The sequence below is a fragment of the Salvelinus namaycush genome, chromosome 1 (assembly GCF_016432855.1).
Source record: "Salvelinus namaycush isolate Seneca chromosome 1, SaNama_1.0, whole genome shotgun sequence".
Taxonomy (NCBI): domain Eukaryota; kingdom Metazoa; phylum Chordata; class Actinopteri; order Salmoniformes; family Salmonidae; genus Salvelinus; species Salvelinus namaycush.
The window spans coordinates 49627021-49699109 of NC_052307.1; positions in this window are offsets into that span (position 1 = coordinate 49627021).

The following is a 72089-nucleotide window of genomic DNA, read 5'->3' on the forward strand; positions in this document are numbered from 1 at the left end:
GTACCCGTTTCCTCCAGCATCTTCACAAGGTCCTTTGCTATTGTTCTGGGATTGATTTGCACTGTTCGCACCAAAGTACGTTAATCTCTAAGAGACAGAACGTGTCTCCTTCCTGAGCGGTATGACGGCTGCGTGGTCCCATGGTGTTTATACTTGCGTACTATTTTTTGTACAGATGAACGTGGTACCTTCAGGCGTTAGGAAATTGCTCCCAAGGATGAACCAGACTTGTGGATGTCCACAATGTTTTTTGGTGAGGCTGATTTTTTCAAGCAAAGAAGCACTGAGTTTGAAGGTAGGCCTTGAAATACATCCCCACACCTCCAATTGACTCAAATGATGTCAATTCAGCCTATCAGAAGCTTCTAAAGCCATAACATAATTTTCTGGAATTTTCCAAGCTGTTTAAAGGCACAGTCAACTTCTGACCCACTGGAATTGTGATACAATGAATTATAAGTGAAATAATCTGTCTGTAAACAATTGTTGGAAAAATTACTTGTGTCATGCACAAAGTAGATGTCCTAACCAACTTGCCAAAACTATAGTTTGTTAACAAGAAATTGTGGAGTGGTTAAAAAACAAGTTTTTTTAAAGTGTATGTTAACTTCTGACTTCAACTGTAACTCCCTTCATCTGCATGAATCTGAGGACACAGGATAGTATTTCAATGAGATACTTAATTTCAACCAGTGGAGAATGTGAAACGCTTTATTGAAAGAAGTTCATTATCCAGGTGTTATAAATACATAATACATGCATTATAATTAAATACAAGTTCAATCTGTACTTCAATGCATATATGGTGTGCATTATAAAAAGAGGAAGATAGACAAGGTGGGGAGAGAGGTGAAGAAGACAGAAAGGGAAAGAGGTAAGAACAGCGGCAGACAGCATATGATTCATGAATTACAGTGCTACCCTAATATTCTCTCAGTTCATCACAATTGCGGTGTCTCCTAACCAGCCTTGGGCCCCCAGTTGGCCCAAAGGTTATCTTAAGAGCGGGTGAGGTGGCGATGACGGGACTGGCTTCCTCTCTCACATCAAAACATACCTACAGACGAGAAAGCATGATTATGCCTTGTTTTTTTATTCTAACTCGGTCAGTCATCTTAAATCAGGAGGTGAAATGCAAAACTGACCTTAGATTATTAACTCTGGGACTACTACATCTCTGTCTGTATTTCAATGTAAAGCATCTCTTTAATAATACTTTCTGTTGACCCGACCAAGTGACATCTCACCTATGATCATGATGTGCCCTCTTTGTCAGCCAGTTCAGATGCGGGAGGGGTTCACCGAAACAGCTGATATAACCTAGAGGATTTAGGGAGAAGGGGGAGAGGGATGAAGTGAAGAAGAGAGACTGTTATTGTGTGTGTGTGTGGTCTCACTTGGTGTCCACACTAAGTGGCTACAGAGTACTTTATGCTGAAGAACAGATACATCGACCCCTTGGTCAGCTCACTGTCTGAAAGTAAAGAAAACAGCATATTTTTTTTATAGATATGAGATATGACCGTTCAATCTTCAGCAGCATATGTCATTTTGAGGATACGTCAATACAGCCCAGTGCTGCTTACCTGAGATGCCATCTTCGTAACTGTCCGCTTTGACTTCCGGAGTGTCGGAAAAAAGTTGCTTTCAGAACAATTGTTTTTGATTGAAAATAAAAATGTGTTTTGCTCTCGACAAAAAGACACAAATGTACCTCCATAGCATATAACAATTTGCCTGTGAATAACCACACCTTCACACAAACGTGCTACTACTGTATGCATAATTCTTGACGCAGAACCGAAGATGCTGCCATATCCTGCCAGCACGCCCACACGCGAGCCACTCAGGAGCAGAATCATGACGCTTGGAAGAGGGAAAGGAATGAGATTTGGGGGAGGAGGGCTAATACCTGAACAATAGACTATTCAACCTTTACTAAAGAATAGCCGAGCTAGGTGTGAAAACCCCCCCTCCTATTACAGACCAGATTTACCCTAACGACCAAGGGGTAGCTTGCTACTCAATTAATAAAGTAATGACTTTTCAAATAAGTTACCTTACACGTTATGTTGGCTGACAATTTGTTTGCTACGCTGTCCTTACGAACCACATAGCATATCATTACAGCAGTATGTACCGGTATGTTAGCTAGCTACCTAACATTAGCAGTTATACATCAAAATTGCCAGTATATTAACTATAGGCTATCTAATTACCCAACGTTTATTGACTTGATTATTTTTGTCATTCTTAGCTTAGCTAAATGATAGAGTCGTTGTGCCTTCTCAATGGACATTCGGGTGTTTTCGTAAATTCGCTCTGGCTATCTATAGACTAGACAATAGAACGAGTCAAAATTCACCCAAGGCTGAAAAACGGCTAAAGAACGTTGGCTAAACTGGAACACTAGCGCGAGCCCATAGCAAATGAATGGAATCGAACGTTCGCAGAGTCTGTTTTGACTGGAGTGATGCTTTGAGTTCCATTAAAAAAACATATATTTTATTTTACCACTACAATCTGTTCGTTGGGCGAAACTGGAAAAAAACTACTTGTGTAGAAAGTAAACATCCGCATCTCAATGGTATCAACTGTGCTTATTATCTGCGTAATGAAGTAGGGAAAAAATTTAAACTTCAGACTATTTCTGTTCTAGCGATCGATGACAAACGAGCTCGCTACCCAGACTTACATAATTACAAAGAGGAGATTCTCCTGATTAAAATGGTGTCCGTGTAACAGTTTTGCTTCCGTCCCTCTCCTTGCCCCAACCTGGGCCCTCTGCACACAGACAATAGCCACCCTCAAAGCATCGTTACCCATCGTTCTACAAAAGCTGCGGCCCTTGCAGAGCAAGGGTAACTATTTCAAGGTCTCAGAGCGAGTGACGTCACTGATTGAAACGCTATTAGTGCGCACCTCGCTAACTAGCTAGCCATTTCACACCGGCTACACCTGACTTGAAAAAAATCCAAATATACACATTGCGAGATATTTGGCGAAATAGACAGACATGCCTATATTTCCCCCATAGGAAACAATGGGAAGACCGCAGAGTTCCAATATTATTTTTGTTGTTTACATTTTAACTATAAAATAACGTGAGCAGGTCTCATTGCCAACAATAGCGAAGCAGGCTGTCACGCCCTGGCCTTAGTTTTCTTTCTTTCATTTATTATTTTAGTTAGGTCAGGGTGTGACATGGGGAAGGTATGTGTTTTGTGTATTGTCTAGGGTGGTTGTATGGTTTAGGGGGTTAAGTAGAGTAGATGGGTTAGTGTTCAGTGTAGGTGTCTAGGAAAGTCTATGGTTGCCTGAATTGGTTCTCAATCAGAGACAGCTGGTTATTGTTGTCTCTGATTGGGAGCCATATTTAAGGCAGCCATGGGCTTTAGCTGTTTGTGGGTAATTGTCTATGTCTAGTCTATGTTGCATGTTTGCACTTAGTCATTTATAGCTTCACGTTCGTCATTTTGTTGTTTTGTTTCGTTTGTTCTTCTTCTAAATAAAGAGAAGATGTATTTTTCACACGCTGCGCCTTGGTCCTCTCTCTCACCCAAAGACGATCGTGACACAGGCATTGTGACGTTGAACAATAAACTGGGAATAGAACGTTCGGAAGGCGAGTTGGTGACACGGTGCTCAATAGAAATAATAGGAGCAGGCAGGGTGAAAAATGCACTAAAATAAGGCCTGTTTTTTCACGATTACTTCAAAATGACGGCAAGCAGCTGGAAAATATGGTCATATTATGAAACTGGGCTCCGCCGTGGACGCAATGAACTAGTTTTTATCAGAAAAGAAAGTTGTTAAAAATGGAATGTGTCCAGCCTACTATCTACACGGATTTCATAGCACTCTCATCTGAGTGTACCAGAGCGCAGAATAATTACATTACGAGCGCTCAACACCCGTTGAATATGGCCGGTGTCAGTAAATGTCGGGAAAAAAGCGTGATTAAATTGTTTCCAGCAGCACAAACTGCCTTACCAGCTCTGCTTGAGCGAGTAAAATGGTCAGAGGTAAAATGGTCAGAGGCACAAAGGTCTCATTTGTGTCTGGAAGTAGCTTGCCAACGTTAGATTGGGTGCTTGACTGCCGTTATAAGGCCAGAACGCTCAAATCAACCCTGCTCCTCGGCCCGAATGTCCAGTGTGCGTTCCGAGAGCGAAACGGTATGAATTTGCAAACTGACAATTTTTCTCTGAATAGAAACACCATAATATTAATCAAATTAATTAAGCAAAATTTCTTAAAATCAATCCCATATACTATGTTATTACAAAAAGGTTTTAAATTCTCTGGTAATGCCAATACTGAATACTATTAAATGCTCCTGAAAGATACCCTCTGGTGGTCAAACTAGCAATTACTTGCAGTAACAGAAGAAATGGCTGAGAATTAAATGACGTGCCACAGAATGCTGTGGATGAAAAGCGTGCCCAAAGTAAACTGCCTGCTACTCAGGCCCAGAAGCTAGGATATGCATATAATTGGTGGTTTGGATAGAAAACACTCTAAAGTTTCCAAAACTGTTAAAATAATGTCTGTGAGTATAACAGAACTGATATGGCAGGCGAAAACCTGAGGAAAATCCATCCAGGAAGTGCCATTATTTTGAAATGGCTGTTTTTCCAATGAAAGCCTATCCACCATTTAAAGGGATAGGACCCAGATTCCGTTCCATATGGCTTCCACTAGTTGTGAATAGTCTTTAGACATTGTTTCAGGCTTTTATTCTGAAAAATGAGGGAGAATGACCACATTAAGTGAGTGGACCATGGGATGTCCCCAGAGCTCTCGTGACCGAGAGTGCGCCTTTCTTGTTTTTCTTTTATATTGACGACGCTATTGTCCGGTTGAAATATTATTGATTATTTAGGCTAAAAACAAGCTGAGAATTGATTATAAACATCATTTGACATGTTTCTACAAACTTTACGGATACTATTTGGAATTTTCGTCTGCCTCTTGTGACCGCATTTGAGCCATTGGATTACTGAACAAAACGCGCCAACAAAATTGAGGTTTTTGGATATAAAGAGGGACTTTATCAAACAAAACAAACATTTATTTTGTAACTGGGAGTCTTGTGAGTGCAACCATACGAAGATCATCAAAGGTAAGTGATTAATTTTATTGCTATTTCGGACTTTCGTGACTAATCTACTTGGCTGCTAGCTGTTTGTAATGTCTTGTGTGCTGAGCGCTGTCCTCAGATAATCGCATGGTTTGCTTTCGTCGTAAAGCCTTTTTGAAATCTGACATGGCAGCTGGATTAACAACAAGTTAAGCTTTATTTTGATGTATTGCACTTGTGATTTCATGAAAGTTAAATATTTATAGTAATTTAATTTGAATTTGGCGCTCTGCAATTTCACTGGAAGTTGTCGAGGTGGGACGCCCACTGATCCATAAGAATTTTTAAAGGAGGAACACGTGTAGCTAGCCAGCCAGCCCATAGAGAGAGCATTGCATTGTGGATTTTGTAGTGGACATGAGCTGTAACAGATTTCCACAATGATTTCCATGTTTCTACCAACCTTATTATAACCCCAAAATTCAAAATTTGTTCACAAAAAAACATTGTTCTCACATATTAGTGTTATTTAACACTGTAAATTAAAGGAATGAGTGGTTTTGGGTGTATTTTTCCTTTAAGTAAAATACTTTAACTTCTTATGGCTGCAGGGGCAGTATTGAGTAGCTTGGATGAAAGGTGCACAGAGGTGCCCAGAGTAAACGGCCTGCTCCTCAGTCATAGTTGCTAATATATGCATATTATTATTAGTATTGGATAGAAAACACTCCGAAGTTTCTAAAACTGTTCTGTTTGAATTATGTCTGTGAGTATAACAGAACTCATATGGCAGGCAAAAACCTGAGAAGTTCCACTTCCTGTTTGGATTTTTTCTGAGGCTGGTAAATTTTCAACCAAGCTCCCATTGAAATTACAGCGAGATATGGATGGGTTTTCACTTCCAACGGCTTCCACTAGATGTCAACAGTCAATAGAACTTTGTCTGATGACTCTAATGTGAAGGGGGGTCAAAGGAGACAGGAATGATTCACCACTGCCATGAGGTGACCACGCATTGAAAACGCGCGTTCACGTGAGAGGCAGCTCCGTTCCATCGCTCATCTGAAGTCAATGTAATTCTCCGGTTGGAACGTTATTCAAGATGTATGTTAACAACATTCTAAAGATTGATTCAATACATCGTTTGACATGTTTCTACTGACTGTTACGGAACTTTTGGACATTTCGTCACGTTATAGTGGACGCGCTTTGTGACTTTGGAATTGTTTACCAAACGCGCTAACTAAAGTAGCTAATTGGACATAAATAACGGACATTATCGAACAAATCAAGCATTTATTGTGGACCTGGGATTCCTAGGACTGCATTCTGATGAAGTTCATCAAAGGTAAGGAAACATTTATCATGTATTTTCTGGTTTCTGTTGACCCCAACATGGCGGCTAATTTTACTATTGTTCTGAGCTCTGTCTCAGATTATTGCATGGTTTGCTTTTTCCGTAAAGTTTTTTTGAAATCTGACACAGCTGTTGCATTAAGGAGAGGTATATCTATAATTCCATGTGTATAACTTGTATTATCATCTACATTTATGATGAGTATTTCTGTTGAAACGATGTGGCTATGCACTATCACTGGATGTTTTTGGAACTAGTGAATGTAACGCGCCAATGTAAACTCATATTTTTTTATATAAATATGAACTTTATCTAACAAAACATGCATGTATTGTGTAACATGAAGTCCTATGAGTGTCATCTGATGAAGATAATCAAAGGTTAGTGATTCATTTTAGCTATTTCTGCTTTTTGTGACTTGTAACGATCGTCGTAATATTCTTCCTCCTCCTCGGACGAGGAGAGGCGAGACGGGTCGGACCAATAAGCAGAGTGATTCGTGTCCATGATATTTTAATGAATCGAACTGAACACTTAACATACAAAAAACAACAAAACGTGACAAAACCGAAAACAGTCCCGTGTGGCACGAACACTGACACGAGATACAACCACCCACAAAACACACGTGAAACCCCGGCTGCCTTAGTATGATTCTCAATCAGGGACAAACGATCTACAGCTGCCTCTGATTGAGAATCATACCAGGCCGAACACAAAAACCCCAACATAGAAAAACACACATAGACCAACCCACCCAACTCACGCCCTGACCAACTAAATAAATACAAGAAAAAAGGAAAACAGGTCAGGAACGTGACAGTGACTGCTATCTTTCGCTGGAAAAAGGGCTGTGCTTATTGTGGTTTGGTGTGACCTAACATAATCGTTTGTAGTGCCTTCACTGAAAAGCATATTTGAAATCGGACACTTTGGTGGGATTAACAACAAGATTACCTTTAAAATGGTATAAGACACATGTATGTCTGAGGAACTTTAATTATGAGATTTCTGTTTTTTGAATTTGGCGCCATGCACTTTCACTGGCTGTTGTCATATCATCCCGTTAGCGGGATTGCAGCCATAAGAAGTTTTAAAGTACTACTTTTTTAAACTTGATTTTACTATTTATATTTTTAGCAACTTCTACTTCACTACATTCGTAAAGAAAATAATGCACTTTTTACTCAATACATTTAAAAATTCAAAAGGCACACGTGCATCTGAGCTGTTTTTGTTGCAGGTGCATGGTAACAGTTGAATAAGATGAGAAAAAAGAAGAAACCCGCACACTGCTCTTCTGAGAGTCACTGCTCTTTATTAAGTTTACATATCGTCTTCAAGCTTAATAAAGAGCAGTGGTACTAGCAAAAGCTGTGTGTGGGTTTCTTCTTTTTTCTCTTCTCCATACATTTTACCTTACGCCCAAAAGTACTCGTTACATTTTGAATGTTTAGCAGGACAGGAAAATGGTCCAATTCACGCACTTATCAAGAGAACATCCCTGGTCATCCTACTGAACTCAACAAACACACGTTTCATTTGTAAATGATGTCTGAATGTTGGAGTGGGCCACTGGCTATGTGTAAATTAAAATAACAAGAAAATGGTGCTGTTTGGTTTGCTTAATATAAGGAATTTAAATTGATTTATACTTTTACTTTTGTTACAGTAGTTAAGTATATTTCAGCAATGACATTTATTTTTTATACTTAAGTATATTTAAAACCAAATACTTTTAGACTTTTAATCAAATAGTATTTTACTGGGTCACTTTCACTTTTACTTGATTCATTTTCTATTAACCTCTTGACGCTAGGGGTCAGATTATTATTATTATTTTTTAAATAACGTTCCCAAGGTAAACGGACTATTTCTCAGGTCCAGATCGTAGAATATGCATATAATTTACAGATTAGGATAGAAAACACTCCAAAGTTTCCAAAACCGTCAAAATATTGTCTGTGAGCATAACAAAACTGATTCTGCAGGCGAAAACCTGAGAAAATCTAACCCGGAAGTGATTTCTTTAATTTTTTTCTGTGTTTCCTGGCCCGTCTTTCTTCCATTTAAAGAGATATCAACCAGAATCCTTTTCCAATTGCTTCCTCAGGTTGTGACCAGGCTTTAGACATAGTTTCAGGCTTTTATTTTGAAAAATGAGCGAGATTTTTCAAAACTAGTCAGGTGTCCTCTGATTAGTTCCTGCGCGCGAGAGGGGTAGCTCTCCATTTTCTTTCTCTCTTTTATTGAATAGGTTACGGTCCGGTTGAAATATTATCGATTATGTTTGTTAAAAACAACCTGAGGATTGATTATAAAAAACATTTGACATGTTTCTACGAACATTACGGATACTTTTTGGAATTTTTGTCGCAACCCAAATGGCGTTTTTTTTGTCATAAAAGTAATATTTATCGAACAAAAATAACATTTATTGTGTAACTGGGAGTCTCGTGAGTGCAAACATCCGAAGATTATCAAAGGTAAGCGATTAATTTTATTGCTTTTCTGACTTTCGTGACCATGCTAATTTGGGGCTAGCTGTTGTAGCATTGATTGATACACTCACAAAAGCTTGGATTGCTTTCGCTGCAAAGCATATTTTCAAAATCTGACACGATGGGTGGATTAACAATAAACTAAGCTGTGTTTTGGTATATTTCACTTGTGATTTCATGATTATAAATATTGTTAGTAATATTTTGCGCCCTGCAATTCAGCGGTTGTTTAGGAAAATGATCCCGCTAAAGGGATCCGTAGCGCAGAGAAGTTAATCGAGCACGGCGTCTCCTCCTCTGTAGCTAGGCTGGATAATCCACAATCAAAGTGTAGCATCCACCTGGGTGATGCTTCGACGACTGTAAAACTTAGAGCCAGAAAAGACCACCACACCTCGACAGTAGTCTGGAACAGTCCCCTACGAGGAGAGCCTCTGCAATTCCCTCACACTGCAGTCCATATCTTTCCAGGAACCAGGACAGGTGGAACAAAAAGCCAGTGATGTGATGCATCCTTTCAAATACCATTAGGCAGCTACCTAGCTAGGTAGCCAAGCCACATAAACTGACTTGCCGTCATCAGGCCTGCAACTCCGTGGGTTACCACCAGATATTTCAGATCTACCCTCAAGTTAACAAGACAAAAAAAGTTAACTTAAAATGCAATTAAAAACACTTTAAAATATGAACAATATTTACAGTGCTCTCTGCCAAGGCGACCTACCAGCACCATGGCAACCAAGGAAATGTCCTATTACAATATTTACTTTCACTCTTGCTTTTATTATCCAGCTCCTGTTCCAAAGGATAATTATTCTCTTTTCATTGTGTGAATGAGCCTCACATTTTAACTCTTTGTATGTATCCTGAATTTTGGGGAAGGAGGAACTATGTGTGTTGTCACGGTCTTGATAATGGACGGACCAAGGCGCAGCGTGTGTTGAGTTCCACATCTTTTATTTAAGTGAAACTTTCAAACAAAAACAATAAACAAGCAACAAAACATGACTTACATGGTGCAACCATCACAAACACAAACAATATCCCACAAAGCAGGTGAGCGAATGTGCTTCCTAAATATGATCCCCAATTAGAGGCAACGATTACCAGCTGCCTCTAATTGAGAACCATACAAAACCACCAACATAAAAATACACATTCTAGAACACCCTAGTCATACCCTGACCTAAACCACTATAGAGAATCCAAGGGCTCTCTATGGTCAGGGTGTGACATGTGTGCCCTGAAAACACCACTGAGAAAAGGTTAATGACAGCTCCTCCTGTTTGTCATTCCTACACACACATGAAGAGACACACACAAAGGTACAGACACATGCATACACACACGTTGTGATATTGTTGTATTGAACATTTTGTGTTGTGGATATGTGGTGGTGTAGGGATGTTATATGATGTACTGTTTTATCTTTAGCTCATTCAGTACAAACATAGTTCACTGTTTTATCTTTTGTTTTATATGTAATGTGGGTGCTTTGGTGTGTTTGGACCCCAGGAAGAGTAGCTGTTGCCTTGGCAGCAGCTAATAGGGATCCCTAATAAATACAATTACAAATATACAATATACACACACACACACACAGATTATTTTGTAATTCCTAACCTGAAGCCATTGCACTTCCCTCCTGTGACATGCCAAAAGTGTGTCCTGACTAGCGTACACACTACGTTCGAACACATCTGTGTTGTTTGGTAACTTTAGAGTGTTTCTTAATGAATTTGGTGTGGACAGCCAAAACATTGCCCTGAGTTTTGTCTCTGGAAATAAGACTCTTCCTACTGCTCTCTCTCTCTCTCTCTCTCAATGTCTCTCTCTCAAGGTAGGTCTCTCTCTCTCTCTCAAGGTAGGTCTCTCTCTCTCAAGGTAGGTCTTTCTCTCTCTCTCTAGGTAGGTCTCTCTCTCTCTCTAGGTAGGTCTCTCTCTCTCTCTAGGTAGGTCTCTCTCTCTCTCTAGGTAGGTCTCTCTCTCTCTCTAGGTAGGTCTCTCTCTCTCTCTAGGTAGGTCTCTCTCTCTCTCTCTAGGTAGGTCTCTCTCTCTCTCTCTAGGTAGGTCTCTCTCTCTCTAGGTAGGTCTCTCTCTCTCTCTCTCTAGGTAGGTCTCTCTCTCTCTAGGTAGGTCTCTCTCTCTCTAGGTAGGTCTCTCTCGCTCTCTCTAGGTAGCTCTCTCTCTCTCTCTCTCTCTAGGTAGCTCTCTCTCTCTCTCTCTCTAGGTAGCTCTCTCTCGGTAGCGCTCTCTCTCTCTCTAGGTAGCTCTCTCTCTCTAGGTAGGTAGGTCTCTCTCTCTCTCTAGGTAGGTAGCTCTCTCTCTCTCTCTCTCTCTCTCTCTCTCTCTCTAGGTAGCTCTCTCTCTCTAGGTAGCTCTCTCTCTAGGTAGGTCTCTCTCTCTCTAGGTAGGTCTCTCTCTCTCTCTCTCTAGGTAGGTCTCTCTCTCGGTAGGTCTCTCTTTCTCTCTCTCTCTCTAGGTAGGTCTCTCTCTCTCTAGGTAGGTCTCTCTCTCTCTCTCTCTAGGTAGGTCTCTCTCTCTCTCTCTCTCTAGGTAGGTCTCTCTCTCTCTCGGTAGCTCTCTCGCTCTCTCTCTCTCGGTAACTCTCTCTCTCTCTCTCTCTCTCTAGGTAGCTCTCTCTCTCTCTCTCTAGGTAGATAGGTCTCTCTCTCTCTCTCTCTAGGTAGCTCTCGCTCTCTCTCTAGGTAGGTGTCTCTCTCTCTCTCTAGGTAGGTCTCTCTCTCTCTCTCTAGGTAGGTCTCTCTCTCTCTCTCTCTCTCTCTCTCGGTAGCTCTCTCTCTCTCTCTCTCTCGGTAGCTCTCTCTCTCTCTCTCTCTAGGTAGCTCTCTCTCTCTCTCTCTCTCTCAGTAGCTCTCTCTCTCTCTCTAGGTAGCTCTCTCTCTCTAGGTAGGTCTCTCTCTCTCTCTCTAGGTAGGTCTCTCTCTCTCGGTAGCTCTCTCTCTCTCTAGGTAGCTCTCTCGCTCTCTCTCTCTCTCTCTCTAGGTAGCTCTCTCTCTCTCTCTCTCTCTAGGTAGCTCTCTCTCTCTCTCTAGGTAGCTCTCTCTCTCTCTCTAGGTAGCTCTCTCTCTCTCTCTCTCTCTGGGTAGCTCTCTCTCTCTCTCTCTCTCTCTCTCGGTAGCTCTCTCTCTCTCTCTCTCTCTCTCTCTCTCTCTCTCTCTCTCTCTCTCGGTAGCTCTCTCTCTCTCTCTCTCTCTCTCTCTCTCTCTCTCTCTCTCTCTCAGTAGCTCTCTCTCTCTCTCTAGGTAGCTCTCTCTCTCTAGGTAGGTCTCTCTCTCTCTAGGTAGGTCTCTCTCTCTCGGTAGCTCTCTCTCTCTCTCTAGGTAGCTCTCTCGCTCTCTCTCTCTAGGTAGCTCTCTCTCTCTCTCTCTCTCTAGGTAGGTCTCTCTCTCGTTAGGTCTCTCTCTCTCTCTCTCTAGGTAGGTCTCTCTCTCTCTAGGTAGGTCTCTCTCTCTCTCTCTCTAGGTAGGTCTCTCTCTCTCTCTCTCTCTAGGTAGGTCTCTCTCTCTCTCGGTAGCTCTCTCGCTCTCTCTCTCTCGGTAACTCTCTCTCTCTCTCTCTCTCTAGGTAGCTCTCTCTCTCTCTCTCTAGGTAGATATGTCTCTCTCTCTCTCTCTCTCTAGGTAGCTCTCGCTCTCTCTCTAGGTAGGTGTCTCTCTCTCTCTCTAGGTAGGTCTCTCTCTCTCTCTCTAGGTAGGTCTCTCTCTCTCTCTCTCTCTCTCTCTCGGTAGCTCTCTCTCTCTCTCTCTCTCGGTAGCTCTCTCTCTCTCTCTCTCTAGTAGCTCTCTCTCTCTCCAGTAGCTCTCTCTCTCTCTCTAGTAGCTCTCTCTCTCTAGTAGCTCTCTCTCTCTCTCTCTAGTAGCTCTCTCTCTCTCTCTAGTAGCTCTCTCTCTCTAGTAGCTCTCTCTCTCTCTCTAGTAGCTCTCTCTCTCTCTCTCTCTCTCTCTCTAGTAGCTCTCTCTCTCTCTCTAGTAGCTCTCTCTCTCTAGTAGCTCTCTCTCTCTCTCTAGGTAGCTCTCTCTCTCTCTCTCTCTCTCTCTCTCTCTCTCTCTCTCTCTCTCTCTCTCTCTCTCTCTCTAGGTAGGTATCTCTCTCTCTCTCTCTAGTTAGGTATCTCTCTCTCTCTCTAGGTAGGTATCTCTCTCTCTCTAGGTAGTTATCTCTCTCTCTCTCTCTCTCTCTAGGTAGGTAGGTATCTCTCTCTCTCTCTCTCTCTCTCTCTCTCTCTCTCTCTCTCTCTCTAGGTAGGTAGGTATCTCTCTCTCTCTCTCTCTCTCTCTCTAGGTAGCTCTCTCTCTCTAGGTAGCTCTCTCTCTCTCTCTCTCGGTAGCTCTCTCTCTCTCTCTCTCTCTCTCGGTAGCTCTCTCTCTCTCTCTAGGTAGTTCTCTCTCTCTCTCAGTAGCTCTCTCTCTCTCTCTCTCTAGGTAGCTCTCTCTCGGTAGGTCTCTCTCTCTCTCTCTAGGTAGGTCTCTCTCTCTCGGTAGCTCTCTCTTTCTCTCTAGTTATCTCTCTCGCTCTCTCTCTCTCTCTCTCTAGTAGCTCTCTCTCTCTCTCTCTCTAGTAGCTCTCTCTCTCTCTCTCTAGTAGCTCTCTCTCTCTCTCTCTCTCTCTCTCTCTCTAGTAGCTCTCTCTCTCTCTCTCTCTCTGGGTAGCTCTCTCTCCCTCTCTCTCTCTAGGTAGGTATCTCTCTCTCTCTCTAGGTAGGTATCTCTCTCTCTCTCTAGGTAGGTATCTCTCTCTCTCTCTCTAGGTAGTTATCTCTCTCTCTCTCTCTCTCTAGGTAGGTAGGTATCTCTCTCTCTCTCTCTCTCTCTCTCTCTAGGTAGGTAGGTATCTCTCTCTCTCTCTCTCTCTCTCTCTCTCTCTCTCTCTCTCTCTCTCTCTCTCTAGTAGCTCTCTCTCTCTAGTAGCTCTCTCTCTCTCTCTCTCTCGGTAGCTCTCTCTCTCTCTCTCTCTCTCTCTCTGTAGCTCTCTCCCTCTCTCTCTCTCTCTCTCTCTCTCTAGGTAGCTCTCTCTCTCTCTCTCTCTCTCAGTAGCTCTCTCTCTCTCTCTAGGTAGCTCTCTCTCTCTAGGTAGGTCTCTCTCTCTCTCTCTCTCTAGGTAGGTCTCTCTCTCTCGGTAGCTCTCTCTCTCTCTCTAGGTAGCTCTCTCGCTCTCTCTCTCTCTCTCTAGTAGCTCTCTCTCTCTCTAGTAGCTCTCTCTCTCTCTCTCTAGTAGCTCTCTCTCTCTCTCTCTCTCTCTAGTAGCTCTCTCTCTCTCTAGTAGCTCTCTCTCTCTCTCTCTCTAGTAGCTCTCTCTCTCTCTCTCTCTAGGTAGGTATCTCTCTCTCTCTCTCTAGGTAGGTATCTCTCTCTCTCTAGGTAGGTATCTCTCTCTCTCTCTCTAGGTAGTAGTGACTCTCTCTCTCTCTCTAGGTAGGTAGGTATCTCTCTCTCTCTCTCTCTCTCTAGGTAGGTAGGTATCTCTCTCTCTCTCTCTCTCTCTCTCTCTCTCTAGGTAGGTAGGTATCTCTCTCTCCCTCTCTCTAGGTAGGTAGGTATCTCTCTCTCTCTCTCTAGGTAGGTCTCTCTCTCTCTAGGTAGCTCTCTCTCTCTCTCTAGGTAGCTCTCTCTCTCTCTCTCTCTAGGTAGCTCTCTCTCTCTCTCAAATTCAAATTCAAGCTGCTTTATTGGCATGAAAAACATTGTGTCAATATTGCCAAAGCAACAATGTATACAATATACATTGTAATAAAATTATAAACAATGACAAATAATAATATAGAATGGCAGTAAATAATAATACAAAACTAAATATAAAAATAGTAACAATAAAATGGTAACAGTCAATAGTCGAATGTAATGTAATAAATATAAAAAAAATAAAAGAAATGGAACTATAACTAACTTTTAACTAAATAACGGTCATCTTCACCATTACATTAGTACTACAACTACTATCATCATTACCACTACAACCACCACCACTAAACTGCTATCATTACCATTACCACCCATACCACTACTATTTGGAATGATAAACAACAATAATAATAGTAATAATAATAACAATAATAGTAATAATACGTAAGTTACTGCTTACTATGCAGATGTTATTATTCAGTCTCTCTCTCTCTCTCTCTCTCTCTCTCTCTCTCTCTCTCTCTCTCTCTCTCTCTCTCTCTCCCCCCCCCCCCCTTTGTTGGCCTGTCCTCCTCTCAGGAGTAGGATTATGTTTTCTTCTGCCAGTTTTTCTTAAGGTGAAAACGAACAAAAGCAACAGAGCCCTGCAAGCAACTGAGCGTCCATTGCCAACAAATTTCTCATCACAAATTTAACAGATGTAAAAGAGGTCTCGGATAACTTTCACGAGCAAACACACACACACACACACACACACACACACACACACACACACACACACACACACACACACACACACACACACACACACACACACACACACATACATACATACATACATACATACATACATACATACATACTGTACATACATACTTGCACGCACACACACGCAAACAGAAAACTCACTCAGTTTAAACCAGGGGCTAGCATGCGTAAAATTAAGCCGTTTCTCATTGGAGACTATAACCAGGTTGCAAGCCGCAGACTGCGTTATTGGACTGCGTTAGTGTCCTATATGCAGTTAATATATTTTTAAAAAAAAATAGAAGATTGACCTATAATTATTTACAATATGAGTGAAATAGTTTTCCTTCCAAAAATGGTAATTTAGTATGTTTAAAATCAGCTTTTCTGTGCGCCCTTGCTTGGGCCTGTTCACAAACAATAGAATGGTATGCCCCATGTGCTGTATTTTTTTAAACCAAAGAAGGCAGAAGCAGGCTGCAGCTTTCAAAACGAGTCAGGTATGGATGGACTTCGAAGTAAACCCATGATGGAACTACTAGGGCACTTTACCATAACAACAATAAATACAGACTTTGGCCAGTATTTAATGCAAATTAAATATATTTTTTTTTGTCACATGCGCCGAAAACAATACAACTTTGCCGTGAAATGCTTGCTTCCGGGCCCTTCCCAAAGATGCAGAGTTAAAAAATAATAATACAAATAAAATAGTAACACAAGATAAATAAAATACCCAAGAATTAAGCTAGATACAGGGAGTACCAGTACCAGATCAATGTGCAGCGGTACAAAGTATTTGAGGTAGATATGTACATAAAGGCAGGATAAAGTGACTAGGCATCAGAATAGATTATAATAAGAGTAAAGTACAGAACAGAGTAGCAGCAGCAAATGATGAGTGTAAAAGTGAGTGTGCGTGTGTAATGTGTATGTAGGTGTGTTTGTGTTGTGTCAGTAAATCCGTCGTGCCTGTTGACAATGCGCCATTTCAAGGTAATTTTAGATTAAGCCGACACCTGCAGTGTTTTACCGTGACATTTGCGATGGGATTGAATCCCAGCCTAATTATTCTACAAACGTGAGTTGTTTCTGTCTATTGCTTTGTCATTTAGCCTGCCATATTTTGTTGTTTGGCTAGCTAACTAGTTAGCCACAGTTGCAAGCAGGTAAGCTAATAACTGCTGAAATATCAACAAGCAGGCTAGCCAAAGATCCGACTCTAGGTTCAGATTGTTCTCTTTGAGTCAGAGCAGGCTGTAGCCAGGATTAAGCCAGTGCTGAGTCGGTGCAGAATAGGGATTGAAAACGTACCACAATACAGGGATGCAATATGGCACTGTACTCCGAAGGGCCACAGTATCCCAACTGACAAATCGAAGAAAGAAAAATACTGCTCATTTTTAAATAAAGTGCCATTTTTGTCCTCATGCTAGCTAGTAGAAGCCACCACAGCCATTTTGGAATGACACGTTGCGTTGAACAACGAAGGATAGTCAGCCAATCAGCTCGTTTGTTGTTCAACACGATGTGTCATTCCAAATGTCTAACCTCTGCGGAACAAAGTTTTGATAAATAATGTGGGAAAAAACATCCATATGAACATCAAAAGCTGCTATTTATTGCTGACCAGTAATGAGCATTGTGTTAAAAGTTCTGAGTAATGGGACTCCTGGGTGGCGCAGTGGTCTAGGCTGTGCCACCAGAGATTCTGGGTTCGAGTCCAGGCTCTGTCGCAGCCGGTCGGGACCGGGAGGCCCATGGGGCGGCGCACAATTGGCCCAGCGTCGTCCGGGTTAGGGAGGGTTGGCCGGCAGAGATATCCTTGTCTCATCGAGCACTAGCGACTCCTGTGGCGGACCAGGCATAGTGCACGCTGACCAGGTCGCCAGGTGTATGGTGTTTCCTCCGACACATTGGTGCAGCTGGCTCCCCGGGTTGGATGGGCATTGTGTCAAGAAGCAGTGCGGCTTGGTTGGGTTGTGTTTCGGAGGACGCATGGCTCTCGACCTTCGCCTCTCCCGAGTCCATACGGGAGTCGCAGCGATGAGACAAGACTGTAACTACGACCAATTGGATACCACGAAATTGTGGAGAAGAAAAAAAAAAAGCTCTGAGTAATTAACTGTTTTTCGGCACTGTTAAGTTGAAAGCCCCAAAGGCCTCAGAAAGTCTTATTTCCCCATCACTAGTTATGCAGAGATTTTGTCAGTTTAGCTAACACCAGCTTTCTGGATTGCTTACATTGCTCTTGAAAGTAGGTACTGGATGCTTGTTTTGCAAAGTGTCCAGTGTGCATTCCCAAGCCGTGTTATCTCCCCATCTGAGAAATTGTGAGAAAAAAGCTTCATGTTAAAACCCCCTAGAATCGATGTCCGAGCCCCCGTGGAATTCTAATTATAATAATAAAAAAATTCCCATCAAAATCGGTCTGTTTTATTATTTTCTCTTTATTTACTAAAGAGCAGATTGTGCATGTAAGTGTCTATTTTTGAAAGTCAAAGTCATTCTTTCATGTCACTGGAAAAGTTCAAGTTTCACTTCAAATCAAATTTAATTTGTTACATGCTTCATAAATAACCGGTTATAGACTAACAGTGAAATGCTTACTAACGGGTCCTTCTCAACAATGCAGAGGGAAAACATTTGAAATAGTAGAAAAATTATGCAGCGAGGAATAAATACACAATGAGTAATGATAACTTGGCTATATACTGTATACTGTAAATCCTTTCCACCTGCTGAGGGGGAAGAAGCGTTGTCGTGCTGTTGTGGAAATTCAACACAGGGGACACTCAAAGTTAATCTTCAATGAATCATTGTTTATTTAACAGCAAGCTGGAGAGGTCACAGTCAAACTTAGATGCATAAATTACCGGTCTGAAGTGAGCTCCACTGGGACAGTCCTGTAAGTTCTCTTATATACTGCTTACACAGACAAGTTATTTTACATTATTCATTAACTTTATTTTACCTTTTTAACCTTTATTTACCTAGGCAAGTCAGTTAAGAACAAATTCTTCTTTACAATGACGGCCTACCGAGGCCAAACCCGGACGACGCTGGGCCAATTGTGCGCCACCCTAGGGGACTTCCAATCACGTCTGGTTGCGATACAGCCAGGAATCGAACCAGGGTCTGTAGTGACGCCTCTAGCTGTTCTAGCAGGGACTGAACACCTCCCTCTGCAACTGGATCCTGGCAATGAAAACGCGCCTTGATATACCGTCGGGCCCCGCGGCCTTGCGGAAAGGATTTCTACCTGCCTCCCCAGATAGCCTAGTGGTTACCTTACATGGGTCTCTGAGAACGAGATCACACAACCCTCATGCGTGGCAGGGGCATCACGTGTCGTAATGACGCTGAATGAAAATCGCAGGCATCCAGAAAAGCAGTTTTCCTGCCTGTTTATAGCCTCGTACAGTGAGTTAATTATTGTTATTATTGTGTTATTACCATGTCATAACTTTTACCCACTTTTAATCCGCTGCTTAAACTCCTGCTTATATTTATTTTATTCTTACCTACTTATGGAGGAGTAGAGAGGCTGCTTTAAATAATGCTCTACATTGAAAAAGAACACTCTACATTGAAAAAGTAAACTTACCTCATTTTACCTGGAGTGAACTTTTAACACATGCATACTGACCTGGAGGGAATTCTCAAACATAGTCTTTATTTATTTATTTTTATTTTTATAATAAACAAAAAAAGATGTATACTTACCCAGAAAAGCCTTAAACAGAAATAACTATACCCAATACTTATCCGAATACTTACCTGGGGCAAAATTGCTTTTGTGCACGCTGTGTTGCTGCTCTGGAGAGGACCTGTGCGTAATCCTCTCTGCCTGCTCCTGTTGGACAATGGAAACATAAACAACATCAACAACCACAACCAAATACTCACTATCACAAAGAACCACCCAATTTCCTATTTTTTAAATGTTTAATAAAGATATTAAATTCCTCCCCAAACCCTTAACAAATCAAATTGTATTGGTCACATACACGTGTTTAGCATATGTTATTGTGGGTGTAGCGAAATGCTTGTATTTCTAGCTCCGACAGTGCAGTAGTATTGAACAATTTAGCAACATATACCCAATACATACAAATCTAAGTAAAGGAGTGGAATGAATATAATATAAATATATGGACGAGCAACATCAGAGCGGCATAGACTAAGATACAGTAGAATAGAACAGAATACAGTATATACATATGAGATGAGTAATGCAAAATATGTAAACATTATTAACCTGTTTGGGCTGCAGGGGCAGTATTGAGTAGCCGGATAAAAGGTGCCCATTTCAAACGGCCTCGTACTCAATTCTTGCTCGTACAATATGCATATTATTATTACTATTGGATAGAAAACACTCTCTAGTTTCTAAAACCATTTGAATTATATCTGTGAGTAAAACAGAACTCCTTTTGCAGCAAACTTCCTGACAGGAAGTGGAAAATCTGAAATCGATGCTCTCTTCTAGGGGCTGCCTATTAAAGTCCTTGATATTTATTAGTTTAGATGCACTTCATACGTCTTCCACTAGATGTCGACAAGGAGTGAGAGAAGAAATGGAGTGTGTAACTTGATCTGGGCTCGTATAATAGCTCTTTGTATGACGTGTCACCAGTTTCCTGTTTTCTGGAGAGCGCGTCAAGGGACCTGGATTTGCCTTCTGATAAGCTGTCGTTATGGACGACTAATATCTCCGGCTTTGATTTTATTTGATACATGTGACAATATCATCGTAAAGTATGTTTTTTCAATATAGTTTAATCAGATTATTGAAATTTTCGGGAGTTTTGCCGTGTTCCGTTCTCTTCCATTTGTTGACATGGAGAGATTCGCGCCACTTGGCAAGTGTGCTTGCTAAATCGAGAGGGAAAAAGGCCGTTCTAAATCCAAACAACGATTGTTCCCGACAAAGGACCCCTTGTACAACATTCTGATGAAAGATCAGCAAAAGTAGGACCCATTTTCTGATCCTATTTCATATATCTGTCGAACATGTTGTGCTAGTCGTTTGCGCCCAGCTTTTGGGTACTCTCTCGCTATAACTAAGCTGGATGTCGTAATGAAGTTATTTTTAGAATTCTAACACGGCGATTGCATTAAGAACTAGTGTATCTATCATTTCCTATACAACATGTATTTTTTAGTTATGTTTATGAATAGCTATTTGGTCAGAATATGTGTGTCAGAAAAAGTGTCAGAAAAATATCCGGACGTTGTGGGAAAAAGATGCTACGTTAGCACAATGTATAACCACTGATTTCAGCTCTAAATATGCACATTTTCGAATAAAACATAAGTGTATGTATAACCTGATGTTATAGGACTGTCATCTGATGAAGCTTATCAAGGTTAGTCAAAAATTATATATCTTTTGCTGGTTTGTTACGATCGCTAACTTTTGCTACTGTGGAAGGGCTTGTGTTTCTGGCTATTGTGGTAAGCTAATATAACGCTATATTGTGTTTTCGCTGTAAAACACTTAAGAAATCGGAAATATTGGCTGGAATCACAAGATGCCTGTCTTTCATTTGCTGTACACCATGTATTTTTCAGAAATGTTTTATGATGAGTATTTAGGTATTTGACGTTGGTGTCTGTAATTATTCTGGCTGCTTTCGGTGCAATTTCTGATTGTAGCTGCAATGTAAACTATGATTTATACCTGAAATATGCAAATTTTTCGAACAAAACATAGATTTATTGAATAACATGTTATAAGACTGTCATCTGATGAAGTTGTTTGTTGGTTAGTTTGGTTGGTTCTTGGTTAGTTAGGTTGGCTTTGTGCATGCTACCTGTGCTGTGAAAAATGTCTGTCCTTTTTTGTATTTGGTGGTGAGCTAACATAAATATACGTGCTGTTTTCACTATAAAACATTTTAAAAATCGGACATGTTGGCTGGATTCACAAGATGTGTACCTTTCATTTGTGTATTGGACTTGTTAATGTGTGAAAGTTAAATATTTCAAAAAAATATATTTTGAATTTCGCGCCCTGCACTTGAAGTGGCTGTTGTCATATTGTGGGCGGCCTCGGGCTTGCAGCCAGAAGAAGTTTTAAAGTCACCAGTGTTCTATTTATTAAAATGCCCAGTGATGTCAAGTCTATGTATATAGGCAGCAGCCTCTAATGTTCTAGTGATGACCATTAACAGTCTGATGGCCTTGAGATAGAAGCTGTTTTTCAGTCTCTCGATCCCAGCTTTGATGCACCTGTACTGACCTTGCCTTCTGGATGATAGCAGGGTGAACTAGCAGTGGCACGGGTGGTTGTTGTCCTTGATGATCTTTTGGGCCTTGCTGTGATATCGGGTGGTGTAGGTGTCCTGGAAAGCAGGCAGTTTGCCCCCGGTGATGCGTTGGGCAGACCGCACCACCCACTGGAGAGCCCTGCGGTTGTGGGTGCTGCAGTTGCCGTACCTGACGGTAATACAGCCCGACAGGATGCTCCAAATTGTGCATCTGTAACAGTTTGTGAGGGTTTTAGGTGCCAAGACAAATTTCTTCAGCCTGCTGAGGTTGAAGAGGTACTGTTGCGCCTTCTTCACCGCACTGTCTGTGTGTGTCGACCATTTCAGTTTGTCAGTGATGTGTACGCCGAGGAACTTGAAACCGGTCCGTATCCTACTTCCACCCCTACCCCCTAAATCTAAACCTTTTTAACCGGGTTCACATCCCCTATCCAACTCCTCCCTCAAGTAGATGAAGACAAAAGGAGAACTCCAACGCCCCTCCCCCTTATCCCTTGCCAAACCTTATCCTCAACTGGACAGACACACTGAGAAGAGGGGTAGAAAAGGGCTGGAAGCCCTGAGCTATCCCTACAAGACTGAAGTCTCTTTACTTTATTACAGGTAATAGAAAAGAGAAGAAGCTCTGAACCTATCTGTTCAGAACTGGGTCCTACCTACAGTGCTATTAGAAAGTATTCATACACCTTGACTTTTCACATTTTGTTGTGTTACAGCCGGAATAATAAATTGATTACATTTGTCACTCATCTACACACAATACCCCATAATGACAAAGTGAAAACATGCTTTTAGAAATGTTAGCAAATTTATTGAAAATTAAATACAGAAATACAGTGTCTCTTTTACATAAGTATTCACACCCCCTCAGTGAATACTTTGAAGAAGCACCTTTGGCAGAGTCTTTACAGAGTCTTTCTGGGTAAGTCTCTAAGTGCTTTCCACACTTAGAATTTTTTGCAGTATTACTTTAGTGCCTTGTTGCAAACAGGATGCATGTTTTGGAATATTTTTCACCCTCTTAATTAGGTTAGAATTGTGGAGTAACTACAATGTTGCTGTTCCATCCTCAGTTTTCTTCTATCACAGCCATTAAACTCTGTAACTGTTCAAAGTCACCATTGGCCTCATGGTGATATCCCTGAGTGTTTTCCTTCCTCTCTAGCAGCTGAGTTAGGAAGGACGCCTGTATCTTTGTAGTGACTGGGTGTATTGATACACCATCCATAGTGTAATTAATAACTTCACCATACTCAAAGGGATATTCTTTATTTTTTTATTTTTTTATCCCTTTTTCTCCCCAATTTTCGTGGTATCCAATCGCTAGTAATTACTATCTTGTCTCATCGCTACAACTCCCGTACGGGCTCGGGAGAGACGAAGGTCGAAAGCCACGCGTCCTCCGAAGCACAACCCAACCAAGCCGCACTGCTTCTTAACACAGCGCGCCTCCGACCCGGAAGCCAGCCGCACCAATGTGTCGGAGGAAACACCGTGCACCTGGCCCCCTTGGTTAGCACGCACTGCGCCCGGCCCGCCACAGGAGTCGCTGGAGCGCGATGAGACAAGGATATCCCTACCGGCCAAACCCTCCCTAACCCGGACGACGCTAGCCCAATTGTGCGTCGCCCCACGGACCTCCCGGTCGCGGCCGGCTGCGACAGAGCCTGGGCGCGAACTCAGAGACTCTGGTGGCGCAGCTAGCACTGCGATGCAGTGCCCTAGACCACTGCGCCACCCGGGAGGCTCAAAGGGATATTCAATGTCTGCTTTTTTTTTTTACCCATATAACAATAAGTGCCCTTCTTTGCGAGGCATTGGAATACCTCCCTTCTCTTTCTGGTTGAAATTCACTTGTATGTGTGAGGTAGTCATTCAAACATCAGCAAATTTTTACTCCTGAACTTATTTTGGCTTGCCATAACAAAGGGGTTGAATACTTATTGACTCAAGACACCTACACTTTTCATTCCACTTTGACATTTTGGGGTAATGTGACACAAAATCTCAATGTAATCCATTTTAAATTCAGGCTGTAGCACAACACAATGTGGAAAAAGTCAGGGGATGTGACTACTTTCTGAAGGCACTGTACTGTCACAAGCAGACAGTGCCCAATCCAAATTTACACATAGACCCTGTGCACTTCTGTAGATCTGAGACGATTTGATTGGTATAAGCAATACGGTGAAACTTCCACAGGGCAGACTGAAGCTATCATCATATTCTTCAAATACCACCACAGTCCAATCTCTAACACAACGGGGTGGTAGCCCTGTCTTGCAGTCAAATTACCTAGTGGCCTCATGGTTGAAATGTTATTAATATTTTTCACAATTGCATAATTAATCATTTGATTCTATGTCAAACCTTTTAAAAAATATATTTTTTAGTCTTCTGTGATGTACTGTATATAAAGTGTAATAAACAAAATGTAATACATTTCAACTCTGACATGGTACATAACCATGTTGTCACGGATAGCTAGGAGTGGTGGGTGTGGAGTCAGGCGCAGAGAGCAATGCATACGTTTATTAAGCTGGGTCTAGCCAACAAACAGGCAAAATGACCAATAAAAAGGTATGTCCCCAAAACCAGGGAAAAATAACAGACAGCAAAATACGTATAAGCAAAACAATTTCACCACTGACAGTGAGAATAAGCCCGCACAAAAGCAGGCGGGCCCTGGAAGTTTAAATAGGCCATAATTAACAACAAATAAGTAACAGGTGAAAACAATCAAGACAAAACTAACAGAAAAGAAAAAGGAATCGGTTTGCAGCTAGTAGACCGGTGACGACGACCGCCGAGCGCCGCCCGAACAGGGAGAGGAGCCACCTTCGGTGGAAGTCGTGACACGTGTTTGAGGTGTATACTTTTGTTTCAAAGTAGATTTGTTTAAGACTATCAAGAAACACTCTGTGTGACACTGATTTAGCACACTGCAGTAAAAGGTTTTAAGACAGGCCACACAACAACCACAAAGCAATGGGGACTGGGGAAACTTCAACTGGGACACATTTCAAAGTATTACAGTACAGTTCACATTTTCAAATATTTCGGCCAATGGCTATTTTTTATCCTATTTTCTTGCCAAGGTAATGATAGAATAAAATTGGAATGTGAAGTTTTATTTACCCTGTACCTATTTCTTTAACTTTAATTCCACCTTGATTTCTGCTCTTATTATTTCATTCCCTCTTGAATAAAACAGGATGATTTTGCTCAGTTTTGCATCAGTTCAGTGTCGGACACTCTGATTGGTTCATGATGTGGGTAGTTGTGGAGTGTCAGGTGGGTGCGACATAGTCCACTGACATCCACGCAAGAAAGAGAGAGGACAAGAGACAGACTGGGTAAGGGAAGGTGAGGAAGGGGTAAAGGGGAGGGGAAGAAGGGGGAGTCATTCTTTGAAAGCCCAGCCACAAAGTCATTTTTTTTCTTCAATTCAATTCTTTTTATAAACCCAAATCTCAGAAGTTAAAAATCTACCCGTGCTGGAAGGATCTGTAGGAAAAACAGAGGGTGAAGCCCTGAGCTCAAATTAAAATAGCACTTAGTTAAAATCTCTGTGTTTCATCCTGTGGTTACACATACCTCTTGCTCTATCACATCCCTGACCTTCTCATCCCAACCAGCCTCTCTACAGCTCTAAGCAGGGTCAAGGGGAGTGGATGTCCCCAGTACTCCTCCTAGAAATTCATTAATGAGCATTTATGTACTGCATATACTGTGTGACCTCCAACATAACTGCAAATGCCTCTTAACCTCAAATATCCCCTTTGATGTTTGTTAAAAAAACACAGTTCTGTCACATTCATATGTAGTTTAATGTATAATGCATACAACATGAATAATGTAAACCCCATGACATATGTAGCATTGTGTTTTGTGGTAGGCAGTATTCCATTATCTGACAGGTATACCCGTGTGTATATGTTTAACCAGCTGACTTATTCCTAATGACTTTAATTATCAATAGGAGGGAAGTGAGATCAACCCTTTCTTTTTGGAGGATTATCCATGACATCCATTAACAATAGCATCCTGACACTACAGGCCATCTGATTGTGCATCCTATCTTGACAGGTGAATTAAAGGAAGCCAGAATGTGTGTGTGTGTGTGTGTGTGTGGGCGTGCGCATGCCGGTGCATGTGGCGTTGCCTGAGGCTAAATAGTTTGATTGACACATACTGCAGCTGAACACACCCTAATCAGTCCAGAGGTAGCATGTCTCCTGAGTAATGTTTGACAGGACTGTTTTCATCAACATCAGTTTAGACTCGATGCTGATTCCTGATATTGTATAGTATTGTTCCATTTGGTTTGCAGTAAAGCCTTTGTTGAAACCCAACCTGGTGTTTACATCCAAGTCAAAAACATGATAAATATTAAAGAGGCTAGCCAGGATATTGAAAACTATGTTGATATTTTTAAACCTGTTTTGGAAGGTTTAAAAATATGTATGGCTAATATATGCATATTACACCATCTGTATTTGTATTTGTATTTATTATGAATCCCCATTACCTGTTGCCAAGGCCCCTACTCCACTAACACATAGTGCGGTTAACTTCTTATGGCTGGGGGCAGTATTGAGTAGCTTGGATGAATAAGGTGCCCAGAGTAAACTGCCTGCTACTCAGTCCCAGAAGCTAAGATATGCATATTATTAGTGTATTTGGATAGAAAACACTCTGAAGTTTCTAAAACTGTTTGAATGATGTCTGTGAGTATAACAGAACTCATATGGCAGGCAAAAACCTGAGAAAAAATCCAACCAGGAAGTAGGAAATCTGAGGTTTGTAGTTTTTCAACTCATCGCCTATCGAATATACTGTGGGATATTGGTCATATTGCACTTTCTAAGGCTTCCACTAGATATCAACAGTCTTTAGAACCTTGTTTGATGCTTCTACTGTGAAGGAGGGATCTAATTCCTTGTAGATCTAATTAAATTTAGAGGATTGGAGGATTTTAAATTAATATCTAAGGGGCATTTTTTGTAAGGGAAAATCTGGTCTGTGATATTGAGTCAAAAATGTAAAACCTTACAGAGAATATTTAAGGGGCTTTTATAGAAATATAATGCAGGGTTAATAATAATAATAATAATAATCGTTGGATAACAGTTCGGCTCTCGGAACTCATTAAGAGGTGGCTTCTATATTCAATATAATCATTCATTCAGAAGGTTAAACTCATAGGTTTTAGGCCTGCAGTAGGTTGTAATAATCTATGCCTCCTGGGAATGTTAAAAAGTCCATAAGTTATGGGTGGAGTCAGAAGTATTAAAATCGACCAATGTTAGCCTTTAAATGCTTTATTATCCAAATGTTTAAAGTGTGTGTGGGCGGCGGAGAGAAACAAAATGGTGCAGTTTGAGGCCATGAGGCGGAGAGTGATGCAGGCGCTGGAGATGGGGGGGGGGGGGTGAGCAGGTGCGTCTTGGCAGGTGTGATGTAGTTGTTATTTATATGTATATGTTTTGTATTGTCAAAAAATATCAAATAAATTTGTACAAAAAAGAATAAGGAAAAATAAAGAACATAACACGCATCTGATTATTCATTATGTATAGGATTTGTTTTGTTTATATTCTTCATTGTAACCACAATGTCACAAGTAATTGAACACAGACAACATGAGGAGATTAACTTGGTCAAAACATTTCTTTATTAATGACTATCAGAAATTATGTTGGTTCTTATTTATTTCATTCTGTTTCTTCTTCACAACAGCAAAGAAGAACTCCGTGTTTCAGAAACTCACTTTATATAGAGGGGCTATCACTCTTTCATGCTGTGTTAAATAAAGTCAGTTTGTTATTTAGAATGATTTATTTCTGTTTTTAGAGGGAGAGAAACCAAAAGCCCACCGTGCCTATTTTTTCGAAAATCGTCAGTCCACATATCAAGTGTAATTCCCACATTGTATTTACCTAAGTTCTCTCCAGGACCACCGACAGTTTTTTGTTGTTGTTGCCTGATGCAGGACTAGTGCCAGAGAAGAGAGACTGAAAACACCTCCATTAATTTACGAAAAGATAGTCAATTTGTGCCAGAGTTTAGACTAATGATAGATTAGCGTTCTAACTCCCACCTGTGATAGTGTGGTGCAATGACAGAATGCCACCATCTAAAACTAATGGTCGCGTCATAAGCTAAAAACCTTTAAAAGGAAGAACCACTGTACATTCGGGAGCAGCTTAGTAACATCATTTACTCAAGCTCCAGGATAGGAAGAGTCACATTTCTTAGAATGGAGCTGCCCAAAATCACGGCTGGCGAGAAGGACGAGGAAATCTGCCCACTCCCATGCTTCACAGGATTCTAAGAACCCTTTAAGCACGGGTGAAAGGCAGGATAACTTGAGCCTGGTGCAGGCTTCCGACAGATGGAGAAGCCCCGCTCGATCCAGAGCAGGGACGGAAGGTTGCCGACGTCGACTTCGAAATCGTAGGGGAAGGAGTAGGCACAGCGGCCGCAGACAAAGGTACCCCCAGCAACGGAGGTGCAGTAAGATCAGGCTCCAGGGCGGCGAAACTATTCATTGTTTGTCTCCCTCTGGGCGTCTCGTTGGGAGTGTAGACTGCTTTGCGGGAGGCCTCTGTCTTCGGCTTCCACGGCTCGTGACATGCGACCATCGTTGATTGCAATGCTCCTCTTGCTGTGCTCCTTCGATTCTGCTATCAGGTGATGAGAGGCAGCAGATGGCTCCCCTGGCGAACAACCTCCGGGAAACACCGACCAATCGGATAACAAAGTATCAGGTATGGGGTTCTTTTCTGCTCATGCGTTCTCATTTCAACACTAAACCCACCACTGGTGTGATTGGCCAAAGAGCTCTATTTTCATGTCATCTGACCAAGGCACCGGTTCAAATCCAAGCGCCAATGCTGTTTAGAAAACTTAAGGTATTTACATTTGTTGGATAGCATGAAAACAGAGCTCTTTGGCCATGCACACCAGTTGTTGGTTTGGTGTCGAAATGGAACCTACTGGAAAATATGGTGGTGGAGCTTTGATGTTATGGGGCTATTTTGCATCCACTTGTCCTGGGGCCCTTGTTAACAACATTATGAATTTTACCCAGTACCATACATACAGTATCTAATCAAGATATATTATGTTTTATGTTCCATAAATAAATAAATTAAAATTATTTTTACCCACTTTGACTTTAGAGTATTTTGTAACACAAAATGTGAAGAAGGTCAATGGGTTGAAGAGGTGTTCACGAGTCCAAAATTTGAACCCGGACCCAAACGGAATAAATAATAATAATAATAATAAATTCCCCTTATTAGCGTAAAATAATACTGAATTCAATCTTCCATAAAACAAGAAGCTAATGATGCTAAATGTAAAAAGAAGTGAGTCAGTCTGCATCTGGCACACTGTACCTTGAGGTGCCTAAACACATCACAGAGTGAGAATTATAGTGTTGTCCAGAAAGGTCCTGTTTATAACCAACAAAACCCTCCAATCCATGGCAGCGCTAGGTCCAGACCCTGGGAGCCCTCTAAGGCTCTTCTGGTGAAAAAACTGAACTCTGGAAACTGAACAACAAACTACATCATCTGTTCAGCGTTACAGCCTGACACAGATCAATATTTTCACTGTAATTCACTCAACTGTGTTATCACTGCTTCAACACTAAAGAGGGAGAGGAAGGAGGGAGAGAGAGAGAGTGGGAGGGAGAGAGGAGTTAGAGTGTCACGCCCTGACCTTAGTATTCTATGTTTTCTGTATTATTTTGGTCAGGTCAGGGTGTGACGAGGGTGGATATGATTGTTTTGTATTGTCTAGGGTTTTTGTATGTCTAGGTGTGTGTGTGTAGTCTAGGCATATGTAGGTCTATGGTGGCCTAGATTGGTTCCCAATCAGAGGCAGCTGTTTATCATTGTCTCTGATTGGGGATCCTATTTAGGTTGCCATTTTCCAGTTTGGTTTGTGGGTTATTGTCTATGTGATGTTGCATGTCTGCACTCGTGTCATTTAGCGTTCACGTTCGTTTTGTTATTTTGTATAGTTTGTTCAGTCTTCTTAATTATTAAAAGGAAGATGTATATTAATCACGCTGCACCTTGGTCTCCTCTCTACGACGTTCGTGACAGAATAACCCACCATCACAGGACCAAGCAGCGTGAAAAATATGAAAATCGCTTAATGGGGAAATGGACCTGGGAGGAGATATTAGATGGAGCAGGACCCTGGATACAGCCGGGGGAGTATCGCTGTCCTAAGGAGGAGTTAGAGGCAGCGAAAGCGGAACAGCGATACTACGCGGAAAAATACCGGAGTATAGAGGAACGGCAACGATATGTAGGTACACGGCTAGCACGGAAGCCCGAGAGGCAGCCCCAAGATTTCTTTTGGGGGGGAGGCACACGAGGAGATTGGCTGAGTCAGGTAGGAGACCTGAGCCAACTCCTCGTGCTTACCGTGGGGAGCGTGTAACTGGTCAGGCACCGTGTTATGCAGAGATGCGCACGGTGTCTCCAGTTCGCATTCTTAGCCCGGTGCGCTCTATTCCATCTCCTCGTGTTTGCCGGGCTAGAATGGGCATCCAGCCAGGACATATTGAGCCAGCTCTATGTTCTGGATCTCCAATGCGTCTCCACGGTCCAGTATGTCCTATTCCTCCTCCCCGCACTCGCTCTGAGGTGCGTGTCCTCAGCCCGGTACCACCAGTTCCGGCTCCACGCACCAGGCCTCCAGTGCACCTCCAGAGTCCAGTACGTCCTGTTCCTCCTCCCCGCACTCGCCCTGAGGTGCGTGTCCCCAGCCCGGTACCTCCAGTGATGATCCATGGCACGAAGCCTCCAGTGATGATCCATGGCAAGAAGCCTCCAGTGATGATCCATGGCACGAAGCCTCCAGTGATGATCCATGGCACGAAGCCTCCAGTGATGATCCATGGCACGAAGCCTCCTGTGATGATCCATGGCACGAAGCCTCCAGTGATGATCCATGGCACGAAGCCTCCAGTGATGATCCATGGCACGAAGCCTCCAGTGATGATCCATGGCACGAAGCCTCCAGTGATAATCCATGGCACGAAGCCTCCAGTGATGATCCATGGCAAGAAGCCTCCAGTGATGATCCATGGCACGAAGCCTCCAGTGATGATCCATGGCAAGAAGCATCCAGTGATGATCCATGGCACGAAGCCTCCAGTGATGATCAATGGCAAGAAGCCTCCAGTGATGATCCATGGCACGAAGCCTCCAACAAAGGCTGCCAGTCCGGAGCCTCCAACGACGCCCTCCAGTACGGAGCCTCCAGCGACGCCCTCCAGACCGGAGCCTTCAACGACGCCCTCCTGTCCGGGGTCTCCAGCGGCGGTCCCCAGCCCGGGATCTCCAGCAACGGTCTCCAGTCCAGAACATCCGGCAATGATCCACGCAGCGAGGGTCCCCAGCCCGGGGCCTACGGCGAGGATACGCAGTCCAGAGCCTCCGGCGATGATCCACGGGTCAGTGCTACAATTGAGGACTCAGTGTAAAGAAGGGGGGCGGCGTCCAAATCCAGAGCCGCCACCGAGGGTAGATGCACACCCGGAACCTCCCCTATAAGTTCAGGTTTGCGGTCGGGAGTCCGCACCTTTGGGGGGGGGGGGGGGGTACTGTCACGCCTTGACCTTAGTGTTCTATGTTTTCTGTATTATTTTGGTCAGGTCAGGGTGTGACGAGGGTGGATATGATTGTTTTGTATTGTCTAGGGTTTTGTATATCTAGGTGTGTGTGTGTAGTCTGTATGTAGGTCTATGGTGGCCTAGATTGGTTCCCAATCAGAGTCAGCTGTTTATCGCTGTCTCTGATTGGGGATCCTATTTAGGTTGCCATTTTCCAGTTTGGTTTGTCGGTTATTGTCTATGTGATGTTGCATGTCTGCACTCGTGTCATTTAGCGTTCACGTTCGTTTTGTTATTTTGTATAGTTTGTTCAGTCTTCTTAATTATTAAAAGGGAAGATGTATATTAATCACGCTGCGCCTTGGTCTCCTCTCTACGACGTTCGTGACATAGAGAGAGAAGAAGATGAGGGGAGGGTGAGAGAGGGAGGTTGAAGAGACACCTATGAGAGAGATGAATAGAGGAGACGAACGCCAGATTGTGAAAAAAGTGTTAAAGAAAAGTTTGTAATACTGTTATTTTTCAGTTATTTTTCTGCTCAAGAGGAGAGTTTGTGGGAAGTGTTGTTCCCACTGCGCTCATTTGCAGCCCATCTAAAAAGTAAAATGCCTCATGCATTGTTTGTTTTTATTTGGAAACTGCGTGGGCCGCTGGTAAAGAAATCTCACCTTTGCTGTTTTGGCAGTACACAGTACGATTTCTGAAGCAGCCCTTATGGCTTATAAAAGGGTGAATAAAGAGACTGGGATGGCAATGAAAACACTTGCATGTTAGTAATATATACAGTACTCATAACACACAACATCTGGCTCTGATCTGTGTGGCCTGGCTGATAAAGAAGGAAAAGGGGGTGAGAACAGAAGCAGAAAGAGAGAATAATCTACACTGAGTGTACAAAACATTAGGAAAACCTTCCTAATATTGAGTTGCACCCCCTTTTCCCCTAAGAACAGCCTCAATTTGTCGCGCCGTGGACACTACAAGGTGTCGAAAGCGTTCCACAGGGATGCTGGCCCATCTTGACTCCAATGCTTCCCAAAGTTGTGTCAAGTTGGCTGAATGTCCTTTGGGTGGTGGACCATTCGTGATACACACAGGAAACTGTTGAGCTTGAGAAACCCAGCAGCGTGGCACTTCTTGACACACTCAAACCGGTGCACCTGGCACCTACTACCATACCCCGTTCAAAGGCACTTAAATATTTTTTCTTTCCCATTCACCCTCTGAATGGCACACATACACAATATGTCTCAAGGCTTAAAAATCCTTCTTTAGCCTGTCTCCTCCCCTTGATCTACACTGATTGAAGTGGATTTAACAAGTGACATCAATAAGCGATCATAGCTTTCACCTGGATTCACCTGATCAGTCTACAGTATGTCATGAAAAGAGCAGGTGTTTCTAATGTTTTGTACACTCAGTGTATGTAGCCTCTTTGAAATCACAGGGAAAAAGAAAAGGGCGAGAAAGAGAGAGAGAGTGAGTGTACATTGTATGTGAGAGAAAGAGATTAGGAGAGACCTGGGAGAGCGAAAGAAAGAGCGAGAGAAGGAGAGGACTTTGTATTTACCCTCTGGTCTCTAGTATGTGGGCTTGATAGGACAGTGTGCAGAAAAACATAAAGCTTCACCCTCACTCTTTGGAGCAGTCTAGGCACGTACACACAGGTATGCATGCACATGTGTTAAAACACACAGACACACTCACATGCATGCACACTGGCACTACTCATGCAGAGCTACGCACTTTATAATTTCAGTGCATAACCCAACCCACCCCTTGAGTGTTACCCCTACGATTTACAGCTAACACACAAGCGGGCACGCACGCATGCATGCATGCACACCCACACACACTCCACCACTAGTATAATTGACTACAGTCTGATGGGGTGTATGCATTCATTCTCCCTGTCCTGCTCCATGGCACACTTTTGCTGTCCTCCTAGGCCTTACTTAATTTACTGCCGTGGGCTAAACCAGAGTCGCACAGTGTTTCTTGGTAGTCTTAAACAAATCTACTTTGAAACAAAAGTATACACCTCACACACATGGTTGAGGCTTAAAAAAAGAGGACACCTGTACCATGTCAGATATAGAGTTGACATGAATTCAATTTGGGTTTGCATTCCAATGTTACACTTATATATATCACAGAAGACTGAACTATAACAAAACCGCTTGACAAAGAAACACTGGATTTTCAGCTAGGTTTTTAAAATAGTGTATTAATTATGAAAAATATTAATTGCATTCCAGTTGCAGTTGTGTGACAATGGGTGTTTTTGATGAGTGTGTCCACATGAAAACGGTTGTATGTTAAATGTGTCCGGTTAAAATGTAATAATAATAATAATAATTTTAATAATGGTTAATAATGACATTTTCTGAGATAGGAAACAGAACCGGTGAACGAAAGTATTCTCTAGTGTTACGGAACAGAACAATATTTATTTTTTCAAATCTTGAGAACCGATTAATAATGTTATTTTTTGTTGCAAAAATATTCTTAAGATGTAGAATATCATTATTTCTAAGATGTAGAATATCATTATTTCTACCACAGTATTGTTGAATACTAATTTCTGATTGGCTAGAAGAGCATTCTAGAATGGACATTAAAACCAGATAACGGGACAGTTGGAAAAGACATTGGGACACCTTGCAATCATGACACAATATGTGCCTATACATGCAGACCGCAATTGCTACAAAGTTACAGAAAGCTAAACCAACAACTACACAAACTGAAATTGGATACATTGTAAACGCAGGTCCAACGATGAAAAAACTTAGCTAGCTATCTATCTATCTAGCTAGCTAGCATTGATTTGTTTTTTTCAGATTTTTTTTTTTTTTAGCATCTGATGACCTAACGTGGTAATGAACATGAATTTCTCTGGTCCCCTCTGCCGCTAAAGCTGTCAAATCCTCCAACGTTTCTAGTTTGACCAGGTGTTTCAGAAACTGATATTTTTTAATTCGGTTGTCATACTGTATTGGCAGGTTTGCTAGCAATTAACATTTTAGCTAGCTTCTAGCCTAGTGTTTGATATGCAATGCGATGTCCTCGTAATGAACAGTCAGTGTTGATGAGTTTCCTGATGAGAAGCAAACTTTTCTAGCTATGCCAGGCAAAATCGGCAATATCAGCATATTGTTATGGATATATGTCAATAGAAAACAGCTACTTTACTGTTATTCTGGCTACAGAGGTCGTGACTGTGTTAGCCATAGCTAGCTGGCTAGTTAGCAAGCAAGGGATAAGAACGGAACATAAAGAACGAACGACTGGGTCACGTCGGTAAATATTGAACTAATGACTGGGTCACGTCTCTATTGTATTTTTTTATTTAACCAGGTAAGTTGACTGAGAACACATTCTCATTTACAGCAAAAACCTGCGGAATAGTTACAGGGGAGAAGAGGTGGGAAGAATAAGACAATTGGAAGCTGGGGTGGCCATGGGGGATAGATTGGGAATTTAGCCAGGAAACCAGCGTTGTGTCATGGAATCTTTAGTGACCACAGAGAGTCCGGACACCCATTTAACATCCCATCTGAAAAACAGCACCCTACACAGAGCAATGTCCCCAATCACTGCCCTCGGGCATTGGGATATTTTTTGAAAGAGTTCCTCGGACTGGCCCACCAACACCACGTTCAGCAGCATCTGGTCTCCCATCTAGGACCAACCCTGCTTAGCTTCAAAGGCAAGCCAGCGTTGCTTGCAACCAAAAGAAAAGAAAGTATGAATTTGCCTATAGAAATTAAAATATCAATGAAGAAAATGCTAAATGTGCGCTTTCATATTGTTTTCTTTGGCAACTGTGGTATAAGAGGGATAAACGCCTCCGTTCTGTACATAGCCTTGAATAAATTAACACCGCCTCGTCCCGCTGTGTCATCCATTATTTCCAAGGTAATGTACATACGTTGGCGTATGCAAAACACCAGTCTCAACGTCAACAGTGAAGAGGCAACTCCGGGATGCTGGCCTTTGGATGTACACACCGAGCTATCTGTTTGAACTACTAGCACAGCTCGGACACCCATGCATACCACACAAGATATGCCACAAGAGATCTCTTCACAGTCCGCAAGTCCAGAACAGACTATGGGAGGTGCACAGTACTACATAGAGCCACGACTACATGGAACTCTATTCCACATCAAGTAACAGATGCAAGCAGTAAAATTAGTTTTAAAAAACAGATAAAAAACACCTTATGGAACAGCGGGGACTGTGAAGCATCATAAACATAGGCACAGACACATGCATACACACACACTATAACATATGCACTATACACACACGTACACATGGATTTTGTACTGTAGATATGTGGTAGTGGTGGAGTAGGGGCCTGAGGGCACAGTGTGTTCTGAAATCTGTGAATGTATTGTAATTTTTTTTTTATTGTATAAACTGCCTTAATTTTGCTGGATCCCAGGAAAAGTAGCTGCTGGGGATCCATAATTAATACAATTACAAATCATAATAATTGTTTGCCAAAATAACAATTTCTTGTCAAAACTATACATTTTGTAATGCCAATCCTGGTAACAATCTAGGTAGCAATCCTTTGTATGAACAGCCAACATTATTATGTGTATTATACGTTAATTGTGGAAATAAATTGTGACTAGTTTCAGGAAACTAGGCGTATGTCGCATGTCACTACTTCACAGGATGTCACACCCTGGCCTTAGTTTTCTTTGTTTTCTTAATTATTTTAGTTAGGTCAGGGTGTGACATGGGGAATGTATGTGTTTTTGTAGTGTCTAGGGTGGTTGTAAGGTTTAGGGGGTTTATTAGAGTAGTTGGGTTTATGTTTAGTATAGAAGTCTAGCTGTGTCTATGGTTGAGTGTAGGTATCTAGGAAAGTCTATGGTTGCCTGAATTGGGTCTCAATTAGAGACAGCTGGTTATTGTTGTCTCTGATTGGGAGCCATATTTAAGGCAACCATAGGCTTTAGCTGTTTGTGGGGAATTGTCTATGTTGAACGTAAGTAGCTTGTGTGTGCACTTTCGTTTGTAGCTTCACGGTTGTTTGTTGTTTTGTATAGTTTGTATAAGTGTTTCGTTTCATGTTCATCTTCAAAATAAAGAGAAGATGTACTTTCCACGCGCTGCGCCTTGGTCCTCTCTCAGTCCTTTTGACGATCGTGACAGAATTCCCCACCAACCATGGATCAAGCAGCGTGAGCGGAACCAACAACAGCGGCAAAGTAACCAGGACTCATGGACATGGGAGGAAATATTGGACGGAAAGGGACCCTGGGCTCAACCAGGAGAATATCGCCGCCCTAAAGCTGAGCTGGAGGCAGCGAAAGAAGAGAGGCGGCGATATGAGGAGGCAGCACGGAAACAAGGCTGGAAGCCCGTAAGTCAAACCCAAAAATTTCTTGGGGGGGTGCTCTCGGGTAGTTTAGTTGGGTCAGTCGGGAGACGTGAGCCAACTCCTCCTGTTTACCGTAAGGAGCCGGTGAGGGCGGATTCGGAGGAGAGTGACGCAGAGACAGTAAAGGAGTTAATGGAGAAATTGGAGGAGAGAGTTATGAGGGATGTATTGGTTTGGTGCATGAGGCACGGCATCCGTCCGAATGAACGTGTTGGTGACTTAATGTCACCGGGAACAGCTCTCCATACTCGTCCTGAGGAGCGTGCTAGCCGTCTGGTTAAGACAGTGCCTACAGCACGCACAAAGCCTCCTGTGCGTCTCCAGAGTCCTGTACGTCCTGTTACTGCTCCTCGCACTAGCCCTGTGGTGTGTGTTCCCAGCCCAGTACCACCAGTGCTGGCAACACGCACCAAGCCTCCTGTGCGTCTCCAGAGCCCTGTACGCACTGATCCTTCTCCCCGCACTCGTCCTGAGGTGCGTGCCCTCAGCCCGGTACCACCAGTTCCGGTACCACGCACCAGTCCTATAGTGCGCCTTGAGAACTCAGTGTGCCCTGTCCCTGCTCCCCGCACTAGCCTTGAGGTGCGTGTCTCCAGTCCGGTACCACCAGTTCCGGTACCACGCACCAAGCCTCATGTGCGTCTCCAGAGCCCTGTACGCACTGTTCCTTCTCCCCGTACTCGCCCTGTTGTGCGTGCCCTCAGCCCGGTACCACCAGTGCCGGTACCACACATCAGGCCTATAGTACGCCTTGAGAGTCCAGTGTGCCCTGTTGTTGTTCCCCGCACTAGCCTGAAGGTGCGTGTCCTTAGCCCGGTACCTCCAGTTCCGGCACCACGCACCAGGCCTACAGTGCGCCTCAGCCGGCCAGAGTCTGCCGTCTGCACAGCGGTGCCTGAACTGCCCGTCTACCCAGCGCCATCTGAGCCATCAGTCTGCCCAGCGCCATCTGAGCCATCCGTCTACCCAGCGCCATCTGAGCCATCCGTCTATCCAGCGCCATCTGAGCCATCCGTCTGCCCCGAGCCGTCAGAGCCGCCCGTCTGTCCCGAGCCGTCAGAGCCGTTCGTCAGTCAGGAGCCGCTAGAGCCATTCGTCAGTCAGGATCTGCCAGAGCCGCCAACCAGACAGGATCTGCCAGAGCCGCCAACCAGACAGGATCTGCCAGAGCCGCCAACCAGACAGGATCTGCCAGAGCCGCCAACCAGACAGGATCAGCCAGAGCCGCCAACCAGACAGGATCAGCCAGAGCCGTCAGTCAGCCATGAGCAGCCAGATCCGTCAGTCAGCCATGAGCAGCCAGATCCGTCAGCCAGCCATGAGCAGCCAGATCCGTCAGCCAGCCATGAGCAGCCAGATCCGTCAGCCAGCCATGAGCAGCCAGATCCGTCAGCCAGCCATGAGCAGCCAGATCCGTCAGCCAGCCATGAGCAGCCAGATCCATCAGCCAGCCATGAGCCATCCAGCCAGGATCCGCCAGAGCCGTCATCCAGCCAGGATCCGCCAGAGCCAGCCAGCCAGGATCCGCCAGCCAGCCAGGATCCGCCAGAGCCAGCCAGCCAGGATCCGCCATCCAGCCAGGATCCGCCATCCAGCCAGGATCCGCCGTCCCTCAGTCCGGAGCTGCCCCTTATCCTGGTGCTGCCCCTTATCCTGGTGCTGCCCCTTATCCTGGTGCTGCCCCTTATCCCGGTGCTGCCCCTTATCCCGGTGCTGCCCCTTATCCCGGTGCTGCCCCTTATCCCGGTGCTGCCCCTTAGTCCGGTGCTGCCCCTTAGTCCGGTGCTGCCCCTTAATCCAGTGGGGTTAATGTGGAGGGTGGCTATTTGGAGGAGGCTACGAAAGCGGGTAGTGACTATGGTGGGGTGGGGACCACGACCAGTGCCAGAGCCGCCACCGTGGACAGACGCCCACCCAGACCCTCCCCTAGACTTTATGCTGGTGCGCCCGGAGTTCGCACCTTAAGGGGGGGGTTATGTCACACCCTGGCCTTAGTTTTCTTTGTTTTCTTAATTATTTTAGTTAGGTCAGGGTGTGACATGGGGAATGTATGTGTTTTTGTAGTGTCTAGGGTGGTTGTAAGGTTTAGGGGGTTTATTAGAGTAGTTGGGTTTATGTTTAGTATAGAAGTCTAGCTGTGTCTATGGTTGAGTGTAGGTATCTAGGAAAGTCTATGGTTGCCTGAATTGGGTCTCAATTAGAGACAGCTGGTTATTGTTGTCTCTGATTGGGAGCCATATTTAAGGCAACCATAGGCTTTAGCTGTTTGTGGGGAATTGTCTATGTTGAACGTAAGTAGCTTGTGTGTGCACTTTCGTTTGTAGCTTCACGGTTGTTTGTTGTTTTGTATAGTTTGTATAAGTGTTTCGTTTCATGTTCATCTTCAAAATAAAGAGAAGATGTACTTTCCACGCGCTGCGCCTTGGTCCTCTCTCAGTCCTTTTGACGATCGTGACACAGGAGCAGCATTTGAACATAATAATTTTAATTTTTCGTTTTTTGGCCAGAAATGCCTTCTGGAACATGTGAACATTCATGTGACTTAATAACAAACTTGTATTGCATCCATAAATAAATTAAAGCAGACATCAAGGCAAAGGGTGGCTATTTTGAAGAATCTCAAATATAAAATATGTTTTGATTTGTTTAACACTTTTGGTAAAATGTAGAGACTCAGAGCTACAAAATCGTATATCACACACTGCATTTTTGAGGAACAATGGGAAAGTAATTCTGTTTTGAAAGTTGATACACATGTAAACTCACTTTTGAGAAAAGGGCCTTTGAATGTTTTGGTACCTACTGAAGAGCTCTCCTTTGTCTACATCCATGTGCTAAACAGTAAGTAGTGTAGTAAAGATTAAGACTAAAAGTGGTAGTAGCCTACAATAATGAAAAATTACAGGTAAACAGAAAGTGTCCAGATGTCACCCAGTAAAATACTACTTGAGTAAAAGTCTAAAACTATTTGGTTTTATACTTAAGTATCAAAAGTAAATGGAATTATGTATCGAAAGTAAAAATATAAATAATTTCAAATTCCTTAAACCAGCAGACCCAATTAAAATATATACTGTATATATATATATTATTGACGGATAGCCAGTGGCACACTCCAACACTCAGACATAATTTACAAACGAAGCATTTGTGTTTAGTGAATGTGTGGTATGTCACAAAATCATGTTACGACCACACATATCAATATTCATTTTACATATCAATATTTTGCTAAGTGGATGGATCTCTACAGAAGGTGTAAACTGTACAGCCAAAGGGTTATTTGCATAGTAGCAATATCAGAAATAGTGTCAATATAAATAAAATAATATACAGCATGTACACGAACAATATCAATAACGATAGTGATAGACGAGGTAATTGTATGCATACAATCAGGGGTAAAGTGGCTGAGCAGCAGGATAACAAAAAAAATAGTAGCAGCAACGTATGGCGTGTGTGTTAGGAGAGAGTCATTTGAATAGAGGCACTGCAGATGCTGATGACTGGTCCATCAGAACCACGCATGAACAAGCGAGTCTATTTTCGGAGAGCCTGTTTCTGTCCTGCCCTTTACTTTGGTGCAGGGCATGTGATGTCCATAGCCTCTTTGTCGCAAAACTCCCCGATCTTCTCAAAAATATATGTTTGTCTAGCTGTGTTCAGTCGCGCATCAGCTGAAACCTGGCCCCGACTGAGTTCGAACGTTCCTTGGCGACAACAACACCAGAGCATCGAAGCTGTAAAACAGGAAATAACAAACAAAAAAATAGAAGACATTACAACCTTGCACAACAGAAATTCACCTCTCAAGTTTAGATAAGAAGAATAACCTCATACAATGCAATGAAAATTATATTCACCTAAAGTGCTGTTACTGCTTGATCTGTGGCAGCGGCCTGAAGTATGGAGTCGGGTGTTGTTGCCAGCCATAGCTTTCCACCAGCACCGTACCATCCTCCAGTCCAACCAGCTGTGGCATGTTGACCCCCGTCACAGTGCTGTCCTTCACAGCACCAGCAATCTCAGACAAAGTGTTCACTTTGGTCTTTCTGAAGCGCTGCTTTATAAGGTCAAAGCACCAGTCAGGGGCAAACTTGGTGTGGCCTGTGATCAGGAAGTGAAGGTCTAGAATGTGGTGGAGATTGTGCATGGTCCGCCAGGCACAATACCAGAGGACAAACTTGTTCTTGTTTTGGCCACTGCAGTTATCACAATTCGGGCCCATACGTGTTTCCCCAACTCCGTAGTTGAAGAAATGAGGCGTTGTAGTTGATAACTGCACTGCTGCCTTTGCTGGATGACATGCCTTCATCAATCAAGTAGTTGACTTGTTGTGGTATTCCTTCATAGCAGACCCCAAACAAGCCACAATCCATAGAGTAATGTTAGCAAGTCAGCCACTGAACTCCAGCAGGCCAGCTAACAACAAGCTTTAACAAGCAATACAAACCGATAGTCATAGCTAGCTAAAGTTAACCAAACAGGTTCATTGTCAGCTAGCCTGTTATGGCTGCAAGGGAAAGTATTGAGTAGCCAGATAAAACATGCCCATTTCAAACGGCCTCTTACTCAATTCTTGCTCGTACAATATGCATATTATTATTACTATTGGATAGAAAACACTCTCTAGTTTCTAAAACCGTTTGAATTATTTCTCTGAGTGAAACAGAACTCGTTCTGCAGCACATTTCCTGACCAGGAAGTGGAATGTCTGAAATCGTCGCTCTGTTCAACTTCCTGCCTATACATGGGCATGGCACGTAAGAGTCTACGTACACTTCATAGGCCTTCCTCTGGATGTCAAGAGGCTGAGAGAGAATAAATTTTGTGTTTATCTTCATCTGAATTGGAATACAAGGTCTTTGTATGACGTGTCCCTCATTTCCGGTACTCTGAAGCGCGCGACTTGGACAGTGGGATTGCCTTCTGTTTTGCTGCCGTTATGGACGACAACTATCTCCGGCTCGGATTTTATTTGATACATGTGACCATATCATCGTAACGTATGTTTTTTCAATATAGTTTAATCAGATTATTGAAATTTTTTCGGGAGTTTTGCCGTGTTCCGTTCTCTGACTTTGTTGACGTTGGAGAGATCTGTGCCACTCGGCTAGTGTGCATGCTAAATGAAGAGGGATATTTGCCGTTCCAGATCAAAACAACGACTGTTCTGGACAAAGGACACCTTGTCCAACATTCTGACGGAAGATCACCAAAAGTAAGAAACATTTTATGATGCTATTTCTAATATCTGTCGTGCATGTGAACTGGTCGTGGGCGCCCAAGTGTTTCTGGCTATTGTGGCTACGCTAATATAACGCTACATTTTGTTTTCGCTGTAAAACATTTAATAAATCGGAAATATTGTCTGGAATCACAAGATGCCTGTCTTTCAATTGCTGTACACTATGTATTTTTCAGAAATGTTTTATGATGAGTAATTAGGTATTTGACGTTGGTGTCTGTAAATATTATGGCTGCTTTTGGTGCAATTTCTGATTGTAGCTGAAATGTAAACTATGATTTATACCTGAAATATGCACATTTTTCGAACAAAACATATGCTATACAATAAATATGTTATCAGACTGTCATCTGATGAAGTTGTTTCTTGGTTAGTGGCTATTTATATCTTTATTTGGTCGAATTTGTGATAGCTACTGATGGAGTAAAACCTGATGGAGTAAGAATAGTGGTGTCTTTTGCTAACGTGGTTAGCTAATAGATTTACATATTGTGTCTTCCCTGTAAAACATTTTAAAAATCGGACATGTTGGCTTGATTCACAAGATGTGTACCTTTCATCTGGTGTCTTGGACTTGTTAATGTGTGAAAGTTAAATATTTAAAAAAAATATCTTTTGAATTTCGCGCCCTGCACTTGAGCTGGATGTTGTCATAAGTGTACCGGTGTCGGGCTGCAGCCCAAACAGGCTAGCAAGCCAGTCATCTAACTTCGTTAGATGCTCAGCCCCCTCCTGTACTCCCTGTTCACCCATGATTGCGTGGCCACGCACGCATGGAACTCAATCATCAAGTTTGCAGATGACACAACAGTAGTTGGCTTGATTACCAACAAAGACGAGACAGCCTACAGGGAGGAGGTGAGGGCTCAACATAAACAAAACAAATGAGATGATCGTGGACTTCAGGAAACAGCAGAGGGAGCACGCCCCTAGCCACATCGACGGGACCTCAGTGGAGAAGGTGGAAAGCTTCAAGTTCCTCGGCGTATACATCACTAACAAACTGAAATGGTCCACCCACACAGACAGAGTAGTGAAAAAGGCGCAACAGGAGGCTGAAGAAATTTATCTTGGCACCTAAAACCCTCACAAATTTCTCAGATGCACAATGGAAAGCATCCTGTCATGCTGTATCACCGCCTGGTACGGAAACTGCACTGCCCGCAACCACAGGGCTCTCCAGAGGGTGGTGTGGTCTGCCCAACGCATTTCAGAGACTGAAAAACAGGTTCTATATCAAGGCCTTAGAGGCTGCTCCCCTATATACATAGACTTGAAATCGCTGGCCACTTTAATAAGGGAACACTGATCACTTTAATAATGTGTACATATTTTGCATTGCTCTGCTCATATTTATATACTATATTCTATTATATTCTATTCTACTGTATCTTAGTCCATGCCGTTCTGACATTGCTCGTCCATATATTTATATATTCTTAATTCCGTTCCTTTACTTAGATTTGTGTGTATAGGGTATATGTTGGGAAATTGTTAGATATTACTTGTTAGATATTAATGCACTGTCGGAGCTAGAAACACAAGCATTTCGCTACACCCGCAATAACATCTGCTAAACACGTGTGTGCGACCAATAACATTTGATTTGATATACAAAAGTATGTGGACACCCCTTCAAATTAGTGGATTCGGCTATTTCAGCCACACTCTATGCTGACAGGTGTATAAAATCTAGCACACAGCCATGCAGTCTCCATAGACAAACATTGGCAGTACAGTGGCTTTACTGAAGAGCTCATTGACTTTCAACGTGGCACAGTTAGGATGCCACCTTTCCAACAAGTCACTTCGTCAAATTTCTACCCTGCTAGAGATGCCATGGTCAACTGTTAGTGCTGTTATTGTGAAGTGGAAATGTCTAGGAGCAACAACGGCTCAGCCGCGAAGTGGTAGGCCAAACAAGCTCACAGAACGGGGCAACTGAGTGCGGAAGCGTGTAACGTGTAAAAACCGTCTGCCCTCGGTTGCAACACTCACTACTGAGTTCCAAACTGCCTCTCGATGCAACGTCAGCACAAGAACTGTTTGTCAGGAGCTTCATGAAATCGGTTTCCATGGCCAAGCAGCCGCACACAGCCTAAGATCGCCATGCGCAATTCCAAGTGTCAGTTGGAGTGGTGTAAAGCTCACCACCAATGGACTCTGGAGCAGTGGAAACGCGTTCCCTGGAGTGATGAATCACCCTTCACTATCTGGCAGTCCAACGGAAAAACCTGGGTTTGGCTGATGCCAGGAGTTTTTTGTGGTTTGGGCTAGGCCCCTTAGTTCCGGTGAAGGGAAATCTTAACGCTACAGCATACAATGACATTCTAGATGATTTTGTGCTTCCAACTTTGTGGCAACAGTTTGGGGAAGGCCCTTTCCTGTTTCAGCACGACAATGTCAACATGCACAAAGCGAGGTCCATACAGAAATGGTTTGTCGAGATTGGTGTGGAAGAACTTGACTGGCCTGCACAGAGCCCTGACCTCAACCCTATCGGACACCTTTGGGATGAATTGGAACGCCGACCGTAAGCCAGGCTTAATCGCCCAATATCAGTGGCCGACCTCACTAATGCTCTTGTGGCTGAATGGATGAAAGTCCCCGCAGCAATGCTCCAACGTCTAGTGGAAAGCCTTCCCAGAAGTGTGGAGGCTGTTATAGCAGTGAATGCGGGACCATCTCCATATTAATGCCTATGATTTTGGAATGAGATGTTCGGCGAGCAGCTGTCCATGTACTTTTGGTCATGTAGTGTATATTATTATAGCAAAGACATACTGTATGAATGTAAAAGCTAGATTTCCACAATGTTTGCCGCAATGAGAGAATTCACTTGTACTCATTCTTTATACTCTCCTGTTTTTATTAAGTTCTGTCTGGGATTTCTAGGATTGTAAACTCAAATGTACTTTTAGTTTAGAATCATTACTGGCATGCTTTGTTGAAGCAGTAGCAAACAGATACATAATTGACACACACACACTCTCTCTCTCTCTCTCTAGGACATGTGAATGTTATGAATAACGATTACCATATGTGAGACAGGTGGTTGGGAGGCTTGCATCTGGCTGTATCTGTCTCTGTTTTTTTTTTTTTTTTTTTTTTTTTTTTTTTTTTTTTTTTTTTTTTTGGGGTGGATCAGCTTAATATTGCGGAAAGAATGTTGCTTCCAATGTAATTGTCTGCATCATTTCCAATCCCCCATATTTTTTTGGGTAAATATATATATCCATACACGCATGCATACATATATACATATATACATACACATACCTATATAGACATACATACTTTTTTAAAGAATATACCTTTATTATTATTCCCCGCAACCCTACCACCGCTCCCCCAATTGGAGTAAACTAATAAACACTTCTGCTTTTACCTTCAATTTATACATCTTATACCTATTTTACAGACACAGACTACTTTATAATAGTTCTCTCTTGTTTGTTCTTAGTCCTTCCTCTATTTCTGTTGTCCATCCAATTTTATTTCCACTTGTAACTGTGCTATTTCACAAAAGCTCCGCACCTATACAAATTTCACAGATCCCGTATGCCCTACATTGTTTATCTTGTTATTAGTCCCACCCTTCAGTTCCACTCAACCCTTCCCATCTATCTTCCAACATCATCCATTTCGGATTTTTATTTGCCATATATTTTTCAACTGTGCTGTGATGCTTCACAAAAGATTTGAACCTTCCTATTCTCATAGCTTCTACAGATTGTAAATTAAAAATAAACATTTTTGCTAAAATAATTATTATATTATTGATTGATTGACTATGGCTTTTCAAATCCCCCAGTATTGCTATCTGTAGCGTTAGTTCTAGGCAAATGTTGCAATTCTTCAGCCATTCCTGGACCTGTGACCAAAAACGAGCTACATATGAACAATACCAAAATAAATGATCTAATGACTCTGCCTCCTCACAACAGAATCTGCAGAGCTGGGAAGATTGTATACCCCATATATATAACATTCTATTAGTTGCAAGAATTTTGTACAGTAATTTAAATTGAAAAATTCGAAGTTTTGAATCCGGCGTTGTTTTGCGTATCAATTCATAAACCATGTGCCATGGAATGGGTACATCGAAAATCTCTTCCCAACTATTTTGCAATTTATATGGCACAGCTGTCAGTTTTTTGGTCCTTAAATGAAATTGGTATATGTTTTTATTTATCACACTTTTCTTTAACCATTTATGTTCTTTAATACAGGGCCGACATACAAGTTCCTTACTTTTTTCCCCTTCTACTTGCCTCTTCCATTTTTGTGGTAATGCTGCAATTAATTGGTTGTAATTTTGGGTAGAGCAGACATTTCCATATGTCTGTGTTAGCTGCATGTGTGACATAACTCCACCAGTCCTATTTATGATATCATTCACAAAAATTATACCTTTTTTAAACATTTCTTCGATAAATACAGTTTTTTTATCAATTACTATATTTGAATTTAACCACATTATTTGTTGTACTATTTGTTCCGTCCTTTCAGGTGGATTAAACTGAAATTGCAACCAACTTTCTAAGGCTTGTTTAAAAAATAAGGATATTTTGGAGATTATTTCCTTTTCAAACAACCGAAAGTGAGCAGGTGTAATCTGAATAAAGGGAAAAAGGCCCTTCTTGAACATAGGATGAGACATTCGTACCAATTTACTAGAGAACCAGTTTGGATTTAAGTATAACTTTTGTATGACTGATGCCTTTAGTGAGAGGTCTAATGCTTTAATATTTAATAATTTCTGCCCTCCGAATTCATATTCGTTATATAAATAGGCCCTTTTAATTTTATCTGGCTTGCCGTTCCAAATAAAATGGAATATTTTTTGTTCATATAATTTAAAAAGCAGGTCACTAGGTGTAGGCAAAACCATAAGCAAATAGGTAAACTGTGATATGACTAAAGAGTTAATCAGGGTGATTTTTCCACAAATAGACAAGTATTTTCCTTTCCATGGTAGCAAGATCTTATCTATTTTTGCTAACTTTCTATAAAAATTTATTGGAGTGAGATCATTTCTTTCTTTTGGGATTTTTATACCGAGTATGTCCACATCTCCGTCAGACCATTTAATTGGTAAACTACATGGCAATATAAAATGTGTATTTTTTAGTGATCCAATACGTAATATGGTACATTTATCATAATTTGGTTTTAATCCAGAGAGGATAGCAAAGGTATCTAGATCCTCTATGAGGCCGTGGAGAGACTCTAGTTGTGGTTTTAAAAGAAAACATGAATCATCAGCGTACAATGACACCTTAGTTTTTAAGCCACGGATTTCTAATCCATTAATATTAATGTTTGATCTAATTTTAACAGCTAACATTTCGATGGCAATAATAAATAGATATGCCGATAGTGGACAACCTTGTTTTACTCCTCTAGATAGTTTAAAACTTTCTGAGATGTAGCCATTATTTACTATTTTACACCTAGGGTTACTATACATAATTTTAACCCATTTTATAAGAGATTCCCCAAAATTGAAATATTCTAGGCATTTATATATAAACTCCAGTCGTACTTTATCAAAAGCCTTTTCAAAATCAGCTATGAAAACCAGACCTGGTGTCCCCGATATTTCATAGTGTTCTATTGTTTCCAGTACTTGCCTTATATTATCTCCAATGTATCGTCCATGTAAAAAACCTGTCTGATTAGGATGAATAATATCTGACAAAACTTTTTTTATTCTATGCGCCAAGCATTTTGCTAGGATTTTTGCATCACAACACTGAAGTGTAAGAGGTCTCCAATTTTTTAATTGGACTGGATCTTTATATATACCACTTGGGTCCTGTTTCAGTAATAACGATATCAGACCTTCTTGTTGCGTGTCTGATAATCTACCATTTATATAGGAGTGGTTAAAACAAGCTAATAATGGTCCTTTGAGTATATCAAAAAAAGTTTTGTATACTTCCACTGGTATGCCATCCAGCCCTGGAGTTTTCCCATCCTTAAAGGCCCCAATTGCATCAAGCAGTTCCTCCTCTGTAATTTGGCCTTCACATGAGTCTTTCTGTACAGATGTTAATTTTACATTATTAATAGGAAAAAAATCCATACAATTAGTTTCAGTTAGTGGAGATGGAGGAGCCTGAAACGAAAACATATTCTTAAAGTACTTTACTTCCTCTTTCAAAATATCATTTGGTGAATCATGCGTGACTCCATCATTTGTAACAAGTTTTAATACATTTTTTTTGGTAGCATTTCTATATTGAAGATTGAAAAAGAATTTGGTGCATTTTTCCCCATATTCCATCCAGTTCGCTTTATTTTTATAATATATTACACTGGATCTTTCTTGAATAAGTTCCTCCATTTCTTTTTGTTTTTCCTCTAACTTATTCTGTGCCTCTATGGTACCGTTTTTATTGCTATCTAACTGTACTGTTAGTCCTTCAATTTCCTTTGTTAATATGGACTCTTTTGATCTAAATTCCCTTTGTTTTATAGATGAGTACTGAATTGCATGGCCTCTAAAGGCACACTTAAAAGTGTCCCATACAATAAGGGGATCTGCTGTACCTATGTTATGTCTGAAAAAGTCAGTTATAAAATCTTCTGTCCTAGTTCTAAACAATTTATCATCTAGTAGACTTTGATTAAATTTCCAATATCCTCGCCCACGTGGAAATTCTGTAAGAGAAATATATATGCCAATTATGTGATGATCCGACCGCATTCTGTCCCCTATCAACACTTTTTTAACTTTTGGTGCCAGAGAGAATGGTATAAGAAAGTAGTCAAGACGACTAGCTTGATTCAGCCTCCGCCATGTATATCTCACTAAATCAGGGTATTTAAGTCTCCATATATCCACTAATTCCAATATATCCATGACATTCATGATTTCCTTAAGTGCCTGAGGGTGATAGTTTGTAGTGTGAATTCCTTTCCGGTCTATAGAGGTATTTAAGACCGTATTAAAATCTCCCACTATAATAATAGAGTCTAGTGTTGCTTGTAGAGTTGATAAATTCTTATATATATTTTCAAAGAAGCTTGGATCATCATTATTCGGACCGTATAGGTTAACAAGCCATATTTGTTTATTGTCCAATAACATATTTAAAATAATCCATCTACCATGAGGATCTGTTTGGACAATTTGCACATTTGGATCAAAATTATTGTTAATTAAAACCATCACCCCTTTTGAATTTCTTTGCCCATGGGAGAAATATATTTTGCCCCCCCAGTTCTTTTTCCACAAAACTTCATCTAAAACTGTTGAATGGGTTTCCTGTAAACAATAGATATTATAATCCTTCTCTTTTAGCCAGGTAAATACTGATCGTCTTTTCTTATTATCTGCTAAGCCATTACAATTGTAACTGGCTATACTTATTTCACCACTTACCATAATGAGACACACCTTTCATTCTTTTAATCAGAATATATTTTTGTAAACGTACTATTAAAAAGTAACATAATGATTGAGTGTCTATATAGTTGTACCATGATATTTGCATTTCTACTAAGTAAACCTCCAATTGGTCCCTACTATTCCACCCGCTAAAAGGCCTCATCTCGAGATGGCTTGTCATCCCAATGCCCGGTAGACCACCCTCGACCCCCTGTATCCCATAGCCCTGAACCGACTGGGATCCATTCTTTGAAAAGAGCATACAGTGCCATTTACCGAATTGAAGAAGATCAATTACCATATGCATTTCCATTGCCCTCACCTCGATTTGTATTATATATATCTGTGGATCATCCTCTATTGTCCCTAACATCTTTTACTTCTTCCTTCGCAACAGTTGTGGGATACACACATACATCCACACACACTCAGCCCTTACCCCCACACAACCATAAGCTCACTTTCTCAACAATTGCACCATCCCAGAGCCCAACTCAAGATGGGTCATGAGTTACAAATGCACTTGCAGTTGCAGCTGCATGAGAAGGCCTGCAAGACCGCACAAAAAATTAGCAAAAATTGAGAGATTTATTTACCATTGTCATATCCTAGATAATGGAGGTCAAATGTACACCTTATTCCTGAAACACCCACAATACGGCCACCCGTCATGACCATGTCCCCACGCATTTCCATGCAGTCCGACTTTGATTTTGTGCCGCCAGGGCCACAATAATATACCCCCTCTCTGAATGTCCGAGTGTGACCCCCTCCCCATGGGTTACTGCAGCTAGTGTTGCCAGCACTGCCACTGCCTGGGTGGGGGCACCCCACCGGAATCCCCACCGGCTAGGTACAAGGTCGTCAAGGTTCTCATTAGCAGCTTTGAGAATTTCCTTGTATATTATGCTCTCCCTTTATGGGGCTTTGGCTTTGCAGGACCAACCCTGCCAAGCAGGCTCAGAATCTTGAGGGGGCAGTGCTGCTCTTGGTCTCTGACCTCATTTTAGCTGCATACAGACCGCTTACAGCGGGCACATAAAACAGTTAGGGACTTCTCCTTAGTATCTGGGTCATTCAGGTGGGTGTCTAGGGTATAGTGCCATGGACCGTACCATTAAAATAGGATAATAAATAATTAGATATAATTTATAAAAAAATAAATAAAAAATGTAGTTCTCCATGATAGGACAATAAATAAATAAGACGTATAATTCATTATAAAGGTATATCCATCATCTGAACAACATTGAAAGCCCTCTCATACCCGGCTCACAGCAATACATTGGCTCTGGGATATGCAACCATTTCATTACTCACTCACTCAACTTTCCAAACATAACAAATAAAATAAAAAATAAACACAAACCATACCATCCACACATACTGTGCCTTCTGTTTACTTAGTTTTTATCTTCACTATGTTGAATTAGTGCTTGTGTGTTCAATTAGTTATATGTGAAGATTTATAGAAAGGCTATATTTTTTATTGTATTGTTACAATCAGTAACCGGGCTTGAATTGTGTTTATTTCCCTCGTCTATGAGAACTTTGTAATTTTTAAAATAACCATGGAGTAGTCTTTGTGTCTCTGAACAACTGGTTATCAATATATAGTTTATCAACGACGAGAGCTACTCGTTTCGCTTTTAATCTATTTTCTTTGAAAATTGGATACAGAACTTTGCGCCGTTCTGCAATTTCCTTCGGAAACTGATCATTCATGCCAATTTTGGTCCCAGCAAGTCTTTTACCCAGGCTTTTAACCATTATTTTATCTTTAAATGAAGCAAATTTGGCAACGATTGGGCGTTCGTACCTCTGCCCTCTCTGTCCGAAGCGGTGAACGCGTTCAAGTTGGATTTTGTCGATAACTTCGCGTGGAATCTGAAGCGCTGTAAGGAGGAACTCTCTAACTATAGATTCAGGAACTTCTCCTTCTTTTTCTTGGATACCTGTAAGTACCAAATTCTCTCTCATGGATCTAGTTTGTATGTCTAGTAAGGTTTCCTTCAGAACGGTGTTCTCCTTTTTAATTCCATTCATTTCGGTTTCAATCTTATTGACTGTCCCTTTTAGCGCGTGTGTTTGCTTCTCCAATGTCGCAGCTTTTTCATCACTCATCTCTAGGCTTGCCTTCAACTCTTTTATATCCTTACTAACTAATTCAAGTATACCCAGTTTGTCATTTATTGATTTTAACAGATCGGTTTCGACCTTTACCATTCCCGGTGGTGAGAATATTAAGTCATCAGTGTCTGTAGAAGAGTCACGTTTTCGTTTTGTAATCGGTTCCCCTGTCTTACTCTCCGTCATGTTTGGTTGTTGCCTGTTTTCGTAATATTTGTCGATAAATGTCTCTAGTTTTAGGATTTGTTTTGTGTTATTGTCCAGATTGAAGGTTATCACTCACCAGATTAAGTAGTGCTAATATTTTAGTCTAATTTAGCAGATATTTCGAATATTATGTTTTATCTTGAGGTGCTCTACATAAATCCCTTCAGTCCGCCATTACCCTTACGTTACCTTTACGTCATACGTCCTTTATCTGTCTCTGTTACATGTCCCTGTTATCCCTCCTTGCTCCATGAGAGAGAGAGAGAGAGAGAGGAAGTGGCATAGATAAAGTGAGATGGAGGGGGAGAGAAAGAAAAGGGGAAAATGGAGAGTGAGGCTAAAGAGGGGGGGGCAGGAAGAAAGAAATCAACAGAGGGAGACAGAGGTAAAGACAATATTATAAACAGTGTTGAATGTAAAGTCATCTTCCAGTTAGTATTTTAGATGTCCAAAATGACCAATGAAATGGGATGTAGCTAATAACATATCTGCGTCCTAAATTGACTGATTTTCTCTGGAACAGTTACTGCATGCCTGATTCTGAAGATGCTACACCAAGGAAACACGTGTCAGAGAGGGATTCCAATGGCAAACAAATCCCTTTTAGTCTCTTTTGGGTCCAAACACTCATTTTTTAAGAATAACACTGCCTTATAAAGCCATGGCTGTCTGTATAGTGGACAGCATAGTGCAGTATCTTCACTGCTGTTCGTAATTTATTGACTTACTGACAAGCCAGCATGTTTATGGAATAAGTGAAAGAGTGAGAGAACTCAGTAAACAATTAATTAAAAAGGGTAATAAAAGAGAGAGAGACAGAGAGTAAAAGGTGTGTGTGTGCGTGTGCTTGCATGTGTGTGTATGTTTGCAGTCTGTCTATCTTTCTGCAAGTCTATCTGTGCATGAATGTGTCTGCCTACCCATGTTACATGCCCTGAAGTAGCTATCTCAACCTGACCTTAAAAGCTAGCTTAGATGTACAACACTAGTCAAAAGTTTGGACACACCTACTCATTCAAGGGTTTTTCTTTATTTTTACTATTTTCTACAATTTAGAATAAGAGTGAAGACATCAAAACTATGAAATAACACATATGGAATCATCTAGAAACCAAAAAAGTGTTACACAAATCAACAAAGGGCTATTTGACCAAGAATGAGAGTGATGGAGTGCTGCATCAGATGACCTGGCCTCCACAATCACCCGACCTCAACCCAATTGAAATGGTTTGGGATGAGTTGGACTGCAGAGTGAAGGAAAAGCAGCCAACAATTGCTCAGCATATGTGGGAACTCCACAGTTGGAAAAACATTCCAGGTGAAGCTGGTTACTACATGATTCCATATGCGTTATTTCATAGTTTTGATATCTTCACTGTTATTTTACAATGCAGAAAATTGTAAAATAAAGAAAAATTCTTGAATGAGTAGGTGTGTCAACTTTTTCCTGGTACTGTAAGTTTCATGATTAACTACTCATGGTGTGATTGTGATAAGTTACAGAAACTGAAGTTATTTTGTTCACCCGACCTAGAATACCTGTCACGTTCCTGACCTGTTTTCCTTTCTCTTGTATTATTTTAGTTGGTCAGGGCGTGAGTTGGGGTGGGTTGTCGATGTGTTTGTTCTATGTTGGGATGTTTGTGTTCGGCCGGGTATGATTCTCAATCAGAGACAGCTGTCAATCGTTGTCCCTGATTGAGAATCATACTTAGGCAGCCGGTGATTCACGTGGTTTTTGTGAGTGGTTGTATCGCGTGTCTGTGTTAGTACCACACGGGACTGTTTGCGGTTTGTCACGTTTGTTGTTTTGTATGTTGAAGTGTTCAGTCTATTTTCATTAAATATGAACACTAACCACTCTGCATATTGGTCTGATCCTTCTCGCCTCTCCTCCTCATCCGAGGAGGAGGATTACGACGATCGTTACAATACCTCACAATCAAATGCCGACCGTCTAACCTTCCAAGATAATTCTGTTTGGTTATAGTCATTGAATCAGATGGCTCATTCATTACAAAACCGACTGATATTGAAAACTACTTTAATGATTCTTTCCATGATTAGCAAACTTAGGCATGATATGCCAGCAACAAACACTGACACTACCCATCCAAGTATATCTGACCAAATTATGAAAGACAAGAATTGTAATTTTGAATTCCGTAAAGTGAGTGTGGAAGAGGTGAAAAATGTATTGTTGTCTATCAACAATGACAAGACACCGGGGTCTGACATCTGCGATTGGAAAATTACTGAGGATAAAAGCGGACGATATTGCCACTCCTATTTGCCATATCTTCAATTAAAGCCTATTAGAAAGTGTGTGCCCTCAGTTATTCCGCTACAAAAATAGCCGACCAATCAGCCTGTTACCAACCCGTAGTTAAGTTTGGGGGAAAATTGTGTTTGACCAGACACAATGCTATTTTACAGTAAACAAATTTACAACAGACTTTCAGCACGCTTATAGGGAAGGACATTCAACAAGCACAGCACTTACACAAATAACTGATGATTGGCTGAGAGAAATGTATGATAAAAAGATTGTGGAGGCTGTTTTGTTAGACTTCAGTGCGGCTTTTGACAGTATCGATCATAGTCTGCTGCTGGAAAAACGTATGTGTTATGGCTTTACACCCTCTGCTAAATTGTTGATAGAGTTACTTATGTAACAGAACACAGATGTTGTTCTTCAATGAAAGCCTCTCCAACATAATCCAGGTAGAATCAGGAATTCCCCAGGGCAGCTGTCTAGGCCCCTTACTTTTTTCAATCTTTACTAATGACATGCCACTGGCTTTCGTTAAGGCAAGTGTGTCTATGTATGCGGATGACTCAACACTATACAAGCCCGCTACTACAGCAACGGAGATGACTGCAAAAACTAAAAGCTTTGTATTTTGGACAAACCATTCACTAAACCATAAACCTCAACTAAATCTTGTAATAAATAATGTGGAAATTGAGCAAGTTGAGGTGATTGTCACGGTCAAAACATATTGATACAACAGTAGCTAAGACGGTGCAAAGTCTGTCCACAATAAAGCACTGCTCTACCTTCTTAACAGCACTATCAACAAGATAGGTCCTACAGGCTCTAGTTTTGTTGCACCTGGACTACTGTTCAGTCATATGGCCAGGTGCCACAAAGAGGGACTTAGGAAAATTGCAATTGGCTCAGAACAGGGCAGCACGGCTGGCCCTTGGAGTGTACACAGAGAGCAAACATCAATAATAATCATGTCAATCTCTCCTGGCTCATCACTACTTTTTTTAACTTGTAACGTCCTGACCAGAGTTCTTATGTGTTTTGCTTGTTTAGTGTTGGTCAGGACGTGAGCTGGGTGGGAATTCTATGTTGTGTGTCTAGTTCGTCTGTTTCTGTGTTCAGCCTAATATGGTTCTCAATCAGAGACAGCTGTCAATCGTTGTCCCTGATTGAGAATCATATATAGGTGGCTTGTTTTGTGTTGGGGATTGTGGGTGGTTGTTTCCTGTCTCTGTGCTTGTATTCTGCACCAGATAGGTCTGTATCGGTTTGCCACTTTTGTTATTTTGTATTTGTTTAGTGTTCACTGTAGTTTTTTGTTAATTAAACATGTTGAGCACTGGCTACGCTGCGTGTTGGTCCGATCCCTGTTTCACCCCCTCTTCTAGTGAAGAGAGGGAAGGCCGCCGTTACATAACTCCTCCACTCTTCAGAGGACAAATATCTTTTAGTTTTTTACAGCTTTTCTGCTACATATACAGTGGGGAGAACAAGTATTTGATACACTGCCGATTTTGCAGGTTTTCCTACTTACAAAGTATGTAGAGGTCTGTCATTTTTATCAAAGGTACACGTCAACTGTGAGAGACGGAATCTAAAACAAAAATCCAGAAAATCACATTGTATGATTTTTAAGTAATTCATTTGCATTTTATTGCATGACATAAGTATTTGATCACCTACCAACCAGAAAGAATTCCGGCTCTCACAGACCTGTTAGTTTTTCTTTAAGAAGCCCCCCTGTTCTCCACTCATTACCTGTATTAACTGCACCTGTTTGAACTCGTTACCTGTATAAAAGACACCTGTCCACACACTCAATCAAACAGACTCCAACCTCTCCACAATGGCCAAGACCAGAGAGCTGTGTAAGGACATCAGGGATAAAATTGTAGACCTGCACAAGGCTGGGATGGGCTACAGGACAATAGGCAAGCAGCTTGGTGAGAAGGCAACAACTGTTGGCGCAATTATTAGAAAATAGAAGAAGTTCAAGAACACTGCTATTTGTAAGGTTAAGTTTAAGGGTATGTTGTGATTTTTTAATCATTCCTGAACCTGTGACCAGAAACAAGCTACATAGGGGCAATACCAGAATAAATGATCTATTGATTCTGTCTCTTCGCAGCAAAATGTACAGAGCTGAGATTGTTCTATGCCCCATATATATAGCATTCTGTTGGTGGCAAACAATTTTATATAATAATTTAAATTGAATAACTCAGTGTTGAATCAAGTGTAGTTTTTTGTACCAGTTCATAAACCATGTGCCATGGATTTGGTACATCGAAAATCTCTTCCCATTTATTTTGCAACCTGTATGGCACAGCTGTCAACATTTTTGTCCTCAAATGAAACTGATATATTTTTCTATTTATGCCAGTTCCTTTCAGCCAATTTGTATCTTTAATATATGGCAGGCAAACAAGTTCCCTGTCCCTTTTCCAATTTGGATTGAGCAGATATTCCCATATATTTCCGATAGCTGCATATGTGACATAACTCCTCCATTTCTATTCAAAATATAAATAATACATATCATACACATTTTTTACCTTTTTTACATAAAGAATGTTTTTTTTATTAATCAGTATATTTGAGTTTAACATTTGTTGTATTATTTGTTCTATCTTTTCTGGGGGATAAAACTGAAATTTTAACCAGCTTTGTATGGCTTGTTTAAGAAAGGGAGATACTTTAAACAAAATTTCATTTTCAATTAGACGGAAATGAGAAGTTGCAATCTGTATGAAGGCAAAAAGGCAATTTTTGAACAAAGAATGAGCCTTTCTTAATAATCTACTGGAGGACCTGGAGAACTTATGTATGAGTGATGCTTTTAGTGAGAGGTTAAAAGCTTTAATATTTAATAATTTTAGCCCCCCAAACTCCTATTCATTATATAAATAGGCACGTTTAATTTTGTCTAATTTTGTCAAATAAACAATACAATTTAAGACGGAGAATCATTATTGTCTTTACCGGAGATAAACAAAAAGAACGCGCTATCTCGGCCTGAGTAGCAGGCAGCTTACTTTTTGCACGCTTTTCATCCGGATGTCAAAATACAGCCCCTATCCCAAAGAAGTTTTAACCCCCAAGATTCTAAATCTAAGTAACATAATAAAACATAAAAATGTTTCTAAACACTTCTACATTAATGTGGATGGTACCATGAGTAATTGATTGGTGGGTCCCCTGCGGGACGGTTGAGCTATCATAGGCTAATATGATTAGCTAGCATGAGGTTGTAAGTAACAAGAAAATTTGCCAGGACATAGACATATCTGATATTGACAGAAAGCTTAAATTCTTAAAGTCAATCTAACTGCACTGTCCAATTTACAGTAGCTATTACAGTGAAAGAATACCATGCTATTGTTTGAGGAGAGTGCACAGTTTTGAACATGAAAAGTTATTAATAAACAAATTAGGCACCTTTGGGCAGTCTTGATACAACATTTTGAACAGAAATGCAATGGCTCATTGGATCAGTCTAAAACTTTGCACATACACTGCTGCCATCTAGTGGTCCAAATCCAAATTGCACCTGGGCTGGAATAGTACATTATGGCCTTTCTCTTGCATTTCAAAGATGAGGGTACAAAAAAATATTAAAAAACGGTAGTTTTTTTCTTTGTATTATCGTTTGCCAGAACTAATCTGTTATATTCTCCTACATTCCTTTCACATTTCCACAAACGTCAAAGTGTTTCCTTTCAAATGGTACCAAGAATATGCATATCCTTGCTTCAGGGCCTGAGCGACAGGCAGTTAGATTGGGTATGTCATTATAGGTGAAAATTGAAAAAAAGTGTCCGATCCTTAAGAGGAATGAATCGTGAACATTGATGATTCAGAAAGTTACATGCTAACCTTTCAACATTACAATAACAGGGGAGGTTAGCATGTCTTGTTGGTATGGTCTTTTACCCTCTATAACTGCGCTCAGATCATTCTGCAGGCAGCATAGCGAAGAAAAATACATGATTAGAATTGATAATTGATCGCATGGTGCAAAGATGAATGCAATTAATTGATTATTGAATTTTATTGATGGACACACAGCTTTGTAGAACCAAGGTTACCAAGAACCAAGGCGAACCAATAACCAAGGCTACACAGCCTGCCTCTGCTCAACACGCGTGAAAAAATTGTTTATGGGGGATCCTGCAGTTCAGAATGATATGGTCTTATCTCCCTCGCGGCAGTCAAGTTATCCTGCCGAGTCGTACACAATGCTCCCAAGTGGTGCAGTGGTCTAAGGCACTGCATCTCAGTGCAAGAGGTGTCACTACAGTCCCTGGTTCATATCCAGAATGTATCACATCCAGCTGTGATTGGCGCACAATTGGCCCAGCGTATTCTGGGTTTGGCCGGGGCAGGCCATCATTATAAGTAAGAATTTGTTCTGACTTGCCTAGTTAAATAAAGGTTAAAGAAAAAAAATATATCAATAAAAGGTATCAATAAATCTTATTTGTATTGCTAGAAATTACAAATGTACATTGTTTGAAGCACACATTTATAAGTGTCAGTCCCAAATGACAGCTCCAATAAGCCTGCGGGGAATGAGAATCATAACTCTTTTGAGTTTTCAGTTCATCGTTTGCTGGGAGGGGATCCTGTGTGCTCTGGCCATTACTCAGTCCCTTGCAACCAAAAATGCTTGATTTTGCGGCAGCTTTTCTGAAATTGTGCGATACATTTTGCAATGTTTTTTTCATGTTAATTTCCTAAAAAGCAATACAAATCATATGTGCTTAGTTTTAGAATGATTTTAATTAATCAGAATACATCATACAAAAACAATTAGAAACATTTGAAGTGCTACATTTTGTTTCTTTTCTGAACAAAAAAGGGGGTGGAAGCTAGCTCAAAGTCCCAACATAAAAGAAATGCATGCCCCCATAATCTGTAGGTATTAAACAAGTTTAAACTAGGACAAAAGAAACACCTGGCGTCCAATCTGCAATTAAGACATATTATATCTCAAGTTAATCTTCCATGAAAACAATTAGAGACAAAGTGCTCTTTTGGGCTGTTTCTTTTTTGGAACAAACACAGCTCTTTTTCTGAACATAACAAGAGGTGCGAGCTGACCTAGCTCATCTAGGCCTATATCTCAATGTAATCATCCATTTCATCATCCCTATCCTCCTCCATATCAATTGCTCACTCCACTGTTGGTTGTGGTACATTACATTTTAAAGAGTTTCAAATGGCAAAGCTGACAAATTGCACTCAGTGCTTTGAGCAGCGCTCTCCATAGACAGACTCAGGAGAGCAGAGTGCCGACCACCCTACTAAAGCCAAGGTTAGCGGAGTAAAAGTTTGAGTGAAACGCTACTCGCCTTGATTCTTTCAGCGCTTGCCACAGTCTTCCCTGCTACCTCTTCAGTCATGGTGATCTGCCGCTGCTGTGGGAACTGTTCTGACATTCTCATATGCTTTGCTGATTCGAAGTGAATGTTGATTGTCAACTTTCTCTTGTGACCCAGCACAACGTTGCACGGAGTGCAAAACAGTTTCCCCCCACTTTCATGTAAAACATTTTGCATGGTCTTTAGCTGTTATTTTTGTTGGCAAATGATTTCTGATCATTATACTGCCTATCAGCCATCAACAATCAGCCATCATCTCGCACGTGAATACGCTGACAGGCCAGGGGGAAAAAACTTTGTTGATGTGTGGTTGGATTGGTAAAAATTATGAACCCGCTATTGATTGGACCCTTTTATGCGCTAAAAGTGCGGGGATTTGTCAAAATTGCGAGCTCTCGCATAATATGCGCTGATTGGTTGATTTTGCATTAAATTATGCGATTGCAGATGCCCGGAGGGACTGATTACTGAATCAAATTAATGAAATTATTTGAAAGATTAATTATTTTTACTGAATTTTTACTGAATTAGGTGTCCTAATTAGTGCTCTTAAGTAAATGCGGGTCCTGATGCACTGGCCATATGCATGCATGAATATTCATGATGATTCTGAACAAGCCCTGCCTGCTCTGGCCTAAACACTGCCTTTCTTCTGCCCTCATTATTCTGATGCGCTGAAAAAGAGCAACTAGGCAAAGAACAAGAGGGGAGTGCAAAGTCACACTACAGCAGAGAAACTTCAGACTCCCTGCGACCAAAAAGGCAACACAAGCAAAACGAACTTAAGGGCATAAAAGTATACACTGCAACATATTTTAATGAATATCAGACCTACTGAAACTAATTGCAGAATGGAAGAGGGACAGAGGTAAAGCTTTAAAAATTAGCATTTCAAACAAGGAAGTTGAGTGTCTACATTCTAACGCAGACTATGGCAGGAGTCCAAAAACAGGAGGGCTTTGTCACTCATCAAATGAATCAATGTGTGTGTGTTGTGCGTGCGTGCATTCTTGCTTGTCTGCTTGTGCGTTCATCCGTGTGTGTGCGCACAAACGGTCTGACTATGTGTGTAACCAGGTTTCGCTACGTGTGTGTGGCAGACATAGTTGCCAGGGAGATGAACTGTGATACAGTATGGTCACAATGTAAGCACTTTTCTGTGCCTTGTTTTTTAGTGTATCGTTATCATGACATGTCACTGAACATCACTAATCTCTCAGACTGAATAAACCACAGCATGTCCTGTGAAACCAGCTCTTCCAGTCTAGCATACCAGAGAGACATCAAGGGAATCAGCCTGAGGCTGCAGCTATAGACCCCTGTGCATACATACACAACACATATAGCTACGCTGCTCAACAAGTTCCCCTTTTATGGCAGCAAACACAATTGATTTTCTTGTTACACTGCAAGACAATGGAGTGACAAAGTCAAATGAGCATCAACGGGTAACAAATACAGCAGTGCTGTTGTACACAGTGTGCCTGAGTAGGTCTGTTGCGGTGACCGTATTACAGCAACACTGGCGGTCACGAGTCATGAAGGCAAAATTCCACGTGACCGCTTAGTCACTGTAATTAAGCTTCTCCAAGCTCTGATGGTGCTGATGGTCATTAGTAGCCTACCAAAATTACTAACTACCTGGTACTCAGCACTCTATTGTCCCTCTAATCACTCTGACATCAATGCAAATGTAATCGAAAATCTAATCAAACACTTCACGAGAATCCATGAGCTTATGTTACCCAACATTTCAATAGGCTATGCAATTGCGTGAGAAAACAGAGTGATGGCCTCTATAAAAAAAGAGGAGGCTCCCATCAGCGTTTTTATAGGCTAGGCCTACTATATTTATTTCTCAACATTCCTAATATTAAGCACATTGCTTCTCTTTACAACAGGAGTATAGCCAACCTGGCTGGCATGAAAATGAACCATCGGAAAAGCGTCCTCTATTCACTATTTAAGTGCAGAGATTACATTTATTTTTAACAGCTGTGTCGAGAATTAAAAACAAATTTCACAGATATATTATTAAATCAAGAGAAGTCTGATGGGTGACAATATTAGCCTATCACTTGTGAATGATATATTATCACTTATGAATACTGATGCCCGGCGTAGTTGTACCGATCACAGTCTGCTGCTGGAAAAACATGTGTTATCACTTTACATCCCCTGCTATATTGTAGATCGAGAGTTACTTGTATATCAGTCCACAAAGTGTGTTCTTTAATGGAAGCCTCTCCAACATAATCCAGGTAGAGTCAGGCATTCCCCAGGGCAGTTGTCTAAGCCCCTTACTTGTTTCAATCTAATGACCTGCCACTGGCAACGAGTAAAGCCTGTGTGTCTACGTATGCTGATGACTCAACATTATAAACGTCAGCTACCACAGCAAGTGAGAAACAACGTCTATGAAGTCACTAACTTGCTTGTAACAGATTACATTCATATTCTGACTATCTCTGAAACTCACTTAATAATACCTTTCATGATACAGTGGTAGCAATACATAGTTAAAACATCTCCCGAATACAGAAATGCCAACGGGGGCGGTGTTGCGGTCTATATTCCTGTAATTTAGAGACGATCTAATGTTAAATACTCTTGAAGAATTATGGCTACAGGGTAATCTGTCTCACCTAAAGCCCATTCTTGTGGGAAGCTGCTATAGACCACCAAGTGCTAACAGTCAGTATCTGTAACGCCTGTCGTCGGTGGAAGAAGGATTGGACCAAAGCGCAGCGTGGTAAGTGTTCCCCCCCCAAGGTGCGGACTCCGGCCGCAAAACCTGAACCTATAGGGGAGGGTCTGGGTGGGCATCTGTTCGCGGTGGCGGCGCTGGACGTGGACCCCATTCCACCATTGTCTTTGTCCGCTTTCTTAGCGTCCTTTGAGCGGCGACCCTCGCCGCCGACCTTGGCCTGGGAACCCTAATAAAGGGCCCCACTGGAATGAGGAGTGCCTCTGGACTGAGGGGCGCCTCTGGACTGAGGAAACTCCTCCGGACTGAGGGGCAGCTCCGGACTGAGGGGCAGCTCAGGACTGAGAGGTAGCTCATGACTGAGAGGTAGCTCAGGACTGAGGGGTAGCTCAGGACTGAGGGGTAGCTCAGGACTGAGGGGTAGCTCAGGACTGAGGGGTAGCTCAGGACTGAGGACAGCTCCGGACTGAAGGACAGCTCCGGACTGAAGGACAGCTCCGGACTGAGGGGCAGCTCCGGACTGAGGGGCAGCTCCGGACTGAGGGGTAGCTTCGGACTGAAAGGCAGCTCCGGACTGAAAGGCAGCTCCGGACTGACGGGCGGCTCTGGCAGCTCCTGACTGGCGGGCGGCTCTGGCGGCTCCTGACTGGCGGGCGGCTCTGGCGGCTCCTGACTGGCGGGCGGCTCCTGACTGGGGGGCGGCTCTGGCGGCTCCTGACTGGCGGGTGGCTCTGGCGGCTCCTGACTGGCGGGCGGCTCTGGCGGCTCCTGACTGGCGGACGGCTCTAGCGGCTCAGGACAGACGGGCGGCTCTGACGGCTCAGACGGCGCTGGACAGACGGGCGGCTCAGACGGCGCTGGACAGACGGGCAGATCAGGCGGCGCTGAACAGACGGGCAGCTCAGGCGGCGCTGGACAGACGGGCAGCTCAGGCGGCGCTGGACAGACGGGCAGCTCAGGCGGCGCTGGACAGACGGGCAGCTCTGGCCTGCTGAGGCGCACAGTAGGCCTGGTGCGTGGTGCCGGAACTGTTGGTACCGGGCTGGGGACACGCACCTCTGGGTGAGTGCGGGGAGCAGGAACAGGGCATACTGGAACCTGGGGACGCACAGTAGGCTTGGTGCGTGGTGCCGGAACTGGTGGTACCGGACTGGGAACACGCACCACTGGGCGAGTGCGGGGAGGAGGAACAGGGCGTACTGGACTCTGGAGACGCACTGGCTGCCTGGTGCGTGGTACCGGCACTGGTGGTACCGGGCTGAGGACACGCACCTCAGGGCGAGTGCGGGGAGGAGGAACAGGGCGTACTAGACTCTGGAGATGCACAGGAAGCCTGGTGCGTGGTGTTGGCACTGGTGGTACTGGGCTGGTACGAGGAGGTGTCACCGGATAGACCGGACCGTGAAGGCGCACAGGAGATCTCGAGCACCGACCCTGCCCAACCTTACCTGGTTGAATGCTCCCCGTAGCCAGGCCAGTGCGGCGAGGTGGAATAGCCCGCACTGGGCTGTGCTGGCGAACCGGGGACACCATCCGAGGAGACGCACTGGAGACCAGATGCACTGAGCTTGCTTCATGGCACCTGGCTCGATGCCCACTCTAGCCCGGCCGATACGAGGAGCTGGGATGTACCGCACCGGTATATGCACACGCACCGGGGACACCGTGCTCTCCACCGCATAACCCGGTGCCTGCCCGGTACGACGCTCTCCACGGTAAGCACGGGGAGTTGGCTCAGGTCTCCTACCTGGCTTAACACCACTCCCCGTGTTACCCCCCCAAGAAATTTTTGGGGCTGCCTCTCGGGCTTCCTTGCAAGACGTGTTCCCTCGTAACGCCGGTTCCCTTTAGCTGCTGCCTCCGCTCTCCTGGCTGCCTGTTCCCATGGCAGGCGATCCCTTCCAGACAGAATCTCCTCCCATGTATAACATTCCTTGTCGTTTAGAATGTCCTCCCATGTCCATTCCTCTTCAGATTTCGGCAGCTGCTGCCGCTGCTGCCCGTTACCACGCTGATTGGTCCTTTTTTGGTGGGTGTTTCTGTAACGCCTGTCGTCGGTGGAGAAGGATCGGACCAAAGCGCAGCGTCGTAAGTGTTCATGATGGTTTTTAATTCAAACTCAGAACACTAAACAAAACAATAAACGATGAACAAACGAAACAGTACCGTGTGGCGAACAACACTGACATGGAAGACAAACACCCACAAACCAAAAGACAAAACAGGCTACCTAATTATGGTTCCCAATCAGAGACAATGACAAACACCTGCCTCTGATTGTGAACCATATCAGCCCAAACGACAAACCCAACATAGAAACACAAAACATAGATAACCCACCCAACTCACGCCCTGACCACACTAAAACAAAGAATATACAAAAGAACTATGGTCAGAACGTGACAGTATCTGGATAATATGTGTAACATATCTTTTTTTAGAGGGTGGATCAGCTTTATTATTGCGGATAGATTGTTGCTTCCATCAATGTAATTGTCTGCATCATTTCCAATCCCCAATATCTTTTTTGGTAAATATATACAGTACATACATACACATGTGTATATATATACACTGCTCAAAAAAATAAAGGGAACACTTAAACAACACAATGTAACTCCAAGTCAATCACACTTCTGTGAAATCAAACTGTCCACTTAGGAAGCAACACTGATTGACAATAAATTTCACATGCTGTTGTGCAAATGAAATAGACAACAGGTGGAAATTATAGGCAATTAGCAAGACACCCCCAATAAAGGAGTGGTTCTGCAGGTGGTGACCACAGACCACTTCTCAGTTCCTATGCTTCTTGGCTGATGTTTTGGTCACTTTTGAATGCTGGCGGTGCTTTCACTTTAGTGGTAGCATGAGATGGAGTCTACAACCCACACAAGTGGCTCAGGTAGTGCAGCTCATCCAGGATGGCACATCAATGCGAGCTGTGGCAAGAAGGTTTGCTGTGTCTGTCAGCGTAGTGTCCAGAGCATGGAGGCGCTACCAGGAGACAGGCCAGTACATCAGGAGACGTGGAGGAGGCCGTAGGAGGGCAACAACCCAGCAGCAGGACCGCTACCTCCGCCTTTGTGCAAGGAGGAGCACTGCCAGAGCCCTGCAAAATGACCTCCAGCAGGCCACAAACGTGCATGTGTCTGCTCAAACGGTCAGAAACAGACTCCATGAGGGTGGTATGAGGGCCCGACGTCCACAGGCGGGGGTTGTGCTTACAGCCCAACACCGTGCAGGACGTTTGGCATTTGCCAGAGAACACCAAGATTGGCAAATTCGCCACTGGCGCCCTGTGCTCTTCACAGATGAAAGCAGGTTCACACTGAGCACATGTGACAGACGTGACAGAGTCTGGAGACGCCGTGGAGAACGTTCTGCTGCCTGCAACATCCTCCAGCATGACCGGTTTGGCGGTTGGTCAGTCATGGTGTGGGGTGGCATTTCTTTGGGGGGCCGCACAGCCCTCCATGTGCTCGCCAGAGGTAGCCTGACTGCCATTAGGTACCGAGATGAGATCCTCAGACCCCTTGTGAGACCATATGCTGGTGCGGTTGGCCCTGGGTTCCTACTAATGCAAGACAATGCTAGACCTCATGTGGCTGGAGTGTGTCAGCAGTTCCTGCAAGAGGAAGGCATTGATGGTATGGACTGGCCCGCCCGTTCCCCAGACCTGAATCCAATTGAGCACATCTGGGACATCATGTCTCGCTCCATCCACCAACGCCACGTTGCACCACAGACTGTCCAGGAGTTGGCGGATGCTTTAGTCCAGGTCTGGGAGGAGATCCCTCAGGAGACCATCCGCCACCTCATCAGGAGCATGCCCAGGCATTGTAGGGAGGTCATACAGGCACGTGGAGGCCACACACACTACTGAGCCTCATTTTGACTTGTTTTAAGGACATTACATCAAAGTTGGATCAGCCTGTAGTGTGGTTTTCCACTTTAATTTCAAATCCAGACCTCCATGGGTTGATAAATTTGATTTCCATTGATAATTTGTGTGATTTTGTTGTCAGCACATTCAACTATGTAAAGAAAAAAGTATTTAATAAGAATATTTCATTCATTCAGATCTAGGATGTTATTTTAGTGTTCCCTTTATTTTTTGAGCAGTGTATATATATATATATACACAGTTGAAGTCGGAAGTTTACATACACTTTATCCAAATACATTTAAACTCAGTTTTTCACAGTTCCTGACATTTAATATGTCACACCCTGACCTTAGAGATCCTTTTTATGTCTCTATTTGGTTTGGTCAGGCTGGTATTTGTGGTGGGTATTCTATGTTATATTATTTGTATTTCTATGTTTTGGCCGGGTAGGGTTCTCAATCAGGGAAAGCTGTTTATCGTTGTCTCTTATTGAGAACCATACTTAGGTATCCCTTTCTCCCACCTGTCTTTGTGGGAGGTTGACTTTGTTTGTGGCACATAGCCTTAAGCTTCACGGTTTGTTTTGTATTGTTTATTGTTTTGTCGGCATCATTTCTAATGAAAAGAAAATGTACGCTCACCACCCTGCGCTTTGGTCAAGTTCTTTCAACGGCCGTGAAATAATCCTAGTAAAAATTAGGTATGTTTTAGGTCAGTTAGGATCGCCACTTTATTTTAAGACTGTGAAATGTCAGAATAATAGTCGAGAGAATGATTTATTCATATTTTATTTATTTCATCACATTCCCAGTGGGTCAAAAGTTTACATACACTCAATTAGTATTTGGTAGCATTGCCTTTAAATTGTTTAACTTCTTATGGCTGCAGGGGCAGTATTGAGTAGCCGGATAAAAGGTGCCCATTTCAAACGGCCTCGTACTCAATTCTTGCTCGTACAATATGCATATTTTTATTACTATTGGATAGAAAACACTCTCTAGTTTCTAAAACCGTTTGAATTATATCTGTGAGTAAAACAGAACTCATTTTGCAGCAAACTTCCTGTCAGAAAGTGAAAAATCTGAAATCGATGCTCTGTTCTAGGGCCTGCCTATAAATGTGCTTGATATGTATTAGTATACATGCACTTCATACTTCTTCCAATAGATGTCGACAGGCAGTGAGAGAAGAAATGGAGTGTATAACTTGATCTGAGGCCGAATAAGAGCTCTTGGCATGACGTGTCACCAATTTCTTGTTTTCAGGAAGGCGCGAGAAGTACCCGGGGATTGCCTTCTGAAAAGCTGTCGTTATAGACGGCTACTATCTCCGGCTTTGATTTTATTTGATAAATGTGACAATATCATCGTAAAGTATGTTTTTTCAATATAGTTTTATTAGATTATTGAAATTTATTCGGGACGTTAGGCGTGTTGCGTTGTGTGCCTTTGTTCAGGAAGGAGAGCTTCGCGCCACTTTGCTAGCTTTCCGTGCTAATTGACTGGAGAAGAGGACATTCTAAATCCAAACAACGATTGTTCTGGACAAAGGACCCCTTGTACAACATTCTGATGGAAGATCGTCAAAAGTAGGACCCATTTTATGATGCTATTTCATATATCTGTCGAACATGTGAAATAGTCGTTTGCGCCCAGAGTTTGGGCACTCTCTCGCTATAACTAAGCTGGATGTCGTAATGAAGTTATTTTTAGAATTCTAACACGGCGATTGCATTAAGAACTAGTGTATCTATCATTTCCTATACAACATGTATTTTTTAGTAATGTTTATGAATAGTTATTTGGTCAGAATATGTGGGTGTCAGAAAAATATCCGGACGTTGTGGGAAAAAGATGCTACGTTAGCACAATGTATAACCACTGATTTCAGCTCTAAATATGCACATTTTCGAACAAAACATAAGTGTATGTATAACCTGATGTTATAGGACTGTCATCTGATGAAGCTTATCAAGGTTAGTCAAAAATTATATATCTTTTGCTGGTTTGTTACGATCGCTAACTTTTGCTGCTGGGGAATGGCTTGTGTTTCTGGCTATTGTGGTAAGCTAATATAATGCTATATTGTGTTTTCGCTGTAAAACACTTAAGAAATCGGAAATATTGGCTGGAATCACAAGATGCCTGTCTTTCATTTGCTGTACACCATGTATTTTTCAGAAATGTTTTATGATGAGTATTTAGATATTTGACGTTGGTGTCTGTAATTACTCTGGCTGCTTCGGTCCTATTTGTGACGGTAGCTGTGATGGTAGCTGCAATGTAAAACTGATTTATACCTCAAATATGCACATTTTTCGAACAAAACATAGATTTATTGTATAACATGTTATAAGACTGTCATCTGATGAAGTTGTTTCTTGGTTAGTTTGGTTGGTTCTTGGTTAGTTAGGTTGGCTTTGTGCATGCTACCTGTGCTGTGAAAAATGTCTGTCCTTTTTTGTATTTGGTGGTGAGCTAACATAAATATATGTGGTGTTTTCGCTGTAAAACATTTAAAAAATCGGACATGTTGGCTGGATTCACAAGATGTTTATCTTTCATATGCTGTATTGGACTTGTTAATGTGTGAAAGTTAAATATTTCTAAGAAATATATTTTGAATTTCGCGCCCTGCACTTGAAGTGGCTGTTGTCATATTGTGCCCGGCTTCGGGCTTGCAGCCCAAAGAAGTTAAGCCATTTTGCTACAACATTGGAAGTATGCTTGGGGTCATTGTCCATTTGGAAGACTCATTTGTGACCAAGCTTTAACTTTCTGACGGATGTCTTGAGATGTTGCTTCAATATATCAACATCATTTTCTTTCCTCATGATGCCATCTATTTTGTGAAGTGCACCAGTCCCTCCAGCAGCAAAGCATCCCCACAGCATGATTCTGCCACTCCCATGCTTCACGGTTGGGATGGTGTTCTTCGGTTTGCAAGCCTCCCCCTTTTTCCTCCAAACATAACAATGGTTATTATGGCCAAATAGGTCTATTTTTGTTTCATCAGACCAGAGAACATTTCTCCAAAAAGTATGATATTTGTCTCCATGTGCAGTTGCAAACCGTAGTCTGGCTTTTTTATGGTGGTTTTGGAGCAGTGGCTTCTTCCTTGCTGAGCGGCCTTTCAGGTTATGTTGATATAGGACTCGTTTTACTGTGGATATAGATACTTTTGTACCTGTTTCCTTCAGCATCTTCACAAGGTCCTTTGCTGTTGTTCTGGGATTGATTTGCACTTTCGCACCAAAGTACATTCATCTCTAGGAGACAGAATGCGTCTCCTTCCTGAGCGGTATGATAGATGCGTGGTCCCATGGTGTTTATACTTGCAAACCATTTTTTGTACAGATGAGCATGGTACCTTCAGGCATTTGGAAATTGCTCCCAAGGATGAACCAGACTTGTGGAGGTCTACCATTTGTGGAGGTATTGGCTGATTTTTTTTTTGATTATCACATGATGTCAAGCAAAGAGTTTAAAGGTACAGTCAACTTAGTGTATGTACATTTCTGTGTATGTAAAATCCATGTAATATAGCCTACACCTTCACAATAAATGTATTATTTATTATAGATAGGTCTAAAGAATCATGATATGAAGAAAATGTGGTCTATTTCAGAAAAACAGAATAGCATACTCTGAGTTGTTCTTATATTAGGTCCTGATCTGTCTGTGGACTACACTAGTTCATTTAGCAGACAAGTTTTGCTTAGAATTCCGTGGCATTAGTTTATAGTATGAAGAATACAATTGAACAAATAAAATAGAAAGGATGTTTTCTCCAAATGATTTGAGGGACTACGCACATGTGGCTATCCTGTGTTGAGCGGTTAACAAAGAAATCGGTATTCCTATGGGCTTAATTTAGAATTATTAATGTAACTTTAGTTGTTCTATAAACATTGGGCTAGATTTTTTTGATTTTTCAGACATTGTAAGGCTGCATGATGCATGACTCTAATGATGATTTGAAAAAAGTCGCTTGAAAGGCATGAGCTCTGCTTTGGGTTTTTTGCGCATGCTTTACACACTTCATCAGTCTCTCATTCACAATTTCACAAGCACTCGATAATGCCTTGAATTTCCCGGCGGCATCCCCTTTGTGTGGCTGCAATGCCCCCTAAAAAAATCCATGCGTTTTGCAGTCAGTGGACATCGTGCCCTTCAACCTGATCGCTGCGCGCTCCATCACACAGGTCTTTCTCACATGCTCCAAGTGAAGACAAGCACATCGGGGACACATCTGCATGCATCCTCATCCGATTCTGAGATGCATGTTGAAGATATTGGAAGAACTGTCCACATTTACTTACAACAAGATGATTAGGCCTAACGAACAGCAAAAGCACTAGCCCATGTCAATCTACTATCCCACATAGTACAAAGGTCGACCCATTCTATTCTGTTCGAGAAATAAATATTCCAAACATAGCCTAGGACAGTTGTGGGATGCGATAGATCCCAAATTAATACAACGACTAGCATAAAAAAAACTATTTTAAGAACTTATTTGGCCACTATGGGCTAGGCTACATAAGGTGTGTGACTATGATTAGAAAAAGTTGCAAAATTATCATTCATAAGTGATAATATATAATTCAGATGTGATAGGCTAATATTGTCACCCAATATATGTGTGAAATTTGTTTTGATTTAGAATGGACCATTATCATGCACCTCTATCAAAAAAAAAATACATGTCATCTATACACTTGAATAGTGAATTGAGGACACTTTTCCCCATGGTTTATTTGCATGCTAGCAAGGTAAGCTATACTGTTGTAAATATAAGCAATGTGCTTAATATTAGGAACATGAGCATGAGGAACATGAGCTCATGGGCTCTGATTAAGTACTTGATTACATTTTTGAAAATATTTGCATTGATGTCAGGGTGATTAGAGGGACTATAGAGTGCTGATTACCAGGCAGTTAGCAAGTTTGGTAGGCTACTAATGAACATCAGCAGCATCAGAGCTTGGAGAAGCCTAATTACTGTGCCTAAACGGTCACGTGGAATTTGACTGCCTTCATGACTCATGATTGCCGGTGTGGCGGTAAAACGGTCACCACAACAGCCCTACTATATACAAAACAAGTCCTACAGGCCCTAGTTTTGTTGCACCTGGACCACTGCCCAGTCATACGGTCAAGTGCCACAAAGAGGGACATGGGGAAATTACAGTTGGCCCAGACCAGAGCAGCACAGCTGTCCCTTAAATGTATACAGAGAGCTACCATCAATGACATGCATATCAATCTCTCCTGGCTCAAAGTAGATGAGAGATTGACTGCATCACTACTTGTCTTTGTGAGAGGTATTGACATGTTGACAGCACCGAGCTGTCTGTTCAAACGACTAACACACAGCTCAGACAACCATGCACACCCAACAAGACATGGTCTCTTCACAGTCCACAAGTCCAGAACAGACTCCGGGAAACATACAATATGACACAGAGCCATAACTCTATTCCACATCAAGTAACTCAGGGAAGCAGTAAAATCTGATTTAAAAAAAACAGATAAAATGACACCTTATGGAACAATACGTACTGTGAAGGGACACACTAACAAGCACACACACACGCTAGCACATGCACTCTACACACATACATCGTAATATTGTTGTATGGTGGTTTTATCAATTTTGTAATGTGTAATAATGTTATATGATGTACTGTTTTGTTTTTATTTTTTTGTGTGATGAAAGTGCCTTACAATGGTTCCTCCTTTAAAAGTTTCAGCGTACTGCAGCACAACTTGCGGGCTGCTGCAGCATTCTTTGGCATATTATTTAACCCTTTCACACGTACCATCACACGGGTGTGATCGTTCTACAGTGGTCCCTGAAGCATACGATCACACCCGTGTGATTAGAACACTCATTTAGAACGCTCGTTTAGAACGGCCAGTTTCGAATGACGCAACAATCAGCGTTTGAGTTGGCCACACTTTTTTCAGAAACTATTTACACAAACACAGTCCTTACAAAGTTATGTCCAGAATGTGAGCAGTTTATTTTTGGATTCAATGTTCAGATATTCACAGAAGAATATATAGCATAACACAATCATCCTAACCGGAAAAATGTAGGCTACATTTGTCCTAGCGCTAACTGAGGAAAGATTGACCCAACACACACAGTCATATTTTCTAACTCTCGGCTGACAAACTACAATATGAATTAGCTAAT